This window comes from Notolepis coatsorum (assembly GCF_963971535.1).
Source record: "Notolepis coatsorum genome assembly, chromosome: 2".
Lineage (NCBI taxonomy): Eukaryota > Metazoa > Chordata > Actinopteri > Aulopiformes > Paralepididae > Notolepis > Notolepis coatsorum.
This window is the reverse complement of record NC_140166.1, coordinates 168,218,235-168,290,323: the sequence shown is the minus strand read 5'-3', so window position 1 is coordinate 168,290,323 and position 72,089 is coordinate 168,218,235. Positions and strand designations below refer to the sequence as shown.

Genomic DNA, 72,089 nt, shown 5'->3' with positions numbered 1-72,089 from the left:
CCGGGCAGAGAAATACAAAAAAAAGAAAAAAAGAAAAAAAAAGTGAGTCACTTCCTGTTCAGGAAAACGAGTATTTTTTATTTTATATATTATTATTATTATTTTTTTTTTTTGGTCTTTTTCCCCCTCCATTTTCCTCCGATTTTCTCCCATCCCAATGTTAGTCGTATGCCAATTCCCAGTCCCTTCCTGGTCGCTGCGCACTTACCCCCCACAGTCAGATCATCTGGGAGAGTGGAGGCTACCACGTGCTTCCTCCGACACACGTCCAGCCAATCACCGCTTCTTTTCACCTGGCAGCGCGGATTCTCATCGAGAGGGCGTAGCGTGTGGGAGGTCACACTATCCCCCTCGAGTCCTATCCGCGCTTAGCAGGCGCCCCGACCGAACTGTAGGAGTCGCTGTTTACAACGACCCGGACCCACCCCGCCAGCTTCTCCCACCCTCTAATACAGCCAATTGTATTAGTGCAGACGGCCAGCCAAGCTGGTGACAACTCCGGAGCTGTGAGCTGGATTCGAACAGGCGATTTTATTTTATATATTAACGTTATATTGTGCATTGGAAACACAAACATACTTAAAATGAGTAAATATTATTCATTTTAAACATGTTTATATTATTTATAGGGCTATAAAACAAAGAACAAAAAAAAAAAATTTCTTGTTCTACTCTCATATAACCAGGGGCCTGAGGGGGGGCGGCGCCCGAGCGCCCCTAGTGGCGAGCCGCCACTGCATACAATACAGCATTATATAACTATTATAATGTTGGGGATTTTTTTTTAAAAGACTTTACACAAATACACATGGATACTAGACTACAGGATCTGTAGTTCTTTTTTAAGCTTACTTTTAAATATATTTAAAGTGGAACATGTTTCTATTAGATTTTGTATATCATTCCACATCACTGCACCTTGATAAACAAATGAGAATTTGGCAACAGAGGTCCTACAGAAAGGAATGCGTAAGTCTTTATTTCTTCTTGTGAGAAGAATATGATTTTTGTGCATGATAATGAGAATTAAACTCAAAATAAGTTTGAAAAAAATTAGGCAAAGATAAAGGAAGACCAATTACTTTGTACATAAGAATCCCTGTTTGTACCCAGTGTTGTTATTGTTGTTACCACTGTACCCAGTGTTGTTGTTGTTACCACTGTACCCAGTGGTGTTGTTGTTACCACTGAACCCAGTGTTGTTGTTGTTGTTGTTGTTGTTGTTGTTGTTGTTGTTGTTGTTGTTGTTGTTGTTGTTGTTGTTGTTGTTACCACTGTACCCAGTGTTGTTGTTGTTGTTGTTGTTACCACTGTACCCAGTGTTGTTGTTGCTGTTACCACTGTACCCAGTGTTGTTGTTGTTACCACTGTACCCAGTGTTGTTGTTGTTGTTGTTACCATTGTTGTTGTTGTTACCACTGTACCCAGTGTTGTTGTTGTTGTTGTTACCACTGTACCCAGTGCTGTTGTTGTTACCCAGCAGCCAGCAGAACCATCGATGGAAGTGGAAGCACTTTCAAAATAAAAGTTGGGTCCCTTTTCAAAATAAATGTATTGAACGATACATATCATCCCATGTTTGTATCACGATATATCGTTACACCCCTAGTAGAATGTACATTCCATTAATGATTATGTAACCAGAGTGTTACATAAAAAATTGCCTCTACCTCAAAACTCTAGCACAGCCCTTGTTGTCACTGTATGATGGCCCTAACAATATCACAGCGATGGTAACACTGAAATGTTAGGCCATGTTACAACAATATTTCTATCTGTATACAGTTAAAGAAAGTATTATATTGTACTGTATTATTGTCTTGTATTTTATCCGATTGTACTGTGCAGGGACTACAGATACATTTTACTGTACCTTAACTCATTCAGTGCCAAGGATTAGCCAGGTCCCGTTATAGCTATGCCACGCTTTAAAGATAGGAGCGTGTCACCTTGTTTGTAGAGCTATATCTATATTCTATATTATAGCTATGGAGACAATACTATAGTCATTTGACACTGACTTTCTTCCGTCGAACATGCAAAAAATAGAAGAAATTGCATACGTTCGCGCGTTATCCTGTGGTGAATATAAGTATAGTTTAAGAGTGATCCGGGATAATTCATGAAATGCTGATAGGCTGCTACGTGTATTCTACTATAAGCGTTGGGGTTTCTTGCCTGGACACGCTACTATTTCCAAATCAAATGTATATAATAGGTATTATGTTTCATCATGAATGCATAGTTTTTTTATGCTTTGATGGCCAGTAACGGCATTTGTGTTGAACACTACAGAAGCCGATCAGCTGGATCGATATGAAGACATTGTTGGATCAAGCTGAAATTGATGGTTGTCTGATCGCGATTTCTAGTATTGGTGTCCATCTGGTCCTGGACATAATTTGGCACAACTTATGGATAGAGTGTGCCAGATGCATTTCGAAGTGGTCGGATGAAGCGATTCACTCCGCTCCAGAGACATTTGAGTGTAACACAGGGTCTGGAACAGGGTTTACTGCACTCTCGATACTGCCACCTGGCAGGATCTGGCCGGTACTGCACCCTTGGGGTCCCAGTATGCCTTTAACGGCAATATACAGGTCCGTGACATTGAATAGAATATTAAAATTGAAAAAAGGAAAACAGACCAAATAACGTATATATACGTGGTTGGCGTTCAATGGTTGTCGGCCAAACACAGGGAATGAGTTAAGACTAACTCTGGTACATACTCCACATTTTAACAATTTGATATGTTGTTCATCATATTAATTTGATCATCGTGTAATATTTATCAAAAATGAAAAAAAGCAGCCTGCGAAAGGCATTTGAATTGGCGTAGAATATATATATATATTTTTTTTTTTGTGTCGCTTTGTGTAAATCAAAGTCCAACAAGCTACGAAAATTACAAATGTATTGGGAGTGCCCTTGGTGAGAAACCGCCAGACAGACAGGATAAACACGTCGACTCTGTGAGCCGCACCACTTAATGAAATGTTTGCTCCACTCGCAGCGATGTGCTTTGTCTCTGCGACACTCTGTGCAGTGGGTGAGACACTAAAGTCTCTATTGTCTGAGTCAACTTGACCTGACCTAGCTGGTTAAGCTGAGGTATTGTGAACAGCAAATCGCTTCAACTGGGGGGGTAGCTGCTTTGTGTGGCTATGGGGGAAAATAACCCAATAAAAAAGAGCATCCCCATAGTTTATGCAGAGAAAGACCAGTTTTGTCTCCAGAAAAGCAGTGTTTATTTCCAGCTGCCAATGGAAAAATACAAAATGCTTTGGGTTGCACCACGCCTGACCTTGTTGGGATGAATCTCGCCAACAACTTTCAACAATAATTCTGTGTGTTTGTGTGTACCTTGTTTATGTGAACAATTTCAAGACTCCACACTCAGGACACACTACCAAATGAGGAGACTTTGCAGAGCTTGTTTGACGAGCTATTGTAGTGTGATGGTTAAGGTTAGGGTTCATTACAGAATGCAATATGTCACATAAACAAGCATAAGTAAGTAACAAGTGTGTGTGTGTGTGTGTGTGTGTTTGTGTGTGTGTGTGTGTGTGTGTGTGTGTGTGTGTGTGTGTGTGTGTGTGTGTGTGTGTGTGTGTGTGTGTGTGTGTGTGTGTGTGTGTGTGTGTGTGTGTGTGTGTGTGTGTGTGTGCGTGCGTGCGTGCGTGTGTGTGTGTGTGTGCGTGTGCATGCACAACAAGCATGTGTGTGTGCAAGTGCAAGCATGCATGTGCATTTTAGAAATATCGACTGAACTCTAGTCACAAACTATCTGGAAACGCGGCAGCAATCAACAACTTGGGTTTCTTGCCTGATGCCTACAGCGGTGAAGTGGTGAGAGGACCGGATAGCGCTTAGCACCAGCTCTTAATCACATTTCACCATGCGACAGGCCCGTACTTGTACCTCACAGGTATCCTCCAACTCCTATCGGTCCGTCTCTTCACACCCGCGTTGCTCTTAATAGCCTGCCGGTGTCGTTCTTCACCAAGTCGATGCGGAGACAGCCCTCCCTTAATTTAAAAAGAAAGCGTAATTAACTCTGCGACCACACACAACCTCCTACAAGCGGCTTTCAACTGCGTATTCTAGCGATTCGAAATAGCACAAAGAGGGTTGAGAGGGAAATGGGGCGGGGGGGGGGGGGGGGGGGGGTTAACAACATTGCCCCTTTCATTTTCCACATTGTGAAAGTCCTGTTTAGACAAGATTTGTCGTTAGCGTGTTATCACAATATCTCCCAAAGGTGACATGGATATAGTCAATTACACTATTCCTATCCTGAAGAAGCATCACACACACAACACCCCGACATAAAAACACATTCATTTGGCATTAGTCTTGTGTAAAATAAATCACAATCCATTGTTCAAAACACATTGTTTTTGTTGCTTTTATTAGAAGTGTGATGCAGTTGCCCTTTCAAATGCCTTCTTTGTGTAGTAAAATAATGGAAATGTTGACACTCAATAAGGATCCGCTTGTAAGCTGATAAAATATGATTTGCTGACAGCAGTCAGGGGTCTGTCTGAGTCCTCACACACACACACACACACACACACACACACACACACACACCATGATGGATCACCCTTGGAAAAATAATATCAACTGCGGAATTGCCAGTGGTTTACCGTCGACCAGCCCAAACTTGTATGATTGTCTAAACTGGGCACAGCTCTTGTTTGTGGTCTCCCACTGACTACTGAGTGGCACAGGGGGGAGACCGCCTCCTTCTCCCCACAGGCCCCACTGCCACCTCCTCATTTCCTGCTGGACCACACCGCTCCGACACCTCCTCCCAGACTCTAATTACCACAACGGAGTCGCAGCGCTGGCAGCAGTCCTCCACGGCGGCGGTGCCCTGCACCCTGCTAGGAACCACGGCGCTAATTGTTCACGCATCTGAGGAAGAACAAAGGGGTAGAGAATAAGAGAGGTAGGGACTAACTTGACATGCTAATTTTCATTAACCCTGATCTCTCCGTTCTTTCATCATCCACCAACCAACCACCACCACTCCCCCCCCTCCCCTCCCTCCCTATACAGTGTGGCGAAGCACTCAAATTATCCACAAGCATCCTAGCTATCACTAATTATCCAAAGAGTTCCTCATTAGGCTATTTCTAATCCAACCTTAGATCAACACTTGCTCAGACCTCTGGGATTCTCCGTTCCCAACAGCGGTTAAACAAACAATCAGTTCAAAGGATCAGGTATTCCATTTTAAGAGGAGAGGAGAAAAAGGGGGAAAAAGCCAAGGGTAAACAACTGCTCACTTGAAAGAAACGATTCCAGAGGCTCTCCTAGCATGGTTGCAACCGATCTATAATTCATTTCACTCAGAGAAATGGTCAATTTCTCCTATAAATTGGGTCCTTAATTTTATGAAGGAAAAAGGTCTAAAATGCTAGTGTGTGCCGGCTTACTCTACAACTGACGCAAGAGTGCCGGAGCTCTTGTCATGGTTACCATGGACTCTCTCTGCAGTGTGTGCAGCTCACGGTACGATGACAAATGGGCAAATGTGCTGACCAACTTATCTGTGCCTGGTCCTCTGGGTAAGGGGCAATGTCTTATCCACAGTTAGCTCACGTTTCCACCTAATTCTATTCATCATTCTCGTGCCGCTATTTAATGCCTAATTGTGCCAAGAGGTCATGCAGCAAGTGAGTGCATTAATTTCATCTGGGTTTCACAAAGTGCGTGCCACATTATTCTTTGCTTACCCTTTGCAAACTTCCAGTCCTCCTCCGGATTCCTCAGAGTTTTAGTGTTGTTCTAACCAATCACGATTCTAATGTACCATAATTTCAATCGCTTCACTGCCACCCCCCACCACCACCACGCTCTCCCTTAATGTCAGCGCTGTGCTCTGTGAAACACCACCAGAATCGGAGTCTGTCACTTAAAATATAATGCCGTCAGATCTGTGACTTTAACCTTGAAGCAATTAGCTGTTGCTGCGCTGTAATGATTCCTGACATCACTCCGCTGTGATGAAACCCCTAATTGCTCTGTAAAAATTGAAGCTTTTGACATCATTGCTGACAGCCTTTTTTTTTCTCCCCCCTTCTCCGTCGCACGGTCGTGTGTGACGGCGCCCGGTTTGAAACTTGAAAGGTAGCGGAGCTTCTCTGCCATCAGCTGTCCTGTCACTTGACAAAGAGGGAGAGGGAAACTGGCTGGATTTGCTGAAATGATGAGGCCATTTAAACTATGATATGTCGCCGCTCCCACGTCATTCTATGAGCTCAGCCGCGGGGGCGGTGCGGCTTGTATAAGGATGACGAACGGACGGCTCAGAGACGCCGTGTCAACAAGTCTATCGAGCGGTTCGCTCGCTCCTCTTAACAACCAAACTGTATTTCTAGTTTGGGTTCTGCGCTTGTGGTGCACCTTATTCCTTTTAACAGAATTCTTGTTAATCTGTCTAATGTGACCCAAACATACTGTAGATTGTTGACCTTTTTTTCTAATTTGGCTCATAAAGAATACAGTATAAACAAAGGTGGTGCAAGAATAAGCAATCTTGCTTAAAGCCATATGCATAGAATATTAGATGTGGATTTTGATGACCATGATAATGTGCATATTGCTTATCCGATTTGGCTCAAACTTGGTGGATAAGTTGACAGCAGCCAAGGACCCTTTATTTTTTTTACATATCGGTCAAATATCAATGCCACCACATTTTGCCATTGTATACAGGACCAAGATAGTGACAGACAACTGAGGGATGCTAGGTAGGGACGTGAGTGAGGTTGACACAAAATCTACATGGACTACAAGATATTATAATGAGTCTCCTCAGTCTACTGGATCTTCTCCTAAATATTCATGACTGGACAGCAGGTTTACAGTTCGACGTGTACTGTAGCGCAGATGTTCTATTTCTTCAAGTAGGCCCACCAGTTGGCGCCAGTTGGTATTGTTGTTAATTTCCCATAAACACTGTTGCTTCCTGTCAAAGAGGATGTTCATCTCTCCTTGTGTATTTGTTCATTCTAAATCAAGTGAGGATGTAAGACGGTAAACGTCAAAGCGATGGAACGCTATACGACTAGGTCGGCAACTAGCTCTGCCTTGGGTTTGAAAGCAGCACATTGGGAAATAAACAAAATGGACTCCCAGTGAAAATGATCTACAATAAAGTAAATTGTCCGCCATTGACTAAAAACACACTTCTTCAATCAATATCTAAGATAACAAAAAGATAAAAATAAATACTAACCTTCGTACTGTCTTTTACTATCATGCACTTTTCTAACTAAGGAATCTACCTTGCCTATATTAATACCTACTATGCTAATATGTCTTATACTAATAATACTACTATACATAGCCGTGGGAACTAGGGGTGCTGGGGGAGCTACAGCACCCCCACCTTCAGGTGCAGCACCCCCTCGCGGCACAAACGGAATATTGATGCAAAATAAATCTGTCACATTATTATAATAGTTTGGTGTCGAAACCCAGGAGATATGAGCGTTTTGGATAGCTCTAGAATGGGTGAAAGCAAACGTCGGACTGACATTTTAAGAATGAGACGAGTTTTGAATCAGATAGACATTGAAATTGACAAGGAAACTCCGAATGTTGATCACTTGAGCACTTTATTGGATGTACTGGGAGTTAATAAAGAAGACAGTTTGTTGGAACCTGACCGTGAAATAGAACAGCTAACTGCCTAACTCTGACGGATGATTTGGATGCTGAGATTGAAGCCTCGGAGATGTATAAGCCGCACACAACGCAAAATAAGGAACCGAGAAGAACTGATGGCAGCAGCGCATGTGAGTGATGCTAGTAAAGAATCAACTAGATCACAGAGAGCGCCAATGAAGTAGAGAAATGTAATGTAACGTGCACCGGTAAACTTCTATAAAGGACACTTTCGTATTATAACCCGACGTTTGGACAATCCATTATTTGGAAAGTAGTTATTCTACAGTTTGGTGTAGTGTATAAAACTTGTATGGTCCGTGTTTTGTGACAGCGTCGCTGTCCATGGTGCTGAAGGTTGCATTTATACTAGTGTATACAGCCTCTATACAGTGCCACCACGTGAAACAACGCAGCAAGATACAACTAAATATTTTACCCGCGGGGGGGGGGGGGGGGGTTGCGTGGTCAGCACAGCACCCCTACTCAAAACATCTTCCCGCGGGTATGGTACTACACTCAAGACTATAGCACCCAAGTTCAATATTGTTTGACAAACAATGTTACTTACCCTTAGCTGCCAGAGTTGTACCCTTCCTACTGACTTGTAAGTCGCTTTGGATAAAAGCATCAGCTAAATGACGAAACGTAAATGTAATTCACTTTGACTTACTGTGGTGGTATGTTGGGGTCTTCCTGGCAATGCCATCTCATTAACACTTTGAGAGCCAGCCGTGTTTTCCTTTTTACCCCCTTGAATGCCCACATCCACTCCAATGTTAACGTTAATATCGCCTAATCTATGTTTTAAATTATGGCTATGTGTCTAATCTGTCCGTCGCTTATCAAAGACTCATTTTCCAGTCAACATTGTCGTAGCAGATTGTTTTTTTATCGCTTAATTTCCGTTTGATAGCATTTTGAAAATCACTTGTTTTCACGGAAAAAACAACACATTCTATGATAATCGCCTTTTACTGGAATATTCTAGAACGTTGTAATTTTTCGGCCTATTTATGAATCGTTTTCAAATAAACGCTAGATGATCGATAATATATGTGTATGCATGCACGCTTGTGCCGCCAGTTGAAAATCGATTCTCCTATTTCCTGACCGCGAGCAGAGTAAAACAGCCTATCACCATAATCACATAAAAGCTTATATATCCATGAAAACGTGTCTGATTATCCTAATACTGATAACATAGATTCCTTACCTGAGATCAGATGGTATCCAAATGGATTATTCCAATTCCTGATCGCCATTCAAAAAAATCGCTCATTTGATTGATCCATCGTGTATACAGTAAAACACATATTCCCCGTGGCTCCGAGGCTCCAGAGTGAAGCTGGTAGACCCCGGTTACATGAGTGAGAAATAAAATGAGGAGTGCAGGGGGTTTTTCCCATTCATTTTCATTGAGTCCAATCCAAAAGTGTGATTTACCATCTGGGAGACGATAGGGGGTGCTTTTTTCACATCTGAGCGCCTGGGGTGACTGGATCTCCAACAGTAGACTCGCTGACGACGCGGTCTCCCAGGTACTGCACAGCACCCTCTCTCACCTTGACCGTCAGAAGGGGGGCTATGTGAGACTGTTATTCATTGACTACAGCTCAGCGTTCAACACCATAGTCCCCACCAGACTGGTGGACAAGCTGATCGAGCTGGGTCTGAGCTCTGCCCTGAGCGCCTGGGTACTGGACTTTCTGAGCGAAAGACCCCAGGCGGTCAGGGTGGGGGGTCAGACCTCCAACACCATCACCCTGAGCATCGGGTCCCCCCAGGGCTGTGTTCTGAGCCCCCTGCTGTACTCACTCTACACACACGATTGTGTGGCCAAGTTCAGCTCCAACTCCATAGTGAAGTTCGCAGACGACGCGTGGTGGTGGGGCTGATCTCGGACAACGACGAGAAGGCCTACCGGGAGGAGGTTGAGGTACTGGAACGCTGGTGCCAGGACAACAGCCTGCTCCTGAACATTGGTAAAACCAAGGAGCTGATCGTGGATTATAGGAGAGGACAGCAGGAGACACACACACCACTGAGGATTAACGGGGCTACCGTGGACAGGGTGAGCAGCTTTAAGTACCTGGGGGTCCACATCTCAGAGGATCTGACATGGTCAACACACATAGACACAGTAGTAAAGAAGGCGAAGCAGCGCCTCTACCACCTGAGACAGTTAAGGAAGTTCAGAGTATCGGGGATGATACTCCAGTCCTTCTACTCAGGAGCTGTAGAGAGCATCTTGACCGGAAACATCACTGCCTGGTATGGAAACAGCACGGCACAGGACAAGAAGGCCCTACAGAGAGTGGTGCGCTCAGCCGAGCGTACCACGGGTATTGCACTACCTCCCCTGCAGGTTCTATACAACAAGAGGTGCAAATCCAGAGCCTGCAGAATAATGAAAGACCCCCACCACCCCAATAACAGCCTGTTCCAGCTGCTGAGGTCAGGCAGACGCCTGCGAACCCCAGCTACTAGGACAGAGAGGCTTAGGCTCAGCTTCTTCCCCCAGGCCATCAGAGCCTTGAACAATGAACATTGAGTGCCACAGAACACTGAACTATCCACACACAAGCACACATGAGCACACACACGACACATGAGCGGACACACACTCATGCCGCACTCACCCACACTTATTGCCAAAAGGAAAGGCCACTTTAAATTAGTATAGCAACAGTAACAGTGTATGCACTACCAAAGCTACCTAGCATGTCCTATATGCTCTGTAAATAACTATGTACAGATACCGAGATGTCACACCATGTTACCTGTTACCTGTTATTGCACAATGTTGTTTTTATTGGATTCTATTATATGTTGTACCACTGTATTGCACATCGTTGCGGGCAAGACCACCCGCATTTCATTGTATACTTGTATGCTGTGACAAATAAAACTTTTGACTTGACTTGACTTGACTTGGCTTGATGCAATATGATTTCAGATCGCTAATAAAAAAAAGAAAACGAATAAAACGAATATTCTCGTGATTGGGCATTCAACCCGGGGGGTAATAACCCGAATAATCTCGGGCGTGGCATGCAAAGTGTTAAAGTATAGGAAAAAGACGGTTTCTCGGTTTCTCTGTGTGACTCGGGAACATCGTGTTAATTACAGCACCATGAAATGATGTAGGCTAGATGGAAAATGGCAATATCTTGTCTTATAGGGACTGCTACCTTATAATTTCATGGAGCTGTAATTAACACAACACAAGGATTCAATGTCCCCGATGACATCACTGGTGGCCATATTCAAACTCTTTTACTCTCAATAACTGTCAAACTAAATGGATGCGTGTAAAAGCTGTTCAGAGTCATTGGATGTGTCTCGGATTATGTGCAAAATAAATCGGCATTGTTTTTTTGGCAAAGTGCCCCGTTAATGAGATGAAATTGCCGGGAGGTAATTGCGGGACGGGAGAGAAGACCACCACAACTCACCACCACGGTAGAGCAAAGTGACTTTATTGATGACCGTTTTCACAGGGAGGCCCTTTGTTTTGTTTTCTTAATGTGCTGCTACCAGACCCAAGGGAGAGCTAGCTTGCGTACAGCGTTTCATGGGTCTCTCACATAAGGCTAGTTTGTTTTTAGGAGGTGTGCGGTAAGTAATCCAGCAGAATTCCAGCAAAATCCAACCTTGAAATAAACAACTACACTGTAAAAATATATTCACAGGAAATTCACTGTATTATTTTACAGATTACTTTTGTTTTTCTACTTTAAGTGTAAATGCCATAAAATAGGGCCTACAGTGAATTACCTTTTATCAAAATATTAACCATTAAATAACGGTTGTAATCTGTAAATTTATTTGATTTTACTGTAATTTGACAGTAAGTATTTGGCAACCAGACATTTAAATTTTTTTTTCTTATTTTTGGTTCTTTTTTAAGACAATTATACAAACCTATAAAATGGATATTTTATAATTCTACACATAGCTACTTGAATTACTTTTATCTTACAGTACATCATATGTATTTGGGGAACTACATGTCAAATGAGACCAATAAAGTGATGGATAATATATCTATTATAAAAGCTTACAATTGAACTGAAAATCAACTTTTTGTCCAAACTACAGCAGACTCACTACATATCAGAAGAATAGTACAGAAAAAGTGCTGCTTGAGTTGCAGACAAGTATACGATACGAGTATACCAGTATGTAGATAAATAAACAAACTAATAAACTAAATGGTAAATGCACAGCATATAGTGTTTTTTATCCAAAGCGCTTTACAATTTATGCCTCACATTCACCTATTCACACACCAACAGTGGAGGCAACCATGCCACCCTGCTCATCGGGAGCAGGTATGGGTTTAAGTGTCTTGCTCAAAGACTATACCGCATTGAGGTTGTATGCCTCCACCAAACAGTAGCCAATGGGGGGAGGTGAGAGGCGGGGCAAACATAGACCAATAAAATAAGATCTCCCTGCTGAGTCCAAAGGCACAATGCACGAGTCTGTACGACAAACATTGCATGAGATATGGAAGTGGGCTTACGTGTAGCATCGGAGCTTAAGCATTAGGATGTGATTAGCCTAGACCAACGGCCCTCAAACTACGGGTCGGGAGTCGGATGCCCCGATCGATCGGCCAGCGATCGGTATCGGCCAATAATCAGTATAAATATGAGATTGGGGAATTGCGATAATGCATCATACTCGCCGATTGCGAAAACCGATCGATGACGCGCACGAAAAACATAAAAACATAGAACATAGAAACACAACTCTCAGCGGAGTTGGAATGAGAGCGGAGAGCGAGTGTGTGAGAGAGAGAGCGTGTGTGTGTGTGTGTGTGCGAGTGTGAGAGAGCGTGGGTGTGTGTGTGTGTGAGCAAGCATGAGAGTAAGTTACTTACTAAGTGTAATAGACTCGAGACGACAGAGCCCCGCTACACCATAGATATACCGTACTTTTCGCACTATAAGCCACACCTGAATATAAGCCGCAGCAGCTAAATTGAATGATGTGTACATATATAAGCCGCACTGGACTATAAGCCGCAGGTGTTTTAATGTTTAATTACCATAATGTAAGGGTTCGTGCACAGAGGGGATTGTCGGGAAAGAGATGGCTGTTTGAGGAAGCTCCCATTTATTAACATTTTTGTTTAAACAGTAACGGTAGCTAGCTACTAACGATAGCTACTTAGCCAACACTAGGTAGCTACTAACGTTAGCTCACAGAACGATAGAGCCAACACTAGGTAGCAATCGTCCCGGGAGCTGTACCTGGCTGGTTTCTGGCTAACTAACGTGGCTACTCGTCCCGGGAGCTAACGTCTCTGCCTGGCTGGTTGCTGGCTAACTACCATGGCTATTCGTCCCGGGAGCAAACGGCGCTGCCTGGCTGGTTGCTGGCTAACTAACGTGGCTACTCGTCCCGGGAGCTAACGTCTCTGCCTGGCTGGTTGCTGGCTAACTAACGTGGCTACTCGTCCCGGGAGCAAACGGCGCTGCCTGGCTGGTTGCTGGCTAACTAACGTGGCTACTCGTACCGGGAGCTAACGTCTCTGCCTGGCTGGTTGCTGGCTAACTACCATGGCTATTCGTCCCGGGAGCAAACGGCGCTGCCTGGCTGGTTGCTGGCTAACTAACGTGGCTACTCGTCCCGGGAGCTAACGTCTCTGCCTGGCTGGTTGCTGGCTAACTAACGTGGCTACTCGTCCCGGGAGCAAACGGCGCTGCCTGGCTGGTTGCTGGCTAACTAACGTGGCTACTCGTACCGGGAGCTAACGTCTCTGCCTGGCTGGTTGCTGGCTAACTACCATGGCTATTCGTCCCGGGAGCAAACGCCGCTGCCTGGCTGGTTGCTGGCTAACTAACGTAGCTACTCGTCCCGGGAGCAAACGTCTCTGCCTGGCTGGTTGCTGGCTAACTAACGTGGCTATTCGTCCCGGGAGCTAACGTCTCTGCCTGGCTGGTTGCTGGCTAACTAACATGGCTACTTGTCCCGGGAGCTAACGTCTCTGCCTGGCTGGTTGCTGGCTAACTAACGTGGCTATTCGTCCCGGGAGCAAACGGCGCTGCCTGGCTGGTTGCTGGCTAACTAACATAGCTACTCGTCCCGGGAGCAAGCGGCGCTGCCTGGCTGGTTGCTGGCTAACTAACGTAGCTACTCGTCCCGGGAGAAAACGGCGCTGCCTGGCTGGTTGCTGGCAAACTAACGTGGCTAATCGTCCCCGGAGCTAACGTCTGGCTGGTTGCTGGCTATGCACTCGACTGTGAGGGGGAGGAGGGCTCGACTGTGAGGAGGAGGGGCAAGGCGTGCACTGCTGCAGCAGATTTACGAGTCTGATCTGACGGTCACAGAGCTGAGGGAGCGAGCCCAGTTAGCTGTAAAAATCCATAGATTAGCCGCACCGTTATATAAGCCGCAGGGTCGAAAAATGGGGGGGAAAGCCGCGGCTTATAGTCCGAAAAGTACGGTATATAAACATAATTTTCTAGCAAGACCTGGCAAGATTATGCGCTACACTGCCCCAGGTGAGTGCAGTGCAGGTCGCTGAGAGACAACCAAGTTTGCCGTGAAGCCCCGCCCTACTCTGCCTCTGATTTGCAGAATGTGGGTGGGGGAATGTGAGTGGACCAAAGCAGAGTCACACACAGACAGTGGCTCCAGTCGACATGCATTGCAGACAGAGAGAGCGGAGAATTTAGACTTGTTGTGTCACAGATAATGCATATGAAAATGTTTCTAATTCATTGAATTCAGCTCAATTCGATTTCAAATGGCACAAGAAAGAAAGAAAGAAATCGAGAAAAAAAAAAACAAGCCCAACTCAGATTGAGTTTTCCACCTGGCAGCTGTTAGTATTTGCCATGTCTCGCCCCTTCATCAATGGAGGCCGACACAGTATTCCAATACGCATCTCACTACATCCTGCGCATATATAATTGCGGAGACCACATCTCATTTTGTGTGTAACCTTGACACTCGCAATGGATAGGTTTGTTGTCAGAAGCGCAGAGAGAAAGAAGAAGTGCGGATTTTCCTTGCAGACAAAAACAACCCATTGGCAGAGAAATGTGCTGATATGCTGGCAAAGCTGGCATATCTAGCAGAGATCTTTGACCGCCTCAATGCGTTGAATCTGAGACTACAAGGTCGGGACACAGACCCATTTGGACTCGGAACTTGGCACTCCAGGATAATCAGCAGAGATTTTGGGGTATTTACTCAGCTTGATGGCTTTTTGGAGGAACAGAATATTGCAAAAGATTATTTGAAGCCCATCATCTGTAGCCACATAGAAGGGCTCATTGAACAATCTCGGAACTATTACACGGAGAGCATGGACAATTTGGACAACTGCATCCTAGATCCGTTCATTACGCATGATGCAACAGGCATCCCACTGTCTGAGCAGGAGGCGCAAATTGATATTCCGTGTGACGAGAAAGTCAAGTTCACTGGATAGGCTGGATTTTCGGCACTGACATTAAAAAAGAAATACAGATCTCGCCTCAGAGTAGAAGCGTATCTGCGCCTCTTTCTCAGCACAATGCAGCCACGTATCATGGAACTGTTCAAATGTACAAGCACACCCTTCCCATTAAGTCTAGTTTTTTTATTCTTGAAAAAAGTTAACGCATTTTCTTTTCTTTGTTTATGTTCTGGCAACATATTTGGGCTAAATATGCCTTGTTTTATAAATGTGTATACAGAAACAATTCCGTTGCTTTGATAATATTCATTAATTTCATTGATAACATAGTGCTGTAATTTCATTTTATAATACATAATGCATGATCAAGTTCAATGTGTGCTTTTATTTTGATATTCCTTATTTCCTATACTCGGACTACATTAACATTTCCCTACTCTCACTTTGTTAACGTTAGCTAACGTTATCATAGCTATTATGGTCTGTAATGTCAACTGGATAACGTTAGCTTTGTTTTGCAAACGTTAGTTGGAGAATGGATGTGTGACTGACTATTCGCTGCTTGCGTCTTGCGTGCACTAGCGGACTGGCCATCGGGAGCACCGGGAGTTTTCCCGGTGGCCTGGCAGACTGGCATGGTCTGGCTGCCCTGATAGACTGGAAAATGCTTTTTTTTATTTTTAAATGTGTATTTGTTTGTGCCCGCAGTCAGGCCACTGAATTCCGAAGCAGGTCAGCATATACGTGTTTCTATTTGCGCTGAGATGTGCTCTCTATATAAGTTCAGGCAAGCAGGCAGGAATGAGTTAACTTGTCATTCACAACCCAGCGCGAGGCAGCGCGTCTGAGCAGGCCTGCGCAGGCCTCGCCAATCTCAACCAAGTCTATTGATTTAAATCATGAGGAAATCGACTGCCGAAACCCGGAGATATGAACGTTTTGGATAGCTCTAGAATGGGTGAAGACGAACGTCGGACTGAAATTGAAAGAATGAGACGAAAGCAGGGCGCAATCAGAGGTGTTATTACGCAAGTTTTGAATCAGATGGACATTGAAATTGACAAGGAAACTCCGAATGTTGATCACTTGATCACTTTATTGGATGTACTGGGAGTTAAAGAAGACAGTTTGTTGGAACCTGACCGTGAAATAGAACAGCTATAACTCTGACGGATGATTTGGATGCTGATATTGAAGCCGGAGAGATGTAAGGAACGCGTTGTTCGTTATGTTGAACTGACGGCAGCAGCACAGAGGGTGAGTGATGTAATGAATCGACTATCACAGAGAGAGAGCGCCAGTGAAGTAGAGAAATGTAATGTAACGTGCACCGGTAAACTTCTATATACTGTAAAGCACACTTTCGTATTATAACCCGACATTTGGACAATCCATTATTTGGAAAGTAGTTATTCTAAAGTTTGGTGTAGTGTATAAAACTTGTATGGTCGTGTTTTGTGACAGCGTTGCTGTCCATGGTGCTGAAGGTCACATTTATACTAGTGTATACAGCCTCTATACAGTGCCACCACGTGATACAACGCAGCAAGATACAAAACGCATTTTTTTTTTTATGGTCCCAGTCCGCCACTGCTTGCGTGGACCATTATATCCCACAACGCATCACTCTTAAAAGAGCAGACAACACCCTAATCTACTTTTATCACATTTCAGAATGTTGAGGGACAAATGGATAGATTATCATGTTTGAAATAGTTCCGGGACTCCTACCACCTTATAATTATTTTCTTATCACGGTCGCGGCTAAACTCTGTCTTAATAAAGAATTTATATATAAAACTTTTTTTTAAATGAATACCTTCCCGCGGTGATGAGCCACACACTGCGGTGATGAATGTCATACCGCAACAGCCCTAGTGAGCAGGACACGTTCGACAATTGCGATCGCCTAGAGCGAACTATTGGATATTATGAAAAAGACTGGATTATGGATGATGATTATGGACGATAAAGTGCGTTTCCACCAGACTATGTTGGACTCAGCACTACTGGTAAAATGTAAAAATACTATAATCAAACCGACCGATGTGGAAACCTATTCGGCTCTGTGCAGGGGTGCAATCGTAATATCAGAAGTGCCTGTACTCTGTTTAAATGACGCCACATGCATGCACGCTCCCGCGCGCGCATGCGCATACATGTTCCCTTGCATGCGCACAGAACAGATGATTATTATGCATAAATAGTAGGAAACATGTTTGTATAGGAAATTACTAGTTTTAATTTAGTTTTTGTAAATATTGCCTTGAAAGAGAAGCTGAAAAAGGTAGCAGGATGTAGCATTCAATATATAAAGAAATTATATTGTCAACAGATATGGTTGAAAAACAAACAATGTTTTAAATGTAATTGTAGATACAATATTGTAGTTACAATTTCTTTAATTGAATTAACTTAAACTAGAAAAGTAAATAAAAACTAAATTAACAATGTAACTTAAAGTTTACAGAAGGACAGTTTCCTTCTGAAGCACAACTTAAGAAATGTCTCATCCTTCCAGTCGGGACCATTTGTCACATAGTGAGAGCTCCACAGCTCAAGCAAACCCCCACAGGGCTTGTATTTTGGTTTTGCACTTCTCGTTCTTTGTTATGCTATAGCTATGCTATTGTTATGCAAAAACTAGGTGATAGATAAGTGCCGGTACTTGGCGCATGGACGACGAGTCGAGTGAAAGTTGTGAACGCATTTTTGTGTGCATCCATGCACGTACTTCTGCTCAGAAACGTGCTGGGACGGCGTGGTACCGCGTGGCATGACCACAGCACCCCTGGCTCTGTGGTATAGTCTGGCCCGAGCACACAATAGTAACCTGCAATGCAATGGCGAGCGAACTATTGGATATTATGAAGAAGACTAAACGGATTATATGGATGATGATTATGGATGATAAGGTGCGTTTCCACCAGAGTATGTTGGACTATGTTGGACTCAGCACTACTGGTAAAACGTAAAAAAAAACTATAATCAAACCGACCGATGAGGAAACTACGGCTCCGTCTATAGTCTGGCCCGAGCAGATGAAGAAGGCGGATGAGGGCTATAACGTTATATGTATTGATCCTGTTCTGATTGAAGACTTTTGGACTCAAAGTGAGAAATGGAGTACCTCTAAAACAAAGGTAATGTCTATTTTACGTGTACTTTACCGAAACTCCATCATAAAACATGCATTTGTATGATTGCAGCGTCGGATAAACTGAGGTTGTGGTATAATAAAAGTTTGAGAACCCCTGGCTTAGACCAATGTAGTATTCTGTACTGGACGAGTGGACGTTTATGCCAAATTTGAAGAAATTCACTCAAGGAATTTCTGAGATATCGTGTTCATAAGAGAATGGGACGAGTGTAGCCTTTTTACAACGCATCCGCGTTTCCGGCGCTCTGATTGGCCAGGTCATGTGACATGTGCGCCCAATAGCGTGTTTGCCCATTTCCGCATTCTATCGCCATGCTCTAAGACAAACTCTAACCTTAAACAACTTCGAAAGAGTGCCTAAGCTTAACCAGCAAAAGAACTTGCCGTCACGCTCTAAGATAAACTCTAACCTTAACCAACTTCGAAGAGTGCCTAAGCTTAACCAGTGTAGAAACTTGCCGTCCCACGATTGGCGCTCATGTCACATGATCTGGCCAATCAGAGCGCAAAACGGGAACCCGGAAACGCGGATGCGTTGTAAAAAGGCTTCAAGCGAATGGGACAGACATGAGGTCACAGTGACCTTGACCTTTGACCACCAAAATCTTTTCAGTTCATCCTTGAGTCCAAGTGGGTGTGTGTGCTGAATTTGAAGAAATTATCAAGGCGTTCCTGAGATATGGTGTTCACGAGATGGGACGTACGGCCAACACAAAAACATAGTGCCTCCGGCCACGGCTGCGCTGTGCAGAGACATAAGAATTACATTTCAAAATATAGTTAATCGGGCTATAACTCCACTTGTTATGTCCATTTGCAAGTTGTTGTGGTTATAAAATAGTGGAGCTTGAAGAGCCCTTCAAAGTATGGTATTGATATCTTGAGAAATAAACAAGATATCAAGAGTTCAAGACATAAACAAGAGTGTAGCAGGGACGGTAGTAAACTTGTTGTTGGCGCATAAAGTGTTAATGTGGAAACGTTACATTATGTCCTTAATTGGTAAATTGTCTCAACTTACACTTTCTTGTAACGTTTTTGCACCGTCTTTTTTAGTTGAATCAATTAAATAAGAGAAAGTTAATATAAAATAAAACTCACTCATATTTAGTTGATTCGTCTAATAAAGTAAGGTTGGGACGATATGGTTCGATACTATCATAATACTTGGGTGCCAATTCAATATGTATTGCAATTACATTTTTGTTAACTTTTTTTTAACACTGGACCATGTTAGATTATAACCTACTTCCAGAGACGAAGCATATTATGAGTCAGATTTGCTTTCCCTGATGCAGTTGATAATGAAGCCTATAGGCTAACTGTTATGGAGTGTCAGGGGACTAGTGTGTGGTGGCTATAGTGCTAGCAGCTATAAACTATCCCGGATTAAGCCAATGGGTTGCAGGAAACCAAAATAACTTGTCAACTGCTACGTTTGTGTATAACGTTAACTTGTTAGCTTGGCTGCTAACGTCTTACGTCTGTATCTATAGTCTCCAAAACATCAGTCATTCGCTCTTTCTCTTTTTCTCGCTAGTAACACACAAAATATGTTTTTCTCTTGATTGGTCTAAACCTGCCTTAGAATGGAAAGAAAATGCAGACAATTGAGAGAAATATGTCCTTGCCTGCAAGCATGGGCTACGTGCACCCATGCCTCCCACCGGAAACACAGCAGAATATATTAATTTCCGCCTGGCTACTTTGCAGTGGTAATCAGAGAATCGCGATACTTAAGTGAATCGATTTTTCCCCCTCACACCTATAATGGCAAGTCAAGTAACCTTTTTGCGTCGGCTTTTGTTTTTGTTGAATCAACTAAACAGAATCAACTTGACATTTAATATTCCCTCCCTCCAACTATAGTTTATTCAACTAAAAAGGTCAAAGCAAAAGGATAGCTGAAAATCTAAGTTGAGACAACTTGTCATTTGTTTTACAGTGTGTACTTTACCATATTTACCAGAATCACTATTTGCAGATATAGGCTATTTACGCTTTTGTTTTGTGTTTACTTTGTTTGTTGTTGTTGTGCCAGAAGGTGACAAACGCGTATGGCACATACAACACAACTACTTTACTCCTCAAGTTTGATTATAATAATTGAACAAGACAAAGACAAATAGAACTTGGCTATAATCTTCTTCTCTTTTCTTTTTTGGGGGGGGGGGGTAAATTGATGTTTTAGCGAGTGACGCAAGAGATGTGAAAACGAGAGGCCACGGAGAGCAGTATTGCCTCATTACAGTAATGACAAAGATATCCAGTCCGCTAGTGGATATCTAACAAAGATATATTTCCAACACCAGTTGGAAAATGTGGCAATTAAAGAACCTAACGAGGTTCCTTGAGGCAACAAGAGGAGGAACATTACATGACTCTCTGAAGCCCATCTGTTGTGGATAATATGTGCCATGTAAAAAGAAAGGCCTAATAATCTCCAGTTACGTTACATCTGCCCCTTTCAACCAGCGTTCGCTTTATTTTACAATATTAGGCCTATAGTCGTCCTCACCGAAACATGTGCAAGAATGAAATGGACTTGCAGCCGACGTTGGAAATAGTGTCCATAAATTCTGTGGTCAGCATGGTCAAGATTAGAGAAGAATGTGGAGGCCATCAAAATTAGCAACCAATAGCCTATACCGTGTTTGAATATACATCCTTACCTAATTATTCTTGCATTTCGGATAATTTACCTCTTTGATTAAACTTTATACTTGACATTTAAATTGGCATGTGCGCTTTGCTTTTTTTCAGAATGCACTCAAATATCATTATGCTATTAACTGTACATGAACAAGTATAGCTACTTGAAATTATGAATTATTACATTTTCAACACTAATAGCCTATACTTGCACACATGCAGGAGCCATCATAAATACAAAATATGTGCATGTCAGCCATCGGCCCGGTTTGAGGCTGAAACATTTTCAGCTGCGTCGTTTGAGTTACAGATTACATTTGCAACCCTCCTCCCCCTCCTCAATAATAATACTAATAATAATAATAATAATAATAATAATAATAATAATAATAATAATAATAATAATAATAATAATAATAATAATAATAATAATAATACTAATAATTATAATAATAATAATAATAATAATAAAACTGCTAATAATATCACCAAAATAGCTATGTCAAAATGACCTGGTTAAAGAGAATTTAAAATACTGTATGGGGTATCATCCCATTAATTCAGTGCTGCTGTACGGCTTAGGCTATTATTAATGAATTGGAACACCCCCCTCATCCACACACAAACACACGCACGCGCGCACACACCACACACACGCACACACGCACGCGCGCACACACACACACACACACACACACACACCACCGCACCCCTCCCACCCGCAGAGTGCAATAAATAAATAATGTTGCAGAAGTCATGCATATGAACAAAATGCGTATGGCACTAGTGCAATAATGGACAGAAGCTGTAAGGGTAATATATTAGGCTAATATTATTCAACTGTTGAGAATAAGGTTACAAATATATATCATACAAAATTATAATAAATAAAATAAAGTATATAGAGAGAATTTGAATCCTCTGTTATAGCCGGAACTCACAAGTTTATATTTTCGCGAATATAATAGTCTCAAACCTTTTATTAAAAATCGTTTAATTAAAACGGATTTGGCTGTTATATTTAGCCTCATTGATTCAAATGAGTTATAGTCCTCCCCATAATACATTGCTCCATGTAACTCAGTGGGCAAAGTCTAGGTTAATGTCACCTGCATGTCCATGTTCATAAAGGTCTCGTCCATAATCCAAACCTAAACAAAAAGCTATAGCCCCGCCATAAAAGGTTAAAGTATAGAGGTGGAGATATTTGTTTTGATTGAGAGTTAAGGTCACAGTGACTTATGTTGAGTACATTACAACAAGTTAAAGGGGCCGTATGTCGTTTTGGGGGATACTGTAGTGTAAATGATATGTGAAAATATACATTACAAACTATATGTGTTTCGAAATTATTATTCTGAAAATGTATGGTCAAATGAGATAGACTATGCGAATTACATTATAGTAACAGGCTCTGCAAATGCAAACAATCATCTCTCAAAACTACACAGTGCACGTGTATCAGTTGGTGGTGGTGACTGCACTGTTTGTTCTCCATGTTTGCAAACATGCGGGAGCAAGAGAGCCCTTTGCAGATAGAATGAAATGTTTCAAAACGTGTATAGCTTAGCCTATTGGAAAACTGTGGGAAGCCTGCAAGTTGTAGACCACTAAATGTGAAAGGTTTGTATTAAACGAGGGCTCACAATATTTATCTCTTTAAATGCTTAAATGTTTGGGACTATTTGGCTAAACTATATACCGCTCAGCGATGTGATTTTGGCCATTGTGTCAGCACTATACTAACTTTAATAGATGTAGTGTGTGTGTGTGTGTGTGTGTGTGTGTGTGTGTGTGTGTGTGTGTGTGTGTGTGTGTGTGTGTGTGTGCGTGTGTGTGTGTGTGCGTGTGTATGCGCGCGCGTGCATTTGTGTGCGTGTGTGTGTGGGTACTGGGTACATACATGGCCTAGTTTTGTTTAAACGAGGTTAATCGTGGAGCCATTAAATACAGTTTTTAAAAACTCCATAGTTCATATTGAAATTGTTGCGTTGTCAATCAATAGTATACTACTAAAAAACTGTAGAAAATGTTAATTTATAACGCGTTTAACGTGAATGGGAAAATGCTTTCTGAATCACAATAAAATTGGAGTTATTACTGAACTTACATTCTTTGATGTCACTTTGCTGGCGTGAACTTGTCATTTTCACAGACCGAGGCCATGGGAATGGTTCACGAATTAAGAAACCCAAACAAATGCGCCCCGAGGCGTTTGCATTGTAGAGTCAATTCACATTAAGTTCCATATTCTCCAGGGTATGTGCTTATTGATAAAAAAGAAGGTATTTTAATTTGATTTATATTAATCCCAGTTTATATGAATGTATATTCGTTTATATTCATTTAGGTCTATATATACCGCAACACACGTATCCAACATATCCAAAAGTAAGAACACGAGCCTTTAGAAAATGTATAAGCAACTATCGCCAATAGACTCGTGTTATTTGGTTCAGTAAATGTGGACTCTCAAACCAAGACGCGAAGAATACATATACAAGTGTATCCATCCGCTGTATAAAAAAATAAAATTAAAAGAAATGCTCAGATATTTCCCCAAACGTCATCTTCCAAGTTCATATTGACAGCTGTCGGTTATCGAGAATGGACAGATTATCTCGAGAGATTTTTTTCCTTCAGCTATTTTTCATTCAACCCCCAGATCGCTCACGCTGAGAAATGACGGCTTATTGTCTGTCGGAAGGGAGAGAACAGCTGCTGAGCCAAGGCCACGTTCACAATATATATACCCTGCATCCATCCCAGCATCTCCACTCATCAAATCATCTCGCCATCAAGTCGGTCCAGTTTTAGCAAATGGACGTATAGCTTACTCAGGGGCAGATTGAGTAAAATTACAAAAAGAACAATACTAATAGTATTATAAACGGACAAAAGTGTTTAACAACAAACGTTTAAGTATAGAGGGAAATCGATGTCTAATTGTTCAGGAACAGGCCTAAATCCACGAATATAAACTGTGGTTCAAGCAGGAGCTGCTTTCAGAAAGCTTCTGTTAGGCATATAGGCTATATTTTGCATTTCATTAAACATATAACTCTTCTCTGAAATGTTTCAATAAAAAATTAAGTTTTCAGTCAGTTTCCAATATAAAGTGTCTGAAATGCATTTAGTAGTATCATTCCTTCTTTATTCATTCCGTTCGACTCCATCTAATAAACTTTATAAGTTTATTTGCTATAAGTATTTGTACAAAAGACAAACAAACAGACAATCAGACATGAACAGTCCTTTCTCTGTCACGGCCTTGACGTAGCTATAGTTCTTTATGTGAGGGCCGCGGCGTCCCTATATAGGCCTATATTAAATACCCTCCTGTCCTTCTGTCAAATGTCTTTTAGTGTCTTTTCAAAAGTCCTGCCCGGCGGTTCAACGCAGTTACTCACATCACATGTGTTCTCAAGCTGTTTTCTGATCAGCGTCTTTTCATTTTCATTTTTTATTATCGCGGATGCGGCGTGCCCATCATGGGGTTACCCAGAGGATTTAACGCCGGTTGTCCCCCCGGCCCAAGGCCATGGATGAGTACTCGCGGGACAAGGGGTCTCTGGAGAGGATGTGGCGCTGAAGGAGTCCGGTACATACTGCTGTACATGGCCGCGGCCGCCGCGGCTGCAGTGGTGCTGTCCATGGTGCCGAGCAGGCTCGGGTGGTAGAAATATGGCGACGGGAACATTCTTTGTAAGGCGGAGTAATTTCCGGCTTCAGCCAGTAGCTCTAATCCGACCGCAGTCTGTCTCTTCCACTTCGTTCTGAAATCAGATCAAAATATACAACAGATCAATTATTTAATCAGTTCGGGCTATATACGCAAATTCCCCAATCGCCCTTCTTAATTGGTGAGGACTAATTATTGGGAAGCACGGTTTTAGGTTATAAGCTTTGATTGGGCAAAGAGATGAATATCAAGAAAATATATCGTTTGAGCCCTTTATAAAAAGGTTAGCCTAATCTAGACTCATCTCGCTGTAGGCATGCTTATCTCTCCCTGCATGCATTTTAAACCATGAGTGCACAATATTATAAAAACAAATACAAATATATAGCCTAGGCTCCACAATTTCCTATTCATTTAAACCGCTTATTTCGAGTACGCTGCATGCTCAAAGTCAACTTTAGCATAATAACAAAGTGGGCATATTTTGCTTGTTAAACGTAATGGGATACTTTTTAAAAGTGAGGCAAATGATGCATGTTAGGACATTACAATCACATATAGCATAGCGTTTTTTATTGTAAACTAAAAAGCTGGACCTTTCATGTAAAATCGGAGTATAGGCTATTGCTAATGTTCTAATTATACTTTGAAATGACCTTATCCAAATCACTGTCCCAGGTCTTGGCCTATATTCCCATAATGCTTTTAGCCTTTAGCATTTTGGTAACCAAATATAAATAATAATGGTCTCAAAACAACGATATAGCTGAGAGAAAAAATCAACATATATCGTTAGAATGGTACAATTGAAAAGATAGGAGATTATAGGAGAATGTAGCCAATTAAGCATTTGGTTAAAAAAATATATCTCAAAACAACGATAGCGGGAAATCTATATCGTTAGAATGGTATAACTGAAAAGAGTATAGCGGAGAATGTAACCTATATAATTAAGCATTTGTTAAAAAAAAGAAATGGTCTCTAAACCTCTCTTTTCAGTTACCATTCTAATGATGTTGATTTTTTTTATGAATGAATAAAGACGGAATGATGCTACTTAATGCATTGCAGACACTTTATATATAACGGACTGAAAACGTAATTCTCCTATACTCTTTGCAGTTGTACCATTCTAACGATATGTTGGTGATTTGTGGGTTGTTTTTGTGTCCATACCGTCTGTTTTGGTACCAGGTTTTGACCTGCGTGTCCGTCAGGTTGAGCGCGGCGGCCAGGTCCATGCGGTCCTGCACGCTGAGGTATTTCTGCCGCTCGAAGCTCCTCTCGAGCTGGTTGAGCTGGTGGTCGGAGAAGGCCGTCCGTGCTTTGCGAGGCTTCTTCGTGCGCGTCTGTGGGCTGTCTCTGCTGCTGGAGATCTCCCGGTCGCTTTCCTCTTTTGTTCCTGAAAGACAAAAAAAAATACATGTATTATAGTTTGTGTCGCCTTTAAAAGTAACGGTCTTGAGTTCAAGTTTCAGGTTTTGTTTTATTTGTCACATACAATTCACAGTACAGTGATGCTTGGTTCAGTTTGAGCCCCCCTGAGATTTGTGCTTACAGTTAAAAGTAAAAAGAGTAAAGACTAAACACTATACAAAATATACAAACTAAAGTACAAAGTGAAGTACAAAATGCAAACAATGACGAGGCCTAACTGAGCACAGAAAATGTCTTTCAAATGAATTCAAATAGTTAGGGATGCAGACCTATTAGCTCCAATTAATTCAAGGCCAAACTTTCAATTTCTTGAAATAAACTTGCTGAGAAAGGTGGGCTGAGGAACGTGTGGCAGCAAAATAAATCTTTAAGGGCAATAATAGAAATGTGGACTGTATTTGTCACCTAAAGTTTTTTTTCCTTCCATTTTTTTCTCCCGAAAACGAAAAATCGATATGTCAATCCATCTCTATTTGTAGCTGTTTTCCAGCGCGCCATGATCCCCCCTCCAGGAAGAACAATAATCTCTCTAATTGACCCACTAGGGAGGCCCGCGCACGGAGAAAATCGCCAGGCTTACATCTGTTTTCAGCTCTATTATGCTAATAAACGGCAACAGAATCTCGATAAGACAACGAATTGTGACAATTAAAATAGGCTTAGCATATTGTTATTATTCTAAATAATAATACGTATTATATTCTAATTGTTCTAAATAATAACAACATTGAATATTATAGTCATAATATAGGCTATTTTCTATTATTATTTGTGTTGTCCTCAGCATGAGGCTACAATAAGCTACATTTTGTACATAACCTACTAAATAAAATCAACACAAACTGCACGTTAAGACAATAGTTATTTATTGTTAAAAGGCTACTTTGCACTATAGTTCTAATTTTGCAGTAGCTTGATCTGTATTATTTCTGTGCTATAATAATAATAATAATAATAATAATAATAATAATAATAATAATAATAATAATAATAATAATAATAATAATAATGATAATGATAATAATAATAATAATAATAATAATAATAATAATAATAATAATAATAATAACAATATTATGAATAATAATAACAACAGAGATGCACTTACCATTGCATTTCATTTCACTTTGAATGTCATCTCTTTTGCTCCTGTTCTCATCTTGTTCCAGCTTGGGCCTGAACCCGTCCGGAGCCGTGGCACTCTCTGGTTTCGGTGTGTGGTGATGGGGCGAGGAGGAGGAGATCGTGCTGTAAGGCGCGCACGCCGCCAGTGGCTTGCTGTCGCCCAGAATGTCTTTGATTAGGAATGAGGAGGTCGCGGTCCTGGGGGCGCATGAGCCGGCCCCTCCGAGCGGCTGCTGCTGCTGAGGCGACAGCGGCAAACCCTGCTGCTGCTGCTGGTTGTTGTGGTGATGGTGGTGGTGGTGATGCTGAAGGCTGTCTGCATGGACCAGATGCGGCTCGCATGCGGGCTCCAGCGTGACGGAGACCGGGGACGAGGGGCCGGTCCCCACGGTGTCTATCTCCGAGCATGATGGCGACGGGGTGGCTTGGCTCCTGAAATCCGCGGTCCTGCTGCTGTCGCCGAGACGGAAGTCTCCTCCGTTCATCAGCGCGGGGTTACCACCAGGATTATTCGTGGCGCTTGATAAAATAGTGTCTATTCCGAAATTCGACCCACTGGATCCGTCCATATTAAGAAGGGAATGATTGAGTCTTCATAACAAACATTGAGATGCTCGTCTTCTCCTCTCCCCGCCTGTGAATTCTAAACCGAATAACAATCTGAGAAGAAAAATGCGACACGTCAAAAAAAAATTAAAATGAAAACGAACTGTCAATAAAACAGTTGAGGGGGTAAATAAAACGAAATCCACGTTAACAAACAGCTCATATAGCCTGTGGTCCAAGATGTTGTTACATTCAGTGAAAACCAGTGGAAAAAAAGCAGTGGGTCGGTGTATAGTCCACGTCCTTTTGTTTTGGATATTGAACTTTGTGTTAAAAGTTGAGGCGTATGGAGAGATTTTTTAGGGCTAACTCCTCGACACCACGCTCCCCTTTGCTTGTAATCGTTCTAGTGTTGCCGTACGATGACTTCCTACACTGACGTCACGGCCCACGGCGCGAGGGGGAATTAATATTTTCTCCTTTATCATAACACGCGCCAGCGTCCTCTCCCTCTCTCCCCCTCTGTGATTGGCCGCGACGTGACGACTGCAGCACTTCTCCAATCAGGGAGTTGTTAGACAATTTCAAGCTTTACCCATCACTGAATTCTAGTAGCTCTTTTGAAACATGCGTGTGCTTTAATAAGGCCATGGCATCGACATAAACTTCCATTAGAAATATATATTTTTTTGTATTATTATAATAGTGTTACTATTGAGAGGCGCTTGAGAGTTTATAGGCGGTGTATAACTGAGAGAAATGGCAAGACATTTAAGGTGATCATTCTTTAAATCAAGAATGGTTTGGTAAAGTCTTACCGAATGGCATATTCAACCGTGGCTATAGGCAGTACCAGCAATATGGTAGGCTAAATTATGAAACATTCTTATTTTTTCCTCTTTTTTTTGGAAGGGTGGGTGGGTGGTAATTAATTAATTAATTAATTAATTGATTGATTGATTAATTAATTAATTCATTCATTCATTCATATTATTTAGTATAGTTTAACAGGGCTGCATCCAGTAAATATATCCGTGGTATTGTTCCTATCTTGTTCATTAAAAACTATAAGCTGTGACTAATATAGTTTGAGGCAAGTTAAAGATATATTTAAAAAAATATTTGTTTGTTTGTTTTGGTGTCATAATGAATAAGACCTGTATTTTTTTATTTTTATTAAATTTGCATGTGAATTCTGAATCACACTGTATCTCCACTGGAAAAAACAAGTAATGGCGTTATTAAGTATGTATGGATGTATTCTGAGCATGGGCTATAGCCGATATGGGAGGAGTGGTGTGGTGTCTGTCATGATATCGCGTCGTGTTAACATGTCATCCTAATTAGTAAAGTAATTATGAGGTGCTAATGAGCGTTCAAAGGTATTATCATTTCAGCACTTTTTTTTTTTTTTTTTTTAGAAAGCGTGGATTGGGAATGGATATATATACGATGCGGCTAATATGGAGTGTGTCCCTAACTCGCCTTACTGTCTGGGCTACTGTATATCCTGTAGTCTGTTCAGTGAATGCCATGTCTATATAAAGGCGACTGCAATTGGTCCTCCACGTTTTGGTGCAAATGTGCCCTATTTCAGACGGCTGTCCTTATTGACGAAGACAAGATTTTCGCGAGTTTCGGGATGAAGATAAACAACCGTGCATGCGTATTATTTCATTTCGCACTTTCAATTATTTTTTTCAGGAAGTTGACGATGATGATGATGAATCTGATTATGGTGGTGGTGGTGGTTGTTGTACAGTAAGCCGCACCACCAGTGAAACAGATCAAGTTTATGGGGCTCTGTTGAAAAAACACGTCGGCACGTGGGACTCGTCATATAGGTTTGTCCTTGATTTAATTGTTCATTGATTGATTCACGTGTTAAATTACTTAGCAGCAGGAAAGGGTGGAAAAGGATGTGTTATTTTCTTGGTCCTCGCTCTCTCATCATTGATTTTATTGTAAGTACTGCATGCGAAACTGTAATACTATGTGTAACATGATTTAAGCCTATATATACCATCACAGAAACATGAATATTAACGAAGGTCTTTGAACGCATTAACGAAAAATATAGTTGCATTTAATTTGAATGATGATTGATTTCATTCATGAAAAGTCTGTGCGTTAGGGTTTTAAAACAGGCCTATTATTCAGAATACCGAATAAACTCTCAAGGATAAGCGTCCACCAGGCCAGAGGTATAGAGTCCATCTATATGCTGCCCGGAATGTATAAAGTATAGTCACATTATTATATGTTTAACATTCATTGACAACATATCTTGCTATCTTTATTAGCCTGACCAATAGCATAGTAAACTTCAAGTAGATCAGTCTTTTTTTGCTACATAGTAGCTATTACCGGTGAGCATAATTAAAATGAGAATAATAGCCTAATCAAATATTAAATTAAATAAAACATTACAAGGTTATCTTGTCTATGAGCCCCATTGTAAATGGTCTTTGGAAAAACGGATTGTTTACAGGCCGAATAAGACCGATCTGCAAATTACTCTCTTTAACTCTCTCTCTCTCTCTCTCTCTCTCTCTCTCTCTCTCTCTCTCTCTCTCTCTCTCTCTCTCTCTCTCTCTCTCTCTCTCTCTCTCTCTCTCTCTCTCTCTCTCTCTCTCTCTCTCTCTCTCTCTCTCTCTCTCTCTCTCTCTCTCTCTCTCTCTCTCTCTAGTCTCTACACACCATGCAGCTCTCTGTTTTGAGACATGGGCAAAATACCATCGCAAGGCGGCGACAAAGCAAAACGACACCTCTTTTCAACGGGGCAATGCAATCGGTGTTTAGCCCTATACTGGGCCCATTTCGTTCTACTTTTAGAAACAAACACAGACATGGATATCGAACAATTCATATACATGCTTTAGGCCTGATCCCGTATATCTTAATTTATTATTTCTATCCATACCGTGGATAGTCTCGCGAGAGATCAAAGCTATACGGTTAAACATGTCAGTCAATTTGTCGAGAGGAAATCAGCCTGTTCATCAACTGGAACAGTCCAGAAACCAATCAATCGCTTTATTACGTTTAAGGCGCCGCGGGAACAAATTGAATGCTACCAGTTAGGGTATCATCTTATTAGCCCCAGCTGATAGTCGATGATCGGACAGTGTAATGGTGTTTGGCACCATTATTGATTCTCTGGCGGCTTTGCGTAAAAGCTGTCACTCCACCACTGGCGACCACACTTAGTCATGTCAATCAGCCTGGAAACACAGGCCAAAACAAATACTGTGCACCGTTTTGTGTGAAGAGAAGCCCTTTTCAGGGCAGCCTTGATGCCTACTGCAGCTGGCCACCCGAGAGAAACTATTAAAAACTCATGTCCTCTACATACATTTTCGACCGGACTCATGAGAATTAGAATGCGAGTATCACCTGCCTAGCCTATTGACCTGCATGTGGGTATAGCCACTGAGGCAGAAAACAACCTGGGCAGACTTATACAATATCCTGTATTACTGATACCCTGTCTTGAAAACACTGCTAGAGGAGTCACTATTAAATAATTATAACTTTAAAATGGCCTCCTATGTGCTCCAAAGACTTTGGATAAAATAATAATGAAAATAGCCTTATAGTTCCTAACAGAATTATAATGCAACTATAGTCAAATTAACATATTAAAATGTTACCACGCCCTGGCTGGATCAGTACTATAGGACATTTTTATGCTTTTTGGGGGGTGTTGGTGATCAAATATTGAACTATAATAATCAGTGCAGGAGCTCACTTATCCTTGAAATACACTTTTATCACTGACTTAAAATGTCCATACATCTCCATAAATGTTCAGGGGGGAGGGAATAAGTGCTTACCCTACAGACCCCAAGAAGTGCTGTATATTCTGTATTGTTTAATATAAATGCATTTATTTTATTTTTTATTTTATTTTATTAAATGGCACTTTTTTATGAGACTCAAAAGGGCAGGTGCTCAAGCACCCCTTGGGCTCTATGTGTGCACGTGCCTGGTTGAAGCTATACTGTAAGCAAAGAGTTTCAACAGGGGTGCTTCTAGGAATTCTGGGAAGCCAAACTCTGAATACAGCCTGTTGAGGAATGGATGTTATTTTGAACAATTACGTATGATAAAAAGTACCTTGAGCCCAAGCTTGGTTCAATCATGGTCTGGTGAATTGGAGGGGGGGGGGTCACCCACATAACGAAATATTCTATATTTTGGATGCAAAGCAAGCTACAGTCCAAAAGTAACTGAAAGTAATTAGATTATGTCATGAAATCCAAATGGATTGCTGATTACAATGTGCAGACTATATAGCCTAAAGGGTTACACTTAGAAAATAACCTTCCCAACCTTTTTTTGCCAGGTAATTGCCTGTAATTAACTATGATTGCCAATATTTAAACTATTCATACATTTTGGGTATACCAAAAGATTTACAAGACGTGGAGGTTTCATGCAAGCTTGTATGTAATAATCACAATGTGTCTGTCACATATCATTAATGACAGGACAGATATGTTTACCCCGTAGGTTCAGCTAAACTTTTTTTTAAATTTTAGAGAGAATGGAAATGTTCAGGACACTTGTCCTCCAGCCTTAAGCAAAGCTATTTTAGTGCCACTGTGCATGATGAGAACAGCTCTGAAGTGTGAACTGAGTAAAGCATTCACTATTGATTTCTGCATCTTAGGTCTCAAGAAAAAGAAAAATCACTTCTTGAAATATTCCAGTTAGAATATTTTTCGAGCACATTTCTAGAGATCAAGGTGACCTCAGGGTGCATAATGTATGTCCAGGTGAGAACAGATGGAAATGGGTAACTGGTGGATAGTCGATTAGAGCTCCAATGATGTCCAACCTGACAAGGGCAGTGAGTCAATAGGATAAAAAGTTATCTTTCCACTGAGACCACGTGTTGTTGGCTCATACAGGTCCTGGAAATGCAGATAATACAGTCGTATTTTTTTTATTTATTTTTTTGTTTCAGATTTTTCTCTGATTTTCTCCCCGTCCCAATTAGTCGTTGTGCCAATTCCCCCCCCTCCCCTACCTGGCTGCTGTATACATGTTCTCCTACAAGTCGGTACAGGGCGTCCCGAGTCGATCGCACGCTTCCTCCAAGACGTGCGCCGACAGCCAGTGACGTCTTTTCACTTGGCAGCGAGGGCTCTTATTGGTGAAGTGTAACGCGTGGGAGGGCAGCTATCTCCACCAAGTCCTGCCCCGCTGAGCAAGCGCAGAGACCTGACCTGTAGGCGTCGCTGTCCACAACGCCAGATTCCCACCCGCCAGCTTCCCCACCCACTAATACTGCCAATTGTATTAGTATGGACGACCAGCCAAGCTGGTGGCAACGCAGAAAGCTGGGCTTGAACCCAGCGTCTCCTGCATTGGTGACGAGCGCAATCTCCGCTACGCCACCTGACCACCCTATAATACAAACGTTTTAGGGCTAACTCTTAACTCAAGTCCTGCTGAACTACACTTTTATGCAGCTTTAATTTCTCATCCAATTGACTGCAGCCAGTTGCATTCGACTTGAAAATGGCTGTTGCAAGAACTGAGAAAATGTACTCTGTAATAATATAATTGAGCCAGTTAGTGAGCTTTGTAGAAATGTCGAGCTCTTGATGATGATCACTAGGAACTTCTCACAACAGACAGGGCAACTCGTGAAGGAAGCGACGTCATTCATCCATTTAAACTAGTTTGACTGACTGGTTATTATTTGTGTTATATGTTGTGTTCATTGACGTAGCAGATATATATGTTAAGTCATAGAAAGACTATTGTATCACGCACACCTACATATATTTGAGACGCATCCTCTCACATGCACTATGGAGAAAGATGGCATCCCGATAGAAGATGCAGCACATATCTGCTCGCAGGTAGATCGGTCTACATGTAACATATGTGCATCAGGGATATATATGCACAATGTATAGTAATGTTTTTTGTTTGTAAGTGCTTTTTTAATTTCCATGTCAGTTGTTAATGTGTTTGTATGAGTCTTTTGTATGTTTTGTATGATGTTACGAAAAAGAAAAAGACAAATCTTGGATGTTGCATATTATGCTGTGGAAAGATGTCTTGTGAATATTGAAAAGATTTGTGCAAAAATATAAAAAAAAAAAAAAAAAAAATACTATTGTAAGTCATAACCTACTGAAAGTCATAACCTACTGTAAGTCATAACCTATTGTAAGTCATAACCTACTGTAAGTCATAACCTATTGTAAGTCATAACATACTGTAAGTCATAGCCTACTGTAAGTCATAACCTACTGTAAGTCATAACCTATTGTAAGTCATAACCTACTGTAAGTCATAACCTATTGTAAGTCATAACATACTGTAAGTCATAGCCTACTGTAAGTCATAACCTACTGTAAGTCATAACCTATTGTAAGTCATAACCTACTGTAAGGCATAACCTACTGTAAGTCATAACCTACTGAAAGACTATTGTAAGTCATAGCCTACTGTAAGTCATAACCTACTGAAAGACTATTGTAAGTCATAACCTACTGTAAGTCATAACCTACTGTAAGTCATAACCTACTGAAAGTCATATCCTACTGAAAGACTATTGTAAGTCATAACCTACTGTAAGTCATAACCTACTGAAAGTCATAACCTACTGAAAGACTATTGTAAGTCATAACCTACTGTAAGTCATAACCTACTGAAAGACTAATGTAAGTCATAACCTACTGAAAGACTATTGTAAGTCATTACCTACTGTAAGTCATAACCTACTGAAAGACTATTGTAAGTCATAACCTACTGAAAGACTACTGTAAGTCATTACCTACTGAAAGACTACTGTAAGTCATAGCCTACTGTAAGTCATAACATACTGTAAGTCATTACCTACTGTAAGTCATGACCTACTGTAAGTCATAACCTACTGTAAGTCATAACCTACTGAAAGTCATAACATATTGTAAGTCATAACCTACTGTAAGTCATAACCTACTGAAATACTATTGTAAGTCATAACCTACTGTAAGTCATAACCTACTGAAAGACTACTGTAAGTCATAACATACCGTAAGTCATTACCTACTGTAAGTCATAACATACTGTAAGTCATAACCTACTGAAAGACTACTGTAAGTCATTACCTACTGTAAGTCATAACCTACTGTAAGTCATAACCTACTGAAAGTCATAACCTACTGTAAGTCATAACCTACTGTAGGGCTGACCCCTATTAGTCGATTAGACTACTAGTCTAATCGGTCGAAAGGAGCCGTAGTCGACTGCCAACCTCTTAGTCGAATACAAAAAAATAATAATAATAATAATTTATAATTTTTTTTATTTTTATTTTTTTATCATTCTTTCCAAAAGAAAAGAGGCCTAGAAACGTGGCTAACGCTAATGGCACGCATACCAGAGGCTAACTGCCTACGAAAACAGGCACAGAGGCACTGAAAGAGGATTTCACCCATCTAATGAACACACAGACTAGACAAATGTCAAGATGTATTCATCAGTGGACCAATTGCATGCTTTTGCAGAGGACAAGAAGCCTTCAGTCGACTCCTTCAGACATTAAGCACCCCCCACAGCCCAAATGTAATGATAAAAAAATTAAAATAATAATAATAATATTATACTTTTTTTTTAGTCGACTAACAGCAAATTTTGGCCAATCATAGTCGACCATCCAAATCCTTAGTCGCGGACAGCCCTAACCTACTGTAAGTCATAACCTACTGTAAGTCATAACCTACTGTAAGTCATAACCTACTGAAAGACTACTGTAAGTCATTACCTACTGTAAGTCATAACCTACTGTAAGTCATAACCTACTGAAAGTCATTACCTACTGTAAGTCATAACCTACTGAAAGTCATAACCTACTGAAAGACTATTGTAAGTCATAGCCTATTGAAAGACTATTATAAGTCATAACCTACTGTAAATCATAGCCTATGAAATTACATTGATTCAATATTGTTATTTACATTTCCTCTATCTATTTATACATTTATTTTACAGTATGCATTGCTAACTCTTGCTGTTAAATGAAAAGAGGAATTGTGTATTTAGCTGTTATTAAGTCAGCACAACAGATATTGTCAGGGCTGACAGTTGCAGACATTCACACCAATTACTCTACAAGTGCACTGGTGATCAGAGTACACGCCGGACAAATTGCTTTGTCTCTGGGAACATCCTCTCAACTGAGCAAGATGGAGAAACGTTAAAATGTTAAGTTTGTGTGAGTGAAATTATAAAACAAAGCACAATCATATCATCATAGCTTTGGAATAAAATGTTGCAGAGGAGCAATGTGACATTTACAACGGTTCCTTTCAAGATGGCAATATTGTACTATATTATTTCATAACAGCAGTCATTTAAAAAAAAAATCTCATTAGTTTTATTCTGTAATACAAAAAAAAGTGACATTCAAGTTTAATTTGAAATGCAGGATGGATTTAATCTACGCCACAAAATGGAAAAGATAATGTAACAGGAGGAAGACCTACACGCTGGCATCATTTTGCACACCTTCCTTTTTTGTACTTTTATTTATCTAGGGTAGATGCACTGAGCACACGCACAATGCCTTTTAATGTGATATGAGAATAAATATTTAAAAAATATATCGTCTGTGTGTGACTGAGTGTATTTTGTCGTGTCAGTCTGTGTTGCCGACATGTGTAAAACAATGCTATTTGTTGCTGTGTTGTTGTTTGCCTTGACAATTATTTTAGGACGGCTGCTGTCACTGCCATCAAAAAACAGAAGGGCCTTGTTCCTTTCCTCTTTGTTAGCCCCCCCCCCCCACACATTCAGCTTGAGCTACACATTCAGAGAGGCTCGAGGAGCGGAGAACACATTGATTTGCGTGTGCTCCTTCCGCAGACTGGCCCCGACAAGGTTGTTATAACAGTCGGAGGGGTCCACACAATCACTTAATTACCTATGCTGTCAGTCAGGGAGGGTCGCTGCTGGCCTCGTCCATGGCTGCAAGCGGCATTCCTCCACCAGCCTACCCTGGCATGATTGATCGATGCTGATGGCGTCGCAAAAATAATTACAAGTGTCATCCCCCTTGATGTGTGATTCCGCATCCACATTCACGCTTCACAAAGGTAATCGGGGGGGATCAGGAGGGGTCAGTGCCATTTCCTATTACCTGAAGGTCCAAGCGAAAGGCTAAAACAATGTAAACAGAGCTAGGGCAAGGACGATGGGAGATGGAAGTGAGGTAGGTGGAGGAGAAGGAGACGGAGACAGAGAGGGGAGGAGGGGGGGGGGGTAATGGACATTAAGAACAGCCAAAGAGCCTCATGTGCACTGTGTCAAACTGTGGACTGATTCTTCTTCTTCTTCCTCTGCCTACCAGAGCCCACGATAGAGCACATAATACTGTATAACGGATTGGTATTGTCCTGTGTATAGGGAAATGATGATCCAAAATAAATTAAATAAACAATCCCTGGGTCATTATCTTGACTGGCAGCACAACTGACAAGCTGTTGTGAGGGTAAATAGAGGGGGTGTGTCTTATTCACAAGTGACACGTTTTGCCGCTTCTGTCGTCTTTAAGGACAGTGAGTGTAGCGAAACACAAGCGGCCTGCGCGCCAAAACCTGATCAAACACAGCAAATTAGTGGTGAGTAAATGGGCTCGTAATGGCACAGGACTCCGATCGGTGCTTCACGTCTCCATTTGCTGTGAAGCATTTATGGCTCACTCTCTTGAAAAAGGAGAAGGATCTGAAGAACAGTGTGTCAAAAAGAAAATAGAGGGAGGACTAAGAATTGAAGTTATACTGCAACTTGCATATTATGAAAATGTATATAAGTTTGAAATTTACTGTACATCAGTACGTAAACTATTCCTGCATGGGCTTTTATATTTCCAAAGACTCAGCTTCCAACTAAAACCTTTTGAATTATATTGTCCAATTTCCATCTGAAAATCTATTCTCATCATGATCAATAATTAACAAATAACAAATCAAGGGTAATTATTACACTACATTCTGCCATTGGATTTAGCACCACCTTGGCACCGTGTCAATCTGTCTGACTGTTGTTTTATTGAATGCACATTTCGAAAGGCACGTTGCGTCCAACGACTCCACAGCGACTGACGGGTTGGGAAAAAGGAGGCCAAATCGCTAGTGGAACCTGCCACACTGTTTCTCACAGAGGCACTTTGTGGACACATTCATATTCATGAGGAAGCATTAACCATCATTAACCGCCTCCCCAGTCTTGACATAGAGCTCCGGCATGAGGGGGGGGGGGGGGTTGGCAGGGCCCCGGCACGGTGGTGCCGCCACGCGATTCACCCGGTGCTCGACGGTCCCTGGCTGACAGCACTCACTCGCAGTGCCGTGTTGAAAAAAATAAATAAACAAGACACAAACAACACAATGTAAATTGTGAATCAAGAGAGTAAACAATGGTGCGGAATCTGCACCTGAAGGGACCATCCGATGCTCCTCGCGAGCAGGCAGTGGAGAGAGATGATGTCACTAATGAACCCTGCGAAATACAACTCAGAATAATGAAAGACAACACTGCCTTTTTGCAACAGAGAGAATAAAGGTGAAATCACCAGCGAGCAATGGGGGGGGGGTGGGGGGGTGAAAGAAAGCAAGCAATGATTAAATGATCAAAAGCTGGCAGAGCGAGGCTCTGTGTCACTGCAAGGCACACTCATCTCCCCACAAGTGAAAGTTAGGTTTCAAGCACAGTGTAATTATAGCCGGGGATGTCAGTTTGACATTAATGCAGCCAGCAGAAACTCCCTAATTGGCCTCAGAGGAGAAAGTGAACCAGAAAATATATTAACATTTTAAAAAAGCATATTTTGCCTAATCCTTTCACTTTCCAACAATATTTGAAGACCAAAATGCCCCAGGCATGAGAATTTAAATGAGCAATTTTGTTTTTGAAGGAAACGGCCAATGAGACAGAAAATAGACTAAAGGGAAATCATTAGTGTATGAGAGATCCTGACAGGCTCGCCTTGCTGACTGGCTGGCCTGTCACTAGGAGTCTGTGTTCTTCAGCTCCACGCTATGAGCTAAGCTGATAACATGAAAAGACCCATAAACGTGCAGCCAGAAGTCAAAGCCTATTATCTGGAAATTCAAATGCAGGGGTAAGGATGAAGAGAGGGAGAAAAAAACCGGGGAGGGGGAGGCCAGTTCTCTCCTGTAGCAAAAACACTGGCCAGACCGAGAGATCTTGTAATAGGCCCGACACGCAACCGCGTGGCAGCGCGCGCTGCCACAAAACACTGCAACAAATCCTAAACATCACTCAGAAAAAAGAGGGGGAAGATAAAAGAATGTAGATGGCAACAAACTGCTAAAAGTTAGACGGGGGATGCGATGTCAGATGTGCCCGAGCTGATGTGATACGACCGTATCAGAGAAACACAGCTAAGTGCAGTCAGGAGACGTTAGCCCGGTCCCCCGCTGATGCAGCAGCTGAGGCAAGCATCGCCCCTGGCGTGGCACTGCGGGGCAAACCGCTCAGGCTGGAGAGAGCCTTGCCCTTTTGAGACAAAACAGAGAGAGAGAGAGAGAGAGAGAGAGAGAGAGAGAGAGAGAGAGAGAGAGAGAGAGAGAGAGAGAGAGAGAGAGAGAGAGAGAGAGAGAGAGAGAGAGAGAGAGAGAGAGAGAGAGGAGCGGCAAAGGGGAGGCTAGTCAGCCCCTCTGCAAAAGAGGGCCAGGTTTATTTCCTCCAGCGATAAAAAGAGAAAAAAGAATGACCGGAAAGACACAAGAAAGTGAGAACAACAACAAAGATCTCGGGCCCTGCGCCACTTTTGCGCGGCAAAGGGGAGGCTAGTCAGCCCCTCTGCAAAAGAGGGCCAGGTTTATTTCCTCCAGCGATAAAAAGAGAAAAAAGAATGACCGGAAAGACACAAGAAAGTGAGAACAACAACAAAGATCTCGGGCCCTGCGCCACTTTTGCGCGACAACAAAGGGCACATGGTATTCCAGCCGTCCTTACAGCCGGCCACCTCCGGTATCCTGCGCTTTGTTTTCCCCCACACTGATACGAGGACTACTTGCCGAGGTATAGGGATTACCTTTTATATATTTATTTTCTCCATCGGGCCTGTTACTCTGAACACTGCAATTTAATCAGGTGCTTTGATAAACATTTGACACAAAGCGGTGGGCTTTTGTCTCTGGTGTCTACAGCCCTGGGCAAGAGATTGAGACTGACAAATTTTCATCCACAATTTTCTCTGGTGTTTTAACTCCACCTGTCAAATAGCATGCCAGTCATTGTGACACAAAGATGGGAGAAATCAAAGCCTCTCTCATCTTAAAGGAACATAGAACGCGGAAGAAGGGCTATGAGTTTAGAAGGCATTTCGACGTTGCGCGGATAGTGTACAGACATTGATCAGCCATCAAAACGTTAACGTTTTTAGATGTGCTATTAATAACCAATGGAAGATATTATCCTATTGTCGGAAAATTAATCATAGCATCGACATGTTCTTATTCTCATACACAACAGGGAGACGCAATCCTCTCCTTAAGCTATAAGTCACCCCCCCCCCCCAAATCCCACAATGCCAAAGGTGCCTATTCCGCTATCAGCCTGAATTCTGCCCAAGTTCTCAACAGTCATTTGCAACAAGCATCTAACTAGAGGAAACTACAAACTACAAACCATTTGACCCTGAAGCACCGAGTATGGAGCGGCCCTCTCTCGCCCAATGGAAGCAGGCTCGGGTGACCAGGGTCAACAACACCTTCCCTTTCTCAGCCTACAGCGGGATTGAAGCCCCAGACTTCTGCTATTATCCAAGGACTTGACATGGCCTGAGAGCTCTTCCTGCCGTGGCCCCCTCAGCGGCTCTCCCGAGAGACTCTGGATAATACAGCCGCGGAGGAAATTTGCAATTGGCCGATAATGTTACAAACACAGTGTGGATGTCAAATGTGAAGTGTGATTATCTCTTCATTAACTCCGGTAATTGAGGTGAATAGGGCTGTGGGTTAGTGGAGTGCTGTTTTTAAAAGACTGCTGCTATTTGTCCCTCTGGTATCAGCCTCGCTCTATGAGAGTAAACAGGAGTTATCATGCAAAACACAACGCAAACGGCACTAGCATCCAGGAGCATCAGCATTGAGAATAATGATATGACCTCTAGCTACGGTGCGGCCTTCAATACTAAAAAAAATCCAGCCCCCGACCGACGGGAGCCTTCTCTGGGTTTTTATTCATTCTCCGTGCACTGGCTAACATATTCATATCTGAATCGAGTCCACAGGAATGTTTAGAATCTTCTCAATCATTTTCAAGGACTGTAAACAACAGGGCCCCACAGATAACAGAGGAGGAAATCTACCTCGGCTCAATTAAAGGAGAGAGGCTCCGCTGTGAGACAGTGGCTATAATTAGAAGGGAAACAGTAAAAACCGGGCAGACATTATTGATGAGCCACTCCTGACACCACCCTCGTGTTATAGCATTAGCATTTTCCAAGGGGGTTGGGGGCTCGTGTCAGGAGAGGCTGTTGGTCTCTGTGCGAGTCCGTGTCAGCAGGGGGGCTGTATATATGAGCTACAAAGCAAGGCCACGTTATGGCTGGAATAAAAGAGAAAGGTGGGAGGTGGAGGAGGGGGGGGCAGATAGACGGAGAGGCAGATAGACGGGGAGACAGATAGACGGAGAGGCAGATAGACGGAGAGACAGATAGACAGAGAGACAGATAGACAGAGAGACGGAGAGACAGATAGACGGAGAGGCAGATAGACAGATTGACAGCGAGGCAGATAGACGGAGAGACAGATAGACAGATTGATGGAGACAGATAGACAGAGAGACAGATAGACAGAGAGACAGATAGACGGAGAGACAGATTGACGGCGAGACAGATAGACAGAGAGACAGATAGACGGCGAGGCAGATAGACGGAGAGACAGATAGACGGAGAGACAGATAGACGGCGAGGCAGATAGACAGAGAGACAGATAGACAGATTGACGGAGAGGCAGATAGACAGATTGACGGAGAGGCAGATAGACGGAGAGGCAGATAGACGGCGAGGCAGATAGACGGAGAGACAGATAGACGGAGAGACAGATAGACGGAAAGACAGATAGACGGAGAGACAGATAGACGGCGAGGCAGATAGACGGAGAGACAGATAGACGGCGAGACAGATAGACGGAGAGACAGATAGACGGCGAGGCAGATAGACGGAGAGACAGATAGACAGATTGACGGAGAGGCAGATAGAAAGATTGACAGAGGGGCAGAGAGACAGATAGATGGAGAGACAGATAGACGGAGGGACAGTAATGCAGACAGAAAAACAGACAGAAAGATTTAAAAAGAGGAAGAGAAAGACAGTCAGAGAGAGAGACAGACAGATAGAGATACAGAGAGACAGGCAGACAGAGAGATAGAGGTAAAGATACAGAGAGACAGGCAGACAGAGAGACAGAGATAAAGATACAGAGAGACAGGCAGACAGAGAGATAGAGGTAAATATACAGAGAGACAGACAGACAGAGAGAGATAGAGGTACAAATACAGAGAGACAGGCAGACAGAGATAGAGATAAAGATACAGAGAGACAGCAGACAGAGAGATAGACAGGGATACATATACAGAGACAGGCAGACAGAGAGAGATAGAGGTAAAGATACAGAGAGAGAGGCAGACAGGCAGACAGACAGAGATAAAGATACAGAGAGACAGGCAGACAGACAGAGATACAGATACAGAGAGACAGACAGACAGAGAGAGATAGAGGTAAAGATACAGAGAGACAGACAGACAGAGAGATAGAGATAAAGATACAGAGAGACAGACAGACAGAGAGAGATAGAGGTAAAGATACAGAGAGACAGACAGACAGAGAGATATAGATAAAGATACAGAGAGACAGACAGACAGAGAGATAGAGATAAAGATACAGAGAGACAGGCAGACAGAGATAGAGATAAAGATACAGAGAGACAGGCAGACAGAGAGATAAAGATACAGAGAGACAGACAGACAGAGAGATAGACAGAGATAAAGATACAGAGAGACAGACAGACAGAGAGATAGAGATAAAGATACAGAGAGACAGGCAGACAGAGAGACAGAGATAAAGATACAGAGAGACAGACAGACAGAGAGAGATAGAGGTAAAGATACAGAGAGACAGACAGATAGAGAGAGATATACAGAGATAAAGAGAGATATACAGATATAAAGAAGGAGAGAGAGACAGGCAAACAGAGAGATAAAGAAAGATAGTGTTAGATCCTGATCAAACTGGCCAGTATCACGTCTTCGTCTGTTTGGCCCTCCATCCAATTCCTCTGCGTTGTGTCATTTTAATGGTCCTGACGTCTCTATACTGGCTGATAAGATCCTTATCTCGCCCCGTTAGTACAATCCGCAAACCATAATAATTCTCCACCTCCGTAAGAATCCGACACGTGAAATACCTTACAAGGAAAAGTGTGGTTTTATTTGATAAACAGAAACCTCAGCTCAGATGTTAACAGATTGTATTGTCCTTGAAGAGTCTATTCTAATGATCTTTCGGTGTGTTCGTCTACCGTCCTTTTGTTATTCAGTCCAATAGTGTTCAGGCCTGGTCTTTAGCCTAACCCTCCTCGCGTTAGCCGAAGCTAATGATGATGTGGCATTCTTCCTCCCCCCCCCCCTCTCAATGAGAGGAGAGAGTGTCTTCTGTGTGATCTCAGTCCTACTCGCTCTTGGTCAGATTCTAGTACGCCCTACACCCGGAAACACCGTTCGACTTATAGATGTTCGTCGTCGCAACGACGACCCCGCCTTCTGGTTGTCATGCGACGTGTTGTCATGACAACTGCGTTAATAACCTTTACACACATTTCACGTTTCATTAAGATGAACCTCTCTCCCTCCTGCTCTGGGAGACACTCGCTCTTATCTCAGATGTTCTTACAAGGAATGTCAACAAACACCCTCGCTGGCAGTGTATTCAATCCACTGGTCACCGTTCTATCACCGTCTTCCATGCACATTTCGATCTCACCGTTTTAGCTGTGGTCACCTCCCCCCAATCTATACATCACATACATTGAAAAAGCACCGCAAATCCTTCATTCCCCCCTTTGATTCTTAATCAACCTTCAGAATCAACAGACTACTTGGTTTTTCAATTAATTATACACAAAAATAGACTCATAACAATGAGGGCCCCGCCGTCTGCTGTTTGCCTTTTGTTTTCCATTACCCGCATCACACCCAAACCAGAAAGGATAAACAACGGTCAGGGAGGAGAGAGAGAGAGAGAGAGAGACAGAGAAAAACACAGATTGCAACTTCTCAGACGACACACCTAAACCCTTCGGCCCCCCTATTAGGTACCCCACGTCCAAATCAGAGCGCTCCCTTCCCTCTTACAGTACACCTCCCATCTTGGGCCGGTCCCGTCTTCTAGGGCAAGGGCCCCTTTCAGTGACGGCTCCTTTCCTGAGCTGGTCCCCCTCCCAGGGCGCGGTCCCCTAGGCAAAAATGTCTCCCCTGGTCTGCTACTGCTCAGTGTCTCTGGCTGTCCTCTCCACATCTGCTCCTCCACCGCCGCCGTCTCCTCTCTCTCGTCGTGGATGATCTGTGTACCAGGCTGCGGTGCCTGGCCCCTGCGGCTTCCTCCTCCTCCAGTCTGTCTCCTGGTCATCTCCACCGCTGTCGGTGTCTCCCCCGCTGAAAGCAGAAACACAACACCAGCAGTCGTCTGTACATTCGACTTCCCTTGTTTTGCTATTAGTCTACCACCTTCTCCACACCTATTATCTATCTTACAGGGCGGTTCCCTGTTTGTTGTCTTCCGGCGTGACACTTGCAGCTTCCGATACCCACTCTGCACAACTCTTCATCCCAGTTTGACCCCCAGCGCGCGCCAGTTCTTCTGGTGACGTGTCTTCTGAAGACCCTGCCTATCTATTAGGTGTGAGAAGGCCCCACTGGAATTCAAACTCCCTCTTTATTCCATAATTAACCCATTCAAATAACTGCACCATCTTTCTGTGCAATTCTTATTTAATCCATTGTATAATTAAACTCTATATCTAATATTATTATTATAATAATAATCCACTCTCTGTGCTAAATATTCCCCTATGGGTAATGAAAACTCCCCAGCACTACCCCCCCTCCGCCACTAGGTGGCGACCTACTCCTCCTCGATGGTGTTTTAGTTGACGTGTCACTTCCTGGTTCTTATCTGTTATCTCCTCGTGGCTCACGGCCATCTTGTATCATCCTCCTCGTGGCCCCTTTTGCGGCCATCTTGTCTCGCTCATAATGGCTACTCTCTCAAACAAACGAACGCTGCCCTTCCTTCCAAGGCCTAAAAACACAGCTGTTTTTCCTCTCTTTCCTATCAGGGGACGCTTCTCCCGGACTAAACTCTTGCTTATCGGACATAATACACAGTTTAAGGTAAATTCCCGACCGACTTTCCTCCCGTCAAAACAAATTCCGGCCATCTTGAGACCACAGCGACCAGTTTAAGGTGGGCCGTCTCAGGCGACAGTCTTGTCATAACAATCCCGCCATAACAGATTTCAGTCTGGTTCAGCACCCCCCCCTCTCCTCATCTCTCTCATTATGGCTCCTTCTGCCCTATTTTGCTTTCTTTCGTCATCTATGACTGTGTTGGTTCCCTTTCAGATAACACCTTTGATTTTCAAAACAAAACTGTGCCGCTCTGCTGTTATTCAAACACACTATTACAGCTGGCTTTCTCTCTGTGTCAAACTAAATATGTTTACGTTTACGGATGCACTATCTGTTCGTTTTTATTGGCTTAAAAGATCAAAACAACCACGTGTGCACAGTGAACTCACATCTTTCTCCTAAGCGCTGTTTCTCCTACAGCGCTGGTCCGCCTCATGACCGGCCTTGCTCGATCATGATTCTCCCACACACGATGACTGTTGTCCACTGTCGCCCCATTCTTGAAAAAGTCTTTTTCCGTTGTTCTTATCTCTCGGCAACCAACTGTTCCCGTTGTTTTAATCTCTTGCAAAATCCGGCTGTCATCGGCACCACTGTTAGATCCTGATCAAACTGGCCAGTATCACGTCTTCGTCTGTTTGGCCCTCCATCCAATTCCTCTGCGTTGTGTCATTTTAATGGTCCTGACGTCTCTATACTGGCTGATAAGATCCTTATCTCTCCCCATCAGTACAATCCGCAAACCATAATAATTCTCCACCTCTGTAAGAATCCGACACTTCGACAACGTGAAATACCTTACAAGGAAAAGCGTGGTTTTATTTGATAAACAGAAACCTCAGCTCAGATGTTAACAGATTGTATTGTCCTTGAAGAGTCTATTCTAATGATCTTTCGGTGTGTTCGTCTATCGTCCTTTTGTTATTCAGTCCAATAGTGTTCAGGCCTGGTCTTTAGCCTAACCCTCCTCGCGTTAGCCGAAGCTAATGATGATGTGGCATTCTTCTCCCCCCCCCCCTCTCAATGAGAGGAGAGAGTGTCTTCTGTGTGATCTCAGTCCTACTCGCTCTTGGTCAGATTCTAGTCCGCCCTACACCCGGAAACACCGTTCGACTTATAGATGTTCGTCGTCGCAACGACGGCCCCGCCTTCTGGTTGTCATGCGACGTGTTGTCATGACAACTGCGTTAATAACCTTTACACACATTTCACGTTTCATTAAGATGAACCTCTCTCCCTCCTGCTCTGGGAGACACTCGCTCTTATCTCAGATGTTCTTACAAGGAATGTCAACAAACACCCACGCTGGCAGTGTATTCAATCCACTGGTCACCGTTCTATCACTGTCTTCCATGCACATTTCGATCTCACCGTTTTAGCTGTGGTCACCTCCCCCCAATCTATACATCACATACATTGAAAAAGCACCCCAAATCCTTCAATAGAGAGAGAGACAGGCAAACAGAGAGAGGTAAATATACAGAGAGACAGGCAGACAGAGAGAGATAGAGGTAAAGATAGACAGGCAGACACAGAGAGAGAGATAAAGATAAAGAGAGACAGGCAGACAGAGAGAGAGAGAGAGAGAGAGAGAGAGAGAGAGAGAGAGAGAGAGAGAGAGAGAGAGAGAGAGAGAGAGAGAGAGAGAGAGAGAGAGAGAGACAGAGAGACAGAGAGACAGGCAGACAGAGCGAGAGAGAGATAAAGATAGAGAGAGACAGGCAGACAGAGAGAGATAAAGATACAGAGAGACAGGCAGACAAAGAGAGAGAGAGAGATAAAGAGAGAGATAGAGAGATAACGAGAGAGAGAGAGACAGGCAGACAGAGAGAGACAGACATGCAGACCAGCCAGGGCTCTCCTCATGGAGCTTGTGCACCTGATGGGAACATGGTGAGCTGGCTGTTCCCCCTCATCAATACAGCAGGGCTCTTTGTCAGTAATTTGCAATAAGTGTCGGCGCCACATCTTAAGGGACCTGGAAATCATTACTGGCTGAGGCCCTGCTCTGCTACTAATTGGATGCGTTGGGCCTTATCAACGGAGGATTTTCCAAGACCTTTGACAGATACCAATTCGAAAATCATTGTTCAGTTGTCAATTTAAGAGACCGCTAAAAGAGCGTATTTTTATTTTAATTGGAACTTCCTCCTACCTTCACAGTGAGCGTGAGGATTAAAAATGAGCTCAGTATGTGCGAATGTGTGCGTGTGCGCATGTGTGCACCCATGTGAGTGTGAGAGTGTGTGCATGTGTGCATGTGAGAACATAACCCCTTAGAATGAGATGGAAAACTACGCAGGTCAAACAGGCAGGTTATAGCTGTGACCAGCCTTTGAATGAAGACGGCGTGCAGCATACACATTTAGTTTACAGGAATCCTCGCGGCTCCCAGGGACTCCATGATCGACATCAAATAAGTCGGAATCTGTGCTGCAAAGCTCCCAATTAAGCAAAAAACCCACATCCACTTAAGATGTTTGTTGGGCGAGTGTGCTGGGACTACCATCGATCACCCAGAGTAAACTGACCAGCTGATAGCGCCGCTCCTAACATATTTATGTTGCAGCACTCTCCCGATGACCCTGAAAGTGAAACGCTCACTGGTTTTTATTAATAAGGCCCGGGCGAAGGCCCCGTCCCTGAGTGTTCCCCGCTGGCTGCACGCGGCGGTGCAGGGGAACGACGGCTGCGAACGCGGCAGATGCGGCGGAAGCTAATATGCGTAAACGGGCGTACAGCTCCGCTGAGCCGGTGACGGTGATGTGGCCACCCAGGAGCAGGGGGTATTGGGCTGAGGGCGAGGGGGGCTGGGGGTATTGAGGCTGAGGGCGAGGGGGGGGAGCAGGGGGTATTATTGGGCTGAGGGCGAGGGAGCAGGGGGTATTGGGCTGAGGGCGAGAGGGGGGGCTGGGGTATTGAGCTGAGGGTGAGAGGGGGGGGGGCTGGGGGTATTGGGAGGGGGTGGGTCTTGGCAGCGAAAGGGAACACATCGTTTTGACACCACTGATGAATTCAAGACATCACTGATCCCTTATTTTTATTATAATTTTTTTTTTTTTACCGTGTATTTTGCTTTAAATAGAGTATTATACCATGAATGCACTACCCACTATGACTACCACCACTACTCTTTAATTAATTTTAATCAAGTAAATATAAATGAGAAGGCAATGGTCAATATACTGTATATCTTCTTATAAAATGTTTCCTTTTATTTTACAAAGGATAATAGAGCTTCACTCTACAATGAACCAGGCGTTCACGGTTAAATCTAAACTCCTGTGTTTGTGGCATTAGAGGCTTAGAGCAGATGAGGAATACTGTGCAGAGGGTAATAAGTGCCTAATTAACGACCAGACAGGAGGGAAATTGTCTGTTGTAAAACAGATTTCTCTCTCTCTTTCTCTCTCTCTCTCTCTCTCTCTCTCTCTCTCTCTCTCTCTCTCTCTCTCTCTCTCTCTCTCTCTCTCTCTCTTCTCTCTCTCTCTCTCTCTCTCTCTCTTCTCTCTCTCTCTCTCTCTCTCTCTCTACTGGTTTTTCACAACCACGTCTCTGGGAGCCGGCGTTGTGTTTGCCGGCTGTTTTACTCGCTGTCAGAAAGGATTTGAGGCAGGGAGCCATCTAAGCATGCGTATGAGGGGATTCATTTGACCTCATTATACAGCAATAAAGAAAGAAGCCGGTTTACTAAATATCACCAGGCCGCCCACTTCACTTCAGATCACACAGGAGTGTGCTAAAAAGATGATTCCAGAAACGTCTGGTGTACAGAGAGAGAGAGAGAGAGAGAGAGAGAGAGAGAGAGAGAGAGAGAGAGAGAGAGAGAGAGAGAGAGAAGAGAGAGAGAGAGAGAGAGAGAGAGAGAGGAGAGAGAGAGAGAGAGAGAGAGAGAGAGAGAGAGAGAGAGAGAGAGAGAGAGAGAGAGGAGAGAGAGAGAGAGAGAGAGAGAGAGAGAGAGAGAGAGAGAGAGAGAGAGAGAGAGAGAGAGAGAGAGAGAGAGGAGAGAGGAGAGAGAGAGAAGATAGTGGGGGAGTAATAGAGAGAAGGGAGGGGGAGAGAGAGAGAGAGAGAGAGAGAGAGAGAGAGAGAAGAGAGAGAGAGAGAGAGAGAGAGAGAGAGAGAGAGAGAGAGAGAGAGAGAGAGAGAGAGAGAGAGAGAGAGAGAGAGAGAGAGAGAGAGAGAGAGAGAGAGAGAGAGAGAGAGAAGAGAGAGAGGAGAGAGGAGAGAGAGAGAGAGAGAGGGAGGAGAAATAGAGAGGGGGGGAGAGAGAGAGAGAGAGAGAGAGAGAGAGAGGAGAGAGAGAGAGAGAGAGAGAGAGAGAGAGAGAGAGGGGAGGGAGGGAGGATGAGGGGGTGGGGTTGAACCCTCACTAGCCAGAAGGGATTCTGACAAGCACAGAAAAAAGAAAAACAAAACAGATACGCAAAGCCCTGTTTAAAGCAGCGCATGTGAAGAAAAAAGATTTATGCTTTTAATTAATGGCAATTAAACCATGCCTGTTGGGCTGGCCTATGGCAATTGTTCTCAGTAAAAAGGACGCCGCGCTGGTGACAAGCATTTGAATCCACTAAGTTCTACCAGGGAGCTGACACTGCAGGCATCAAACCTAACTAAATCAATAAAAGAAATTAAACTTTATAAATTGCATTTTGACAAGTATCAGATATAGCGCTACGCTTTGATATTATGAATTCCTCCGAGGTGACGCGAAACAAGGAGAGGCGCACTTTAGAGATCCAAACAATCAAAGGGTCTCGTTAGCACGCTGTCAGACTCGTCGGTGCTATTAATTACTACAAATTAATGTGACTCTCTCCACCTCGGCTGATTAGAATGATAATCAGGCGAGGCTCAGCACAGGGAACATATGCAACCCTGCCAAAAATAATAAGGAGAGAAACCAACACACATACACGCTCCTGTTTACAGGGCCCAAGCGTTTGATTGATGCTTATTTTAACCTGATGCCACATACACACATAAGCACGAGACACACACGCGCGCACGCATGCTCGCACACACACACACTTCCCTTGCTAATTTGCTATGTATGTACATGGTGTATTTATTTGATGTGCCAATGATCTACTACATCAGATGAACACATAAATTTGCTTCAAGGTTGCCGGTTGCTTCTTGCCTCGATACATCTACCTCCCACCCACCCACCCACACACCCACACACACACACAAACATATTTATTAGACAAACAGGAAGTGGTTTAACGGGAACAATACGGCAGTAGACAAAAGTAGGTGTGAAATACTACTGTAAGAAGGGGTTGGAAAGTAAACAAAAACAAAGCGCACATGCAGCTAAAACGTCCTGTCACTCGAATCACGTTCATGTTTGCACATCATGAGTTGAGACGTGCATCCGGCATCGCAGTGACATCGTGTAACAAGAGCGCCAACAGGCTTTTTCTAAATGAGACTGAAAGCAGTAATTACACCCCCGCCCCCCCCCCCTTCGCTAAATTGTTTACCATGAAACCGATCCAGCTCGCCCAGCGCTACACTCCGCTCGCCCAATTCCTCGTCCGCAAAAACAGGCCGAGATCTTTTGCCGGCAATTCCGTGGAGCCGAAAACGTCCTAATTTGTTCAGCTGGTCATTTATTATTCATCGACGTTCGATGCATTTTCACAATGCTTTGCAAATTCCATCGGTATACTTAAGTTTACACACATAATACAAAATGTAAGATTTTATGTTTCCCTACAAGACACGATGGCTTTAAGGGAAATTAATATTACAGAAGTTTGGCGATGTAAATTTAATGGCACTAATATATGGATACTCTGCTCTCGGAATATATATGTGCACATTTGTATGTGTCTGAATAAATAATTTCATAGCGTACGAAGGGAAAGTGCTACGGATACTGGATGAACGGCTAGCATATGGGCAAATGAATCGCTTGCACAACAGCATCTTTATTCTTTATTGGCAGGTGAGTGTTGTCTGTGCCACAGAGCACCAGCTGGCCTCCCTGTGTTTGCCCTTGTTGACGATACTTTAAAGTGTACATGATCTCATTCCCTTGATAAATTTGTCCCAGACTCCACCTGGCTTTGGCGACCCCTGACCCCAACAGAACTGAACACCCCTGAGGACCATCGTACACTGACCTAACAGCACCACAGAGTGTTATTAGCTACCGTGTGTGTGTGTGTGTGTGTGTGTGTGTGTGTGTGTGTGTGTGTGTGTGTGTGTGTGTGTGTGTGTGTGTGTGTGTGTGTGTGTGCGTGTGTGTGTGTGTGTGCATGTGTGTGCATGTGTGTGCATGTGTGTGAGTGAGTGGGTGTCTTTTCATGTGAGCAAAATATGGCTCAAATGGCCAGGCTCTGCAGAACTGGAAAACTGCAGTGATTTGCCTGCAGATAAAAGGACCCTGTCAAGGTTCCAGAAGCTGAGTAGACAGCCTCTGCTTTCATGTGGCCCCTCCGATCTCTAACGGAGTAACTAAGGAGGAGACGGAGCCTCCATTTTCAGACTAATTCCTATGCAATTCTCACTCTCTGATGTCAAGTTAAAAGACAACGTCGACACTCTTAAGAGCTCGTCTCTTTTGTGCATAATGTTTTAAGATTCCACTCTGCCTGCTGTATCTTTAATTTAGGCTCACGCGTAAGTTCTTCACATTTCTGACGAAATTCATAAAAGAGGCACAGAGAGATTCGGTTAATGCTCCATCATTACCAATTCCCATTGTCTAGATACTATCTTAACGATAATTAAATGCACTGTAATGCAAATTTATGTGTTGCACTATAGAGTGAGAAGGCTATAGGGGGAAAAGGCGTGTAGCCTACAATTTGCAATAGGAATGATACTAATGTAATACATTATTCGTAACCTCCCTCTCTGATTTTAATGCTTAGCATTTATATGCAGTTAGACCTCATTATGATAATTTGATATTTTGGCTGAATGGCTAGAGGCAGGATTATAAGGAGAAGTCTGTTTTAGAATGTTAATGCCCGCCTTTAGAAACTAATGCATGTATGTATTGATTTTTCAGATCTAAATCTATCCTCCTTAAGTTGTCTTGGTTTAGTGGGCGGTTTTTATTTTTTTGGTCTTTTCTTTTTTGTTTACAAAGTGGCCACGGTCTCTTAAACAGGGAGATAAATTGGTGCACGTTCATCAATGATGAATCCCTCCACGTCGCATTTCACACTTCATCTTCTTCCTATCGCCTACTCGTCGAATGTCACATTTCACAGATGTAGTCTTAGCTATGAGACATGAGCAAAAGGAAGGGGGGGATGAGAGAGAAAGGGGCGGACAAAAAAAAACCCTGATGGAGGAGAATCTGAGAGACAGATTAATGCCTCACTGGTACTTCAGCGTATCAGGACAAGGATTACCGCGGCAACAGCTGCGCCCGCGAGTCCCCTGACTGAGAAGAATTACAAGTATTATCACCTACATCATTAAAGTAGGGTTCATAGACGTGGAATGGCTTCAATCAATTCATCCCCGGATAACACCCAGCCAGCTGGACCCCCTGCGTGGGAACTTGACTTAATTGGCCAATAAGTGGTGGGGAAGGGTGCACGCTATTTGATCAAATTACGGAGGCCCATGGCGAGGGGATTACAGTTTTGGGAGGAGTGCGGAGGGGCGGTTTCGGGGTGTGGAGGCGGGCGGCAGGTCAGGGCTACCGTTAGCACGGGCCCAACTAAGCCTGTCCGTGGCTAAGTGTGAGGCCGGTGAAAAATGGTGTCCCACTTGGCGGCAGGGGAAAGGGAGGAAGAGGGAAGCCATATCCAGGTCAGCCTTTTGCTTTGGGGAGATGTACCCATTCATCATCCCCCCCCCCTGGCCTCATTTCTGTCTGCTGATACTTGTAAACTAATAACTTCCATGTGCTATTTAGTTTGTGTCATTACGCTACATTATTCAATAACATTTGTTTTGTTTGTGTATAAAACACTTAGGAGAGGAGAGCTCCTACGTGAACACAGGTGTTTCCCCGCCGTGTACCAAGGGTCATTATTATAGTATAAATTACTGTATGTACTGTTAAAAAATGTAAAAACACGACGACGAGACGTTACGGGAAACAAGTGCTAACAAACTGTCACAAAACAACAAGCAGAGAAACATCCAATATTGATGCCGTGCGGAAGAAGCGGCGCACGTGTTTGCGAGCGCCTCGTCCGTCTTAGTAATTTGTATTTAGACGTCTCGTAACGATGATTCCTGCAAATATGTACAACTTCACGACTTTGACAAAGGTGTAAAATAAAAGACGGGGGGAGGGGGGCTGTTGACATTACAGAAAGCGAGAGGATTGTGTCGTTCTCTCCCGTCGAGCTAGTAGTTAAATTCAAATGTGGCCACTGTGACCGTAACGCATACAACAAATGGGTCCAATAAAATATGGCCAAGCAAGAGCCACAAATGAGCAGTATCTCTCTCTGCGGCAGCCGCCTTCTCCACTAACAGGAATTTAAATTAGTTAAAAATGCCAAAGCTTCTCTGAAATCACCTCTCTGCAATATTCATGGGTGAAATAGCTTGGCTGAAAGGCATTTTCATTATCACTATTCCCAAGCAGAGTATGCTTGACCTATCTCAAACCCCGCCCTTTTCTCTCGATCCTCCAATCATGACTGTCGCTTTCAAAGTTTGTTCCAGGGAAAGTGACAGCTGTGATTGGAGAATCGAGAAAAGAGGGCGGGGGATTGAGAATTTCGGATTGCATAAGGTTCTGCAGAGTTTCTATTCAGAATGTACGTGTTAGATTGTAATATGTGTTTAATGTGCTCTGCATCTTCTGGCTGCCTCAAACACACTTGTGCTCCGGGGGGGTCATCAAAGAGAAGCAGGCTATTCTCGGTCCTCACTCCACAATGGTGGAACGAACTTCCCAGCCAATGCCGAAACCCACGGTTGACTAAAAACACACTTCTTCAATCAATATCTGAAATTAAGGAATAAAAAAAGGCTTTTACTAGTATGCACTCTGCTACTAAGAAATCTACCTTGCCTATATTACTACATACTATGCTAATATGTCTATACTAATATGCACTCAAGACTGTAGCACTCAAGTTCAAAACAAACAATCTTACTTACCCTTAGCTGCCATAGTTGTACCCTTCCTGCTGACTTGTTGTACAGAACTTGTCGCTTTGGGTAAAAGCGTCAGCTAAATAACTAAATGTAAATGTAAAGTAAAGAAAGAGGAATTCCTGCACATGTGAATGCAATATCAGCTAGTGCAAGTGTATGCATCTGTGTGTGTGCATGTGCGTGTGCGTGTGTCCGTGCATACTGTGTGTGTGCCCGCTCAACCACTCCTTGGGATAATTCCTTGCTGGAGAGCATGTTTGTCATCGCCAGTAAAGTGTGGTGCACATTAATTCTAGTTTTGCCATAATGTAATACTGGCAAAATGAGCAGTCCTCCAGGGGGCTCTGCATGTAGACTAACTACTGGACAGAATTAGACTCCACAGTCCCTGCTATTCATAATGTCATTAATATAAAGGCAATTAAATGAGTTTTTAACCTCCAACCTCTTATCGTTATTAATGAACACTAGATGGAACAGAACCCACCACGAGATGAAGCTCGGTAATTATCTCCGCGTCAGGCCTTCTGAAGCAGGTTTTAAGAGTAAAGCTTAACAAATGAATTGTTGGGGTTGTGTTTCCAGGCGCACCCAGAGGGAGATGATGCGCTCTAATTTAATCATATGATGTCATACCAGGAGGGTTAATTAGATGGGTTTTTACTGTCACTGCATGGGCCTGGTGGCAGAAACACTGGCATCCTCAAACACACACAGTTACAACTCCCCCCTCCCCACCCCACCCCCCTCCCACCTTATCAAACTGTCAAACGTGGTCATTAGCGTTTCATATACTCTCACTATAAAGAACGCACAGGGAGAAACATTCGCTTCTAGCTAATGATGAAGGGACATGGAGTGGAATCATGTGCTCGCCGGCCAATTCTTACTGTGACGGCGCAGTAATTATGTAACTGATTGTTCACTTCTACTGTAAATCGAGTACATCGACCCAAACGTAGGACCGCTGGCCCCTGTGTGTCTCAGACATGGATTCAGCCTTGTTCTGGTGTGAATACTAAAAAGAAAAAGATAAAATTGTATAACCCACCCCACGTGCATGACAATCAAACTGCTATTCTGAGCTATTGAGTGGCGTTTAATTTTTGGTCCCGTGTGAGCATTTTGAAAACACGGGACCAAAACCATTATCTTACAGAACTCATTGGTTAAAGACATAGTATGACTATGACCAGTATGACTACTACCATACTGTCTTTATACCTGTATCACTGTACATATTAATATTACAACTCTGTACATACTGATAATCTGATTAACACTACACCCAGTAGTACTAATTTATATATTTTATACCCAGTTTAATCACCTGTACATTGTATATCACTATTGCACTTTACTGTTACATTGCACTCTGGTTGGATGCCAAACTTCTTTACGTTGTACTGTACTTGTGCTGTATAATGACAATACATTTGAATCTAATCTAATCTAATCTAATCATAGCAGGATGGATACAACCACATTGAAATCCACCGCTACTTTTCTGAGCTTCATCAGTGATTCATGTGGAGGCACTGAGCCTCTTAAAACGCGGGGTTAAAGCATAGCATGCGATCAACCGCAAGCTTGATCTACCCGGTAAAAGATGGATTTGCTCTGTAACAGAAGCAAAGAGACGGGAGCAGGTTTTTCCTCTCTCTCTCTAACCTCGGCGGTTCCCCAGACATTGTGGGTGGAGGTCAGAGGTCATTGTCACGGTGTACCGGGGTCTGCAAACAGCTCATTAGTGAGTCGGCAGTCTCACGGCGGACAGCACTCCTGGGACGGTGGGGGGGTCGCGCCGGTACCTGCTCCACACCCCGTTTGTTTAGAGGTCTCTTCAGGGACTGCCTCGTGCTTTCCTTCCTGCTTCATGTTTAATTAATAATTAACGCATGTCAACCGCTTGTTTACCCACATGGGGTAACACGAAAAGGGAGGAAAACGAGGCAACACCAATGACAATAATGATTGTCACGCTTCTCGTTTCGCCAGTGTGTACTTTAGCATTTTGGTCTTTCATATAATGAAATTATTTAATAGAAGATGGGAGCAAAACCCCACCACACACTTTTCGTTGACTATATATAGACAAATATAAAAAATTTAATATTTTTTGCAGATAAAATGTCTATTCAACTTAGTTTGTCCCGCCCAGTTTTGGCGTTGTATTTCCATTTCCGGTTGCTGACCTTCGTGGCAAACATGCCAGCTTGTGTGGATATCTCTGAATAATTAATATATCTATATGGATAAAACTGCTTAGCCAGCTCGTTCTCCTTGTAACAAAGATGATTGTGAAGAAAAAGAACAAACTGCATGCCATTTTTCATTCATACACGGTTGGACCTCGAAGGCTAATATATCCCTTTCTAGATACTGTGATGCTGTAGATACTGTGTCATGCGCACAAAAAGGTGGCAAGGTGGTAGCATCCTTGTTGCCTAGGAACATAAAGTGAATAATATCAGTCTAAAAATGGCAACTTTATTATCTGCAGAAATGTGTGTGCACTGTGGAGTGGACCTCTTCTATAGGTCTTGTATTTAATGCCTCAACCAAGTTTAGTTTAGTTTAGTTTATTTATTTAGCACATTATTTAAAAAGAAACTGTGCTAGGAGGGAACGAAGCCCAAAGGGCTTGTACAAAGTTCCACTCCCATCCCATCAATGTCCATAATCATATGAACGAAATACATGTAAACATGGTCTAGAAAATAAACTCAAAAGAAGATCAAGGATTTTGTCATTCAGGGGCACAGTGTTTAAAGAGGAATTATGGCCAATTTAAGAATTCAATTCATACATGGTTATTCCTATGGTCTGAGACCAAAATATTATATATCCAAAAATATTACTGAACATCAACTCTCTCCCAAATCCAATAATTAGAGAAATGTGATGTCATCAGCTATAAAGAACAAAGCTGCTCCATAGACAATGAATATTAATTGATCCCTCTGTCATGGAAATAACATATTGGAATTCTTAATTTGGGTGGTGTTCCCCTTTAACACATGTATAAAGTTTCATTAGAAATGCTGACACATCTTTACTTCTCATATATATAAGTAAAAAGATACTACAATTCTATATTATTGTGGAGAATATATTTGCTTGGTGGACAATATACTGGAGTTGAAAGTGAACCCCCTCCTTATCAGACAAATACTCATCTCACATTCGCTGTGTGGTTTTCGAAATTGGAAAAACAAGAAAGTGTGATATTTCACAAGTCTTTGGACCGCTAACTAAGCTGTCAAGCGGGTAAACTGTGCTTCGTCTCGCTGACAACAATCTGCAAATGAGCTACAAGTAATTTACTGTTATTATGTCGGCAAATGGGTGGACTTGTTTCTTAAACAGGCCGCCTCTGATGCAGTCAGAGAAAGACGCTCCCCCGACTCGTCCTCCCCTCGTGTCATTTGGCTAACGCGTTATTATGAACCCCGGGTGTTACTCGGCAATAACAGCAATTACCGATGAAATGAAGACAGACAGGGGTCAAAACCCGCCACCTTTATTAGCGTTGTGTCCGATGGCAAGAGGCGGGGGCGTTGGGGCTGTTGTGGTGGGCGCCTGCGGACTCACGGTGTATAACTCTGCCTGTCTGAAGGTCAAGAGAAGTGAAGAGGTTCCTTGACCCTGTGACCCGCAGAGGTCCAACTTGACAACTCTATCTATAGGCTGTGGCCATGACAAAGGCTTGTGGTGACAGATAGAGAGAGAAGATAAAAAGAAAAAGGCCACACTGCACTTTTGAAGACCTAAATGATATAGAGACAGAGAAGCATCGCAAAGTGGTTTGTCTTTCTCTGGAAAGTGGGATTTGTTTCGTACCCCATCTGTCTTGACCGTCTGTGGGAAACTAACGACATAGCTGCGTAATAAGTTGCATTCTAAGCATTTTAACTGTCTTGTGTAGTAATCGTTATAAGAATATTTGGTTGACATTCAATCTACATATTGTTTACACACTTTGGAGTTGAGTGATTCTAAGCCCTGTAAGACCCCCGGTTGTAAAATTACAACATAATCTTTTTTTCAATGGGTCCTGTTGTTCAGCCTCACAATGCTATTGGATAGTAAATGTGTTTATAGGTCCCACATTCTGGCCACTGAAGTTGATAATGTCAATTTAATTTGGGCCTTACAGGGCTAAACATTAAAAAGAATCTGATGACTAAAATACAAGCGTAACAGAATGTTGTCACTAATGTGCAACGAGAATAAGACGTTGGTCATAACTGACTGCAAAGAGGGGGCATCGGGAGGTCAAGGGTCATCCTCATCATGGCCGGGCACATTTCAGAACGCTTGTTGATTAATTGCGACCACGTGAAAGCAGAAAGTGTCCTCTAGTGAATCTGTGTTTTATTTCACCAAAGCACGCGCTCACCGGCCAAGCCCCCGTGGCTCTGATGGCTTTAATTGACTGTCTTGCTGTGATTAATGGGCACATGTTAAACATGCACATCTCGGACATCCTTACCCAGATGTGGAAGGCAATTTGAGGCGAGTGGCCATCTCTGGAGAAGCACTTATCTCTGACTCTGAGCTCAGCATTTGGGCTGGAATGGGAGAGGGGAGTTAGGGAAGGCACTGCTCCGGTCTGCAGGCCCCAGAGCCGACCTAGACTGCAAAGTAGTGACATTGAGGATATTTAAAGAAATGGCCTCCCCCCACTGGGCCGCGGAGACAATGGGCTCTCATAGCAGAGAAATTCATGGGGATGGAGCATGATAACAATTTTATATAAAAAAAAACGTAAAACTGCTCCTTATGTTCTACTTGGAAGCACAGTGCAAAGACACAGGGAACCATGAGGTACATTATGTCATTTGTAAATCAAAGTGAAAGAAATGTAATTACCCGGGTATTCAAACGCAAAAAAATCATTAAATTCTGAACACTGCACCACATTTTTGCCTCACGCTTTCCTCTTTCAGCTTCATGGAAATCATGGAAATCTATTAACGCAGCCAAGTAGCTGTGACCACGGACCTGAGAGCTCCCTTACATGCCTGCTTGTGGTCAGCATTTCAGATTACTAACCTTGCCACTGATCCGGGGTTTAAGGAGCAAAGAGAATCGCCACGGTGACAGTGTTTACACAGTGGGGTCTACATAGCGGTTCTCCGCATGGAAGCACAGGCCAGCATCAATCAACCTACCACCAGGCAGCCACCAGCCGCCAGGACCAACCACTGTTCAGACTGATTATCAGGGTAGCTTTTACATCATTAGCCCAGTCCAGCCTCATGCCCCTTTACCCCACCCCTCTGACAATATGTCTGATGACCAACAAGGCTTGGCAGACACTCGACTGAAATGTCTTGACCAACCTAACCGGGCACCCACCATAACCAGCAGCCACACAAAACACCAAACAACTTAACCCTGTTGTTAGCCCAGGGCAGTTGTGGCAATGTGCATAGAGGGGGAAAAAAGTGGAACAAAAGACAAAAAGCCCTGGAACAAAAGACAGAGCCCTGGAAACGAGAACAGTCAGTATTGGAGCATGTGATTGAGCTAATTGAAATCAACATCCATGATTGGACACACAGGCGAGGGCACTTGGCACCGCGCCTCATGCCAACATCAGTCAACGTGCTACGGTGCTCTGCCGACGGTGCGCAGAGCCTGCTGAGGAGGGCCGAGGCCCACGCCGCCTGTCATGATATTATAAAGCCCATCGCGAGAGATTCTTCCCCGTCACGCCACCGACGCGCCCTGTGTGTGCCTCTGCGTCCTCCGCCGCTCCTTCACAAGGACACAGAGGATCCGGGTAGAGGGGGGGAGGCGCTTAGCCTCCAACTCCACCCGGCCGCGTTGGACTAGGTCTGGAGCACTCTCACCTCCCAGCGGGCTGCCCATGGGCCAGTGTTAACGGTGCCCGCTCCACAGAGCCATGCCAGCAGCCCCCACACACTCCCCGAGCCCTCTGCCACCGCTCTCTACCCCAAGGGCTGCACACATTAATGTTACACTAATTAGCAAAGGAGCTGACCACCCAATTATGCGCGGTTCAGTCAGGATTCAGAGGTTAAAGGGTACCCTGGTGCTGCATTGCACACTTCAAGAGTGATCTAAATATACAAATGAGCAGACTGTGGGGGGTCACACACTGTTTCATAAACATACGGTCCAAACGAAATGCACTGCAATGCACAAGCGCCAGCAGGGAGTGCTTCCCATGCACTGGCTCAAGCGTACTGCACTCATCCATGCTCTATTCCACACTAACAGAGTTACCCCCGAGGGTGCAAAGAAAATATAAATCTAAAGTACAGATTAGGTGCAATGTCAGTGACCTTTTCCTGTCCAATTTCATTATGGAAGTCAATGGAGAAATCTGAGAGTAAAATGTCATTGGAATTGCACCTATCTGTACTTTCATGTGTACTGCTAAGAGGGTGATGGTTTAGATTCTATATACTGTGAAGTTCTTCCAGACCTCTCTTGGCAGAGCCTGAGGTGTGGCCAGTAATAGCAAACCCTTCAACTCCAGCCCACACACATCAGATAAAAACAAAAAATTTAAACAAAGTGCAATAACAAGAAGGGCACTTTTGCCTCAAGGTCGTTTTTTGACATTACAGATTTTGCCTTTAAGTACCTTGCTCAAGGGCACTTCATTGGTGGGTATTAAGGGAGAGGAGATTATTCATTCACTTCCTCACTCAGATGTTTTCCTGGGGATCAACTAGCAAGCTTCCAGTCACAAGCCCACATCTCTATATGCTATAGGGCGGCGACAACACACAGATTTTTTATTTGTTTGCAATTATTTATCTCAATTGCTGAATTGAATAAAAAAAAAATTAAGTATAATCCATCCTGGAAAAGTGATATTGTGGTGTCACATCATGTGTCCTGCTTTCATGCAACACAACTCAGCCTGCACGCAACATTACACTGCATTGTGTTCCAGGTTAGGTGTATTGCTCATGAGACAATGTGACATTACTCACAATATCCATTTCTCCTTATACTTCAATAAAGATAGCCTAAAACCTTTACTAACGTAACAGACTGTTCCATGTTTTACTCTGTGTGCAAGGTAACATGTCCCTCTGAGTTGCCGTAGGGCGGGACTGGTTGGTGGACTTCCTCTGTTGAGCCTGTGTTGTGAAAATAAATCATAAAAAGGAAGCAGTTGCTGCTGGATACTGTGAGATATTTACTCAAATAATGGATCACGTCGGGAAGTTAAAGTGTGGTATATTCCATCCAAATTGTGAAATAATCCTCACGTATAAATTGTCAAATAATCCTGTCGGGCCTTCACCCAAAATGACTCGTATATCTGACTATATTCAATATCCAAATTGTCATGGTTATCAATAATGTCCAAAAATGAAAGGTAGAAACATCTTTCAGAAGGTTTATTCAAATAAGTGAATCAAACCAATAGTTACAGACAGGAGACATTGCAAGGAATTGAGGAATTGATCGTTGCAACGGGCAGACCTTCTACATTCTGCCAAAAGCAGGAAGTAACAACTGACTTTTATCTTGTCCATAGGCCAATGAACATGGTTCTTCAGAAATAGGATCAGAAGTCAAGACTGACATAAGACCAAATAGAGAACAGGTCGCTTGTATCCTTTCGGCAACAAACAAGCCCTTCCGCGTTGCTCTGATTGGCCAGCGATCTACGCTCGTTTCGCCCCTACGCCCGTGCGAGCGCGCGCATGCGCATGAGCCGGAATACTATCCTCGAATTAACCTAATTTATACAAATGGAAGTATTGATTTCGCCGTAACGAATCATTAAAAAAATATACCGTTAACTGGAATATGTTGTTTCTTTACACATATGTTGGATTATGTAATTGGTTTGTCATGACAAACCAATAAAAAAATCGCGAATTAATCAGTGGTTATCCTATTATATTAACATAGCTACAACAACACACAGTAACGTTAATATAATTACATGCATAATTGTTTACAATGAACGGTGGGGCTAATCGAAAGGACTGGACATGGACAAGTTAAACAGCAATCAATTAATTTAATACAAAGGATACAAGCGAACAGGTCAGCTAGGTAGGATTGGATTACAACTGAGCTCAATATTATTAGAACACAGACTCACTGGTGCCGTTGTGTAAGTTAGGTCCACAAGAATGTATGGATTTGACATTCGCTGTATGAACAACACACAGCTTTAACACAGTCTTTCATTGATTTTCAGGGCTAACATAGTAAAGAAGTAAATTGTAGACACTGTAAGTAATTTACAATAGATGGAACAATTAGAGCAAGGGACATGGGGGTCCTTCCCTGAAAAATAGCTTGTGTGCGCTCTCTTAGAGAGAGCTTGGAGGTGTATGCCGTTGATGTGAGCCGGCTGGTTGTGGTAGTATGCATTTATATAGCGCTTTTATCCAAATCGATTTACAATTTTGTTCCTCACATTTGACCCATTCACTCACACATTCACACACACACACCGACGGCAGAGACAACTATGCAAGGTGCCAAACTGCTCATCGGGAGTGTCTTGCTCAAGGACACTTTGACAAGCTGCCCCGTTAGGAGTGGGAATCAAACTGGGAACCTCTGGATTACCAGACAACTGCTCTACGTCCCGAGCCTCCTGCCCCGAACTATGGAGATATCGCACAGAGGTCAGCGGTTTCTCGCTTGCCTGGACCCAGCATTAAAGGCCAAGTGTCAGGAGCGCAGCTGACCTGGACGAAGCTTTGACTGTGGTGGAGCGATGTGAGAATGCCAGGGTGGCTTTGCAGAGACTGTGTGAGTACATGCGCAGGCACCTACCTGGGGGAGTATCCATCTGTGCAGTCTGTGTCAGTTTCTGATGGCCTCCAGTGGGTCGTTGATAAATGAACAGATGCAATGTACGTCATGGGTATGGAGAGATGAAAGAGATGTATGATGAAAACCAGGAACTGAGGGCCTGGAACACTGACAGGAGGGAGCGAGGGTGGCACTAGTCCGGGGTGGCGTGCCCAACGCGAGGAGGAGCAGAGGAAGCATGGTATGCATTTCCTGTCACGGCAGCAGGATACTGACAGCAGCCATCAGGGAAACGGTCGGTAGCTGGCATTGAGGCCCAATGAGGCCTCTCTCCGACTGAGGGCTCCTTATAGCATGACATTTCTGAGGACACTGCTAGTATGGACCATGGTAACTGCCATACATTTTACGTTAGCAGTGTAGTGGACAGCACTGGACTGTCCATATTAGCCTGTCATTAATTAACCGGTGCTAGAAAAATAACTATATTGACTTCCATGCAGTAAATGGACAAATGTTGGATACACAGCGCAGTGGGCACCATTTAGGTTACCCTCCGAGTGGGCCCTACCTGCTGGCAGCACACTGTCCATGTGCTGAGGGAATCCACTCAGAGTGTTCTGCTCAGCTTGGACTTTATAACGAAGAACCACGGACTGGGACATTACTGTGCCCCTACTTCAGAGTGGCAAGTTGGTTCCTGAATGCTCTGTCTAATGTGTATCTCCCAGAGGTCATGACCATTCCCCTGGGTATCTGGAACCTAATATTCTGGAGACGACAGGACTGGTGGTTGCCCTTGTGGTATATTCTAAGCACATACCCAAGGATTATTACAGTACAATGAGGTTGCTATCTGGAAAGGAAGAAAGATCATAATGATAGAATGGTCTCCTCATCTGACTTCAAATATAGCCAGTAGAGAAATAAGCTGTGCAACCAGACAACAGAGCTATAGTTTAAAACTCATATGATTTATTTTGCCAAAGGGCTCAGAGTGAATTAGAAGGTTGTTTTACATACAGGGATCATTTCATATTACATCAAAACATGTAGTACAAAGGATTAATAAGGTTTGCACATCAAACCCAGTATGTACATAAAACAGTAATCATGTTTATCAAATGAAATAGAGAATACCTTTTGCCATCACATAGTTAAACCTGGTCCAAACTAGGGACCTTCGCTTTAAACTAAACATCACCAACAGTGACTATGTGAGGATTCGCCTGTCCCTGGACCTTTTTCCTGTGTTTTCCCTGTCTACTCTCCTCAACAGCCCCCACCCTTGCGATGATTTACTCTACTCTACTCTTCACCAGCCCCCACCCTTGGACATCCTTGATCCTCTACCTTCACGCACCTGTTGGGAGTTTGCAATCACCTCGGGAGAGTACATAGGTTGCAGACTCCCCTCCAGTCCTTGTCGGGTCGTTCTGTGTTCTGGATTCTGTGTTCTGGATTCTGTGTTCTGGACTCTGTATCTGTATCTGTGTTCACTCTGTGTTCATGGAGTGCTGGACGTTACCATCACCTGCCGCGTCTCCGGCGTGAGACGACGTGCCAGCCATCACCACCTGTCGCCGTTTGCCTGGGCCCTCATTCATCAATGTGTGCGTAGAACATGTTCTATTTCCACACGTAAGCACGGAATGTAGAACCAGTGTACGCACAGGGAAGTCGGGATTCATCACACGTGCGTACGCAGACTCTATGCTCTTCCGTGTTGATGAATACCACTTTGTTCTACCGTCAATGCTCGTGCATGATTATCCATATATGGTCATGAAAATGAGGAAACACCCCCCATGGGATGTGAAATAATGGACTGACCCGAGCGGAACTCTGAGAAACTCCACGAAGATTGTTCACTGCTGTCGAACCAAGAAGTAGTATCGCGTATTATGGGATAAATAAAAGGCGGACTTGTAAACGGTGATGTCAGATATCAACGGCTCCCTAAGACCATTGCTGCAATTCTGCCTGGACAGCTCAAAATACTAATAAAGACCGTTCGTTGACCACTGTTTGGCGTTGGTTGTGTGTCATTATAACCGTGCTGTAATATGAATGCCTTTATTAGTTGTGTTCGATTGGCTATATGATTTTTAGAGGCATCTATTTTGTTGTCGGCTAATAAAGACCGCGCTGGAATATGACTGCCTTTTCCCGTGTTGTTTGATTAATACCCAGGGATTAAAGTTCTCCTCAATTTTATTCCAAATTGCGATGGATCTCCCGTCAATTTTCTACCTGCTGCATATGATTTCTAGAGGCATACTACAATCTATTTTGATGTCAGTATTGGGTAGCATATATAAACAATAATACGAGAGCATATACAAGAACAATGAATCTCACTGCATGTATGATGTAGCCTGCCTTTCAATACATGAACTTGAATCCCATCATATACATAGTCTGTCCACTATCTGGTGTCATTGCAATGCGTTTTCTATTCTTTCTTATACAGTAAAAAGGGGGAAGAACACTATATTCATATGACTTGTATTCTGCTTACAGCTTCGAAATTCCACTTGTTTCGTTTAACGTAAAGCCTTTTAAATATAATCAAAACGTTCCCGTGTTTCGGCGGTCTGTGCGCAAAATAATAACGAGTTGAGCTTTATGATTTGTGATGAATTGAAAATGGGGGACCCTGATGTAAACAAGACGAAAGTCTTTCTCTGGTCTGCATCCCCTTAACAATTGTATGTACTGAGCTGTACTGTACTGTACCCATTCTGCAATCTGTTAATAAACTTTTCAATCAATCAATCAATCAAGCTACGCGGAGCGCAGTCAGTCAGTAGCCTACACCCCGTATATTCCGATAACGCTATATAAACCATGCTGCATTCATTCTGAGAGAAAGATCTATTATTCCAAATGCTATTTATAGGGTTTTGACCATAATTACACTACTGTTGCTATTTTACAATGAACTATAATGAATTACGGTTCATACAGAACATCCAGTGTTATTATGCACAGAAGCTCATTTCCTTGTTGTAATAATATATTCTACCACTGGGCGCCAGGTATGCATGGTCCGAGCTGTGCGTAAATATAAGCACGAAGTCAAGTTCAAGTTGAAATTGATGAATCCCACTCTTTGCTTAGAAATGATCGTACGCACAGGGTAAGCACAAATCTGTGCGTAGAACACGTTGATGAATGAGGGCCCTGGAGTGGGACACCGTCTTCGCTCTCTAATTCTCTACGGGAGGTTTTCCAGTGTTCCCACTCCAGACGTCAAGCCGGCTCGTCATCGCTCCCGATTCCACGGGAGGAAGGCGTCTCTTCGTGATCCTCGTTCCTGGGGGTGAGGCTCGTCGTCGCTCCCTAGTATTCCACGGGAGGACGGCGTGTGCCCATCCCGTTCCCCTTGGACCCAGGCTCGTCGTCGCTCCCTAGTATTCCACGGGAGGATGGCGTGTTCCCATCCCGGTCCCCTGGGACCCCCTTTGTTCTGCGCTGCCCGTCTGCAGCATCCGAAGAGGAGGAGGAGGATCCCCGTGCCAGGCCTCCGCCGTCGGGCCCCTGTCCCCGTGCCAGGCTCCGCCGTCGGGCCCCTGTTCCCGTGCCAGGCCTCCGCCGTCGGGCCCCTGTCCCCGTGCCAGGCCTCCGCCGTCGGAACCCTGTCCTCATCCCTGTAAGCAGCTCTGGCCCTCGCCCTGTCCAAGGCCTTAACCCTGTTTTCTGTCCCTGTCTCCAGCCTGCCTCTCCGGGCCTCTGTCCCTGTCCCCCTCTCCAGTGCCCCTGGTCCTGGCCCTGACACTTAGCCCTGGTCCTTAGCCCTGGCCCTTAGCCTTAGTCCCTTAGCCTGTTCGCCTCTTAAAGGCACAGTGCCGCATTTTCCATATTTCCTTGATTCTAGTGTTTTTGTGTTCTCCCTTAAAGGGACTGTGCCGCTTTTTGTTCTATAATAAATATTTGCCCTGTTTTGGCTTACTCTCATACCTGTCTTGTGTTGTGCGATTGGGGTCGGTTACAAACCATAACAGTACGACCCGACCAGTCGACGACCCCAGCCAGCACAGACAGTGTATGTGAGTTAGCCCCTGTTAGTTCCCTCTAGCTCCCTCTAGTTCCCTCTTGTTCCCCTGTTAGCTCCCCTGTTAGCCTCGTTAGCTCCCCTGTTAGCTACCCTGTTTCCCCACAGCTAGGACTGTCCTTCCAGCTAGCTTGTTCTCCTTTGCTAGTCCAGCCCTGTCTGCTAGCCTAGGTCCGGCAGCTAGCGCAGCCTCTATGCTAATGTAGCTGTACAGCTAGCATAGGCCCTGTAGCTAGCAATGCTCTGGCAGCTACCCAGTCCCTCTGCTAGTCCCACTTTAGGTGTAGCTTCCCCTGCTAACATGGCCCAGTTTTTTGTTTGTTTGTTGCTTTGTCATGTCCCCTGCCCCGCTGTCTGATTTTTTGGGTCGCCCGGTGGCTCCCGTGGAGGGGGAGGTACTGTGAGGATTCGCCTGTCCCTGGACCTTTTTCCTGTGTTTTCCCTGTCTACTCTCCTCAACAGCCCCCACCCTTGCGATGATTTACTCTCCTCTACTCTTCACCAGCCCCCACCCTTGGACATCCTTGATCCTCTACCTTCACGCACCTGTTGGGAGTTTGCAATCGCCTCGGGAGAGTACATAGGTTGCAGACTCCCCTCCAGTCCTTGTTGGGTCGTTCTGTGTTCTGGATTCTGTGTTCTGGATTCTGTGTTCTGGACTCTGTATCTGTATCTGTGTTCACTCTGTGTTCATGGAGTGCTGGACGTTACCATCACCTGCCGCGTCTCCGGCGTGAGACGACGTGCCAGCCATCACCACCTGTCGCCGTTTGCCTGGAGTGGGACACCGTCTTCGCTCTCTAATTCTCTACGGGAGGTTTTCCAGTGTTCCCACTCCAGATGTCAAGCCGGCTCGTCATCGCTCCCGATTCCACGGGAGGGAGGCGTCTCTTCGTGATCCTCGTTCCTGGGGGTGAGGCTCGTCGTCGCTCCCTAGTATTCCACGGGAGGACGGCGTGTGCCCATCCCGTTCCCCTTGGACCCAGGCTCGTCGTCGCTCCCTAGTATTCCACGGGAGGATGGCGTGTTCCCATCCCGGTCCCCTGGGACCCCCTTTGTTCTGCGCTGCCCGTCTGCAGCATCCGAAGAGGAGGAGGAGGATCCCCGTGCCAGGCCTCCGCCGTCGGGCCCCTGTCCCCGTGCCAGGCTCCGCCGTCGGGCCCCTGTTCCCGTGCCAGGCCTCCGCCGTCGGGCCCCTGTCCCCGTGCCAGGCCTCCGCCGTCGGAACCCTGTCCTCATCCCTGTAAGCAGCTCTGGCCCTCACCCTGTCCAAGGCCTTAACCCTGTTCTCTGTCCCTGTCTCCAGCCCGCCTCTCCGGGCCTCTGTCCCTGTCCCCCTCTCCAGTGCCCCTGGTCCTGGCCCTGACACTTAGCCCTGGTCCTTAGCCCTGGTCCTTAGCCCTGGCCCTTAGCCTTAGTCCCTTAGCCTGTTCGCCTCTTAAAGGCACAGTGCCGCATTTTCCATATTTCCTTGATTCTAGTGTTTTTGTGTTCTCCCTTAAAGGGACTGTGCCGCTTTTTGTTCTATAATAAATATTTGCCCTGTTTTGGCTTACTCTCATACCTGTCTTGTGTTGTGCGATTGGGGTCGGTTACAAACCATAACAGACTATCTGGTTTACTTACGTCGTGGCAAGAGCAGTACAGTCTGTGGGTGGATGGTAGAGACGCAGACCCCCCCTGGTGTGGGTGTCTGGCCTGTCAACTAACCTTACTGATCCAATATTTATAGGCTATATGACATCATTTTTAGACGGCCTTCTAAACAATCACAATTAGCTCTAAATATGGAGTTGTTCCAATTAGGTTTCTTGATTTCTAAAAACAGGAGGTTCTTCTGTGGGGGCTCTCTGCCCCAAAGATCTCCTCATCGTGTGTTGTCCTGCAGCAAACAGAAAGGGGTCTGTTTTGGCCCCCTCCTTTGCTGCTATAGCATTCTTCCACAGAGGCATCTCCTATTTAAACATTTTACCAAGTATCTCTAGTGTATTATGAATTACACTCTTCCACTATTATCACAGTTTTACTCTTTTGCTTACATTTTGATACTAAACAGTTGATTAATAGATAACTTGATATGTATTTTACCAGACTAAGCTTTGGTAATTAAGCCTTATTTTCTATATATATGGTTTACACCAGGAGTGAAATGACACTATTATCTTCATAATTAGTTTGACATTTCTAAATGGCATTCAAATACCTTTTATCTAATATGGTTTAATTAGTTTCAGTCTTAACATTCTGTAAGCACATTCTTCTTGTTATCTAGTTTGGGCTGGTCTGCTGTGGCCCCATTACCATACAATCCTCAGTCACACGAGTGGGGGTTTGAAATGACTGTCTCCTAAATACAGTTCAACAACAGCGGGGGTTTGGTTGACTGTCTCTGAAATCTGCTAACAGTTGAGTAATCTGTTTGTGTGGGGGTTGGCCTGAAGGCTCTCCCCAGAATGTCACACAACACTGAAACCTGATACTGTTTGTTCCAAACGGCACCCCAGATTTCTTGCATTTTGGTTTTCTATTTATACATACATGGATTTGTTATGAAATACACAGTCAAGGATACCACACCCTCACTGGGCAGTGCACAAATTCAAACACTATGTGAAACTATCCACATTCCCCGTCATAACAGACCATCACCGTCAGCTAGGCCTCAGGCACATGGCTATTGATAACGACCCCAGAGGACAGAGAAGTAGGTGGCTTTTGGAGCTGGACCCGTTTGACTGGGTCATGGTTCATAAGGATGGCTCCCACCATAAAACCTCTGTGGCACTGTCCTACCGGGCCTGTTTCTCCTGACTCTGTTCATCTGGATGCCTCTTCAGTTGGGATGCACTCTGTTGCTTCTGTGGGGGATCCAGACCGCTCTCTGTCCCCATACAGGGCATGTATGGACCAGGGCCCTCATTTATCAATGGTGCGTACGCACAGATATGTGCGTAACCCGTGCGTGCGATCATTTCTAAGCAAAGTGTGGGACTTATCAATTTGAAAGTGTGCTTGACTTTGTGCGTATATATACGCACAGCTCCGACCGTGCGTACCTGGCACCCAGCGGTAGAATATGGAGACTGCAGACGCGGAAATAAGCTTCCGTGCATTAGTTCCAACACTGTATGAACCGTAATTCATTATGGTTCATTGTAAAATAGCGACAGTAGTGTAATTATAACGGGCTCACGCGCGAACAAGAGGTTGGCCTGCTTGTTTGGCACGGGGGGGGGGCAGACGCAGAACACCCACCTCCAAACGCGATTAAATATTGTTTAAAATAAAAAGCGAAATACTATTATTTTGTGTCATGTTTCCATAAATGGTGTTCGATCCTAGATAAATGTTCTATGGATCTGCTACTTTTAATCATTGATAATGAAGGCTCTAAATTAGCCAAGGTCAGAGCGGAGCTTTCCTCGATAGAGGACGAAATTAAAACTATTTTAACTCCTGACCAACTGACCGAACTGCTCGAGTCAGTAAACTACAAACTTGACAAATACAAACACGACATCGAGCTGCACAAGAGAGCCAAGAGGAGAAGAGACGAGCAAGACTACGCAGCGAATATGGTGTACCCATGGCTCCAACATCCTCCTTCCAGGAACCGCAGGCTGAATTGGCAGCCCAGAGACAGGCAACGGCATACTGATTCTTCCTCCACCGCAGTGAGCTCAGACGAGGCGCCCACCCAGGGCAGATACCCCCTCCGAAGCCAGTCTAATTTTTGCGACGAGCAGGACGCTCCTCTTCCTCCCCGACCGGAGAGAGAACCCACAGGAAGACGAGGCGGAGCCAGAGTAAGAAACCCACGGTTCCGGAGATAAGCATTGATTCTAATATTGTCAATATTTCTGATGCACTATTGAGTGACCCGCACCACAATATCCTTTCCAAAGGTTTATCATTTGTCCCGGCTCGTAAGGTGGACTCTTTTACTACCAAGGTAGAGCTATTTAAGTTTTATAGAAACATTAAGTTAAAAGCTGTTTATGCCAGAGGGTTTGATAAGAGAACTCAATATGTTGCTAACGAAAATGTGCCTACACTGTAAAAATGAACCAGCATTTCACAACATTTAACAGTATTATCTTACAGTAATATATTGTAATTAAGGCCTCCTGTAATATCCCAACAAATACATGTAAAAAAGACAGTATCTTTTGATTTCACATTATATTATTCTTATTTCACAATAAAATACCGCAATCAAAATCCTCTGTAATATCACATCAGATGTTGTAATCTCACAATAGCATATCAACATATCACATTATATTATTCTTATTTCACAATAAGATACCGCAATCAAAATCCTCTGTAATATCACATCAGATGTTGTAATCTCACAGTAGCATATGAATATTTCACATTATATTATTCTTATTTCACAATAAAATATTGTAATTTTATACAAAACAAGACGAAAGTCTTTCTCTGTAATATCACATCAGATGTTGTAATCTCACAATAGCATATCAATTTATCACATTATATTATTCTTATTTCACAATAAAATATTGTAATTTTATACAAAACAAGACGAAAGTCTTTCTCTGTAATATCACATCAGATGTTGTAATCTCACAATAGCATATCAATTTATCACATTATATTATTCTTATTTCACAATAAAATATTGTAATTTTATACAAAACAAGACGAAAGTCTTTCTCTGTAATATCACACCAGATGTTGTAATCTCACAATAGCATATCAATTTATCACATTATATTATTCTTATTTCACAATAAAATATTGTAATTTTATAAAAAACAAGACGAAAGTCTTTCTCTGTAATATCACATCAGATGTTGTAATCTCACAATAGCATATCAACATATCACATTATATTATTCTTATTTCACAATAAGATACCGCAATCAAAATCCTCTGTAATATCACATCAGATGTTGTAATCTCACAGTAGCATATGAATATTTCACATAATTTATTTATTATTTCACAATAAAATATTGCAATCAAAATCCTCTGTAATATCACATCAGATGTT

The 72,089-nt window shown here is 43.5% G+C and overlaps 1 protein-coding gene across 1 annotated transcript; it reads right to left on the bottom strand.

Moving 5' to 3' along the window:
- Nucleotides 1-24,381: 24,381 nt before the first annotated feature.
- barhl2 (BarH-like homeobox 2) lies at nucleotides 24,382-27,728 on the bottom strand (the record flags this gene model as incomplete). Its single annotated transcript, XM_084309321.1, has 3 exons — nucleotides 24,382-24,691; nucleotides 25,774-25,999; nucleotides 27,143-27,728. 3 exons carry the CDS (start codon nucleotides 27,726-27,728, stop codon nucleotides 24,382-24,384), a joined length of 1,122 nt encoding a protein of 373 aa, XP_084165447.1.
- Between the last annotated feature and the right edge of the window lie 44,361 nt (nucleotides 27,729-72,089).